Source organism: Rhinatrema bivittatum, chromosome 2 (genome assembly GCF_901001135.1).
Source record: "Rhinatrema bivittatum chromosome 2, aRhiBiv1.1, whole genome shotgun sequence".
In the NCBI taxonomy this organism is placed as follows: domain Eukaryota; kingdom Metazoa; phylum Chordata; class Amphibia; order Gymnophiona; family Rhinatrematidae; genus Rhinatrema; species Rhinatrema bivittatum.
The window spans coordinates 787748424-787820512 of NC_042616.1; positions in this window are offsets into that span (position 1 = coordinate 787748424).

Consider the following 72089-nt stretch of genomic DNA (forward strand, 5'->3'; position numbering starts at 1 on the left):
CTTTTTCTTATTATTATTTTTTTTAGTAAAAGTTCTAATTTTACATTTCTAATGTTTCTGATAGGAGTTAAGGTTCTACTATTTTCTGTAGGAAAAAAGCTGGATTTTGCTTATAATGGCCAATTTCTGATATTCTTTAGGGGCATTTCTCCCTTTTTCCAGACAGAAATGATGGAAATACATAATTACAACGGACATAACATAGATTTCCATGTTGGTCTGTCCATCGGGTAAAGCAACTAATTGACACGTGAAGTTTACAGAGCAGTTTAAGACGAATGCTGCCGTGACAGATGTTGTTACTCTTTGTGGTCAGCCTCCACTCCTGTGCCATGCTGCCTACACGAACCAAGAGATGATGCCAACAGCCTGTTTAGTTTTATGCGGTCCTGCTCGTTTTCTCTGGTTGTGCAGTTTCCCTGCCCTCTTCACCTCGATTACCTACTTGCAGCCCTGGAAAGTAATAGACAGCAGTGCAGAAGAGCTGCACAAAGTGATTGTCTTATCTTCCAGAAACTTCAGGAAAATCGGTAGTGCTAAGAGGACATTAAGACTCCCATTGTAGAAATATCCCATTAGAGAATGTCTCATTGGCACTGACATTTATCACCACATCAACCTGCTCAGTTGCCAGTCTCGGCAACAGGATCGCCTAAATATGGAGTTCTGTTTTATCAGAAAAGGCCCCTTCTGTAAATTCATTGCATTTATTTTTGGCTCAGCAATTTTAAACAGTTTCCAGCCATCCTAATCTAAGTTGACCTTTACATAGCTGTACAGTGCATATTGAAAATTCAGGACCTTAAATAATCACATTACCATTTAAGAATGGATTTTTAAACTAGAAAATCTAGTCCGTGTCTTTCTACCCAAACAGAATTTAATAATCTGTTGTAATAAATATTCTTCTGGCCATCTGGCTGATTTGCATTGACTAAGTGGGCTCCAAAGTCTTGACAGAAAAATAGAAAGTGGGGGAGGGGAGGGGGAGAAAAACTCATAGTTAACCTCATATCATTTTTCGATTATCATTAGGCCAGTGTGTGATTAAGGATGAGCTGCACGATAGCTTTCCTTAATAGATGCATTTTTGATCTCCAGTAAACATTGCTCTGTTATTATGCAGATCAGCACTGTTGGTTCTTTGTTTGTTTATATTTCAGTGAAATGAAAGCATATTTTGGCAGGGGTAGCAGTCTTCTAGCAGTCATATGCTGTTGATTAATCACACATAATGAGAAGACAGCATGTGGGGTAAAGTAATTTCATACCAATCACTACCTATTATTTAAGATCACTTTGACACATCGCCTTGTCTGTCACATCTTAGACCTTAGAGCTAGTGAGAGAGCTTTTCATACCATGAACCTGGGATGGCATAATATAAATATTAGCCCAGAAGTGGATTTTTCTGTTAAAAGTAGCCTATGGGAGATTTTTAGACACTGAAAAGAATGTAAATGGTGGCGTAGCACAGTCAACATGTATCTGTGCATTGCATACCAATGTTTGGTGTGTTACAAAGGCCTTTACCAGGCCTTTTAAAATATCCATTTAACTAATCCATCTATTTCCATGTGCATCCTGAGAGATGAGCAAGGGTGGAGGCACATAAACTGTATAGGATTTCAGCTCTTCGTTAGGGTTTATCATTTAGCTATGGTCCATTAGGCTCTGATGAGTGAGTCCTGGTTTTTCAAAACTTGCTTCAAAGCTTTTTATATTGAGAGAGTCACAGAATGCTTTGAAGCAGGAGTTTGAAAAACTGGGAATGTCTCGTCTGCTCTTGCTCTGTATGGCCTGAAGTCCAATGGTCAGGCTATTCTGAACACAAGAATTTCCCTTTCCATTCCTGTCTGCTTCCCTGGATTAGCTTAATTCCTTCCAGAAAATTGTAATATAGATGCTGTATCTTTTATGAGTATATCTGGATTTTGGGAGAGGAAGGACACTTGAGTGGAAGCCTTGCCTTGAAATAAATGAGTATGTGGGGAGAGTTGTTAGAATAATATACTGAGCACCAGGAGACCTGAGTTCCATTCTTCCTTCGATTACTCATTGAGGCCTTGGGTAAGTCACTTTGGGGCCGATGTAATAAAACCCATGCCAAAATTGGCACTATTTTTAGTGTCAATTTTTAATACTCTGCATGATAAAACGAGCAGCCCAACTCAATGTAGTAACATAATGGTATGTAAATGTGCCCCACTTTAAAAATCTGTGTTAATTAAAAAAAAACAAAAAAACCTCACAAAAACTTGCAATAAAGCCTTGATGCAGAAAACGTTAGGAAAAACTGGCATTAAAAACTGCATTAACTTAAAAAATACTGCAGAGTTCCTTATTGGTTGGTAAAAGTGACATGAACCAAACTGTGGTGTGATTGGTGGTGCATGGATATCCATCAAATATTCTTGGATACTCCTTGAAGGGGAATAAAAGGCTCTTTTTCCAGGTCAAGGTGCTGGTGTTCGAAGTTGGCTGAAATAGATGTTGGAGTTGATGGTTGGATTGGTGGTTGAAGTTGTTATTTTGAGATTGCTAAGTGGTATCTTTTGTGATGCTTGTTTTTCCCTTGCTGTATTCCTTTCTGTTTTGTCTTTTCTCTATGTTCTTGAGTGAGTGAATCTTTTTGAGTGCATCTGTTCATTGGTCTGTTTTGGCTGTTTTTTTAGGTTCCTGAAAGAGAGGAGTGAGTGTTTGTGGCTGTGGTAAGAATGGAGCATGACAGAGAGGGTATGAGTGGAGTAGAGAATGAGTGTGACAGGTGGGCAAAAGGTAACGGAATGAATAGGAGGAATGTGATGTGTGAAATGGTTGAGCATAGCCAGGGAAGGGAGATGGGATGGGAGAGGTGTGTGTGATGTTGTAGGTACAGTTAGAGGGGGAAGGAAAAAGAGGGTGGAGGTGCCAGAACAGTAGGTGGTGATGGGAGTTGGGATTAGGAACAGTGCCTAGGAGGGTAGGGACCCATACCACTTATCTGAGAGTGAGAAACAGGCAGGAACCAGCAGCAAACAGCTGGAGGAGAAGCAGCATCAGTGTGATGTGTTCTTCTTGGAAGAAGAGAATGACCTTCTGGCAAGGTGGTCTGTGGAAAGAAAAATGTACTCCTTGGACAGAAGACATCCACCAAGGTGAAGAGGATGATCTAAGAGAACAATACCCAGGATGTCAGCAGCCTGCCAGTAGCCATCAAGATATTGGACCAGCTCAAGCACTATTGGTAAGATACTAGAGAGGATGCCAAGGCCAAGCTGGCACAGAATGAATGGTCCTTACACTGGATAGGAGGTGTCCTGCCTTGTGAGGTGCAGGAGATGGCAGCAGAGGACCTGGTCCAGATGGCTCTACAGTGGAACTATGTGACTGGTGTCTATAGTGTGGGCATGAATTCAGACACTGTGAAAGGGGGCGGTCATCAGATGATGGAAACAGAGGGGTCTGCCATAGAGGGTCCTGTTGTGGCTAAAGAGAGCCAGGCCTTGGCTTGATCTTTGGGAACAGAAGTCTGCAGTGGATAAGCGAGACATTGGCAGCCACACAAGAGGACCATCAGTTGGTTGAGCTCCACCTCAAGTGACCAGATATAGCATTGTCCAACATCATGGATGTACCAGAGACAACTGGCACCTGTGTACATGATGAGTTTCCAGGTGATACTGTGGCTAGTGGTGGGCCTCCGGGTGACAAATTTCCCACCTATCGAACCACCTCCCTCCTCTATGGATGTGATGATGGACCAGCTTGAGGTGGAACTGATTGTGAAGTCGGAACTCATAGATTCCAGTATGATGACAAGATAGAAGGCAATACATGCAGAGATGGAATGCATGTGAAAGGAAGTGCACCAGAGAGACCAGAACATCAGCAAGGGAGAACACAACTACTGCCAATGTGATATCGGATTGCATCCGCGTGTTGTCTGATATTGCTGGTGTCCTACCTGACCTTGACTCCACTTTGTGAGATGGAAATCGGACACTGAACCATCTGACTGAGCTCATGTTCCCACAGGAGGCAAATGAATCCTCAGAAGCTATGGAGTGCAGCAGTCCCCCACAGAGAGGTAAAGGTGATAGCCACAGGCTGAAGCAGATTCCCACTGTGCTGACTCCCACCACAACTATTTCTGGACCTGACCCTAGGCTGGACCACAGATGTCTCCATCTGTACTGATCTTGGCCCATGCTGGATCACCAGTGACTATCCCACAGTCAACTACCATGCAGGAACACTGATGACTTTCACTCCTCTTCTGTGACCGGTGGCTGGCATATAGCTATCCATCAGGTTTTAGGGTCAGAGGGCCCCCTTTTGGAGAACAGCAAAACATCTGTAGTCTGCCAGGCTGGACCAACAAAGACAGTCCCTGAATCCTGCCATGCCACATCACCAATGACAGTTTCTGAACCCTGCCATGTCATCGCTTGTTACTGCAGTATGCGGAAATGGTGATAAAGCGGAAGCTTCTCCCACTCAGATGTCTCATCTCACTCTGTTATCACTTGATCCGCCGTCCACTGATGCTCATCTCTTCTCTTACAGTGAGTATTTACAGTCCAACATTCCACAGCACTATTGCTGCTGGTTCCATGGGGAGCTGAACATCTTCAGACTTGCATTTCATCTCACTTTTTCCTTTTTCCTTTTCTTTTTTTTACAAATGACTTCATTGTCATCATCAGCGTTCATCATTGCAGTGTTCATAAATGATGATATCTTCCCAACTCGCTCATTACCACTGTTTCGATGAGACAGTGGATCATCCACAACTCTTCCTTTGGAATGGGAATACCATCCGTCTTGCCAGGCTGTCACTGTGGGTCTTCCAAATCTTTCTCTAGTTTATGGACCTGTTGATGGAATTTGTGGACTTTTGTTGCATATACACCCTTACATTTTATGCAATCACTATGAAGTCAATCCTAAATGTTTTCTTGTGCAATTGCTTTTGGAGTCAAGGAAACAATCTAGAAATTTCACATTTGACTTTTTTTTCTATAGGGTCTTGAAGGGGTGGTCCAGGCCTGCGTTCTTGATCCAGTAACTTGCAAGACCAGACTGGGTACTTGCCAGGAACTTGTAACTTAGATTATCTATTGTTGGAAACAGGATGCTGGGCTTGCTGGACCCTTGGATTGACACAGTATGGCAACTTCTTATATTCTTATGACTTGTTGACTGGCCTTGTAAATCTCTGGACCAAAGATGCTGTTCTGTCAAGGGGTGCTCCAGGCTTGCGTTCTTGCAGCAGAGATCTGCACGACTGTTCTTGCAAATCTCAGGATCAAGGATGCAGGCCTGGACCAACAGTAACAGTCCCAACATCCTTGGTCCACATACTTCCACATAATTGTGGAAGGTTTTGGACAAAGGATGCTGAGCCTTGGTGTTTCACAAGTGTCACAGGCTCAGTGTCCATAGTCCAGAGTCTTCCATGCAGCTGTGAAACTCCCAGGTCAGGCCCAGCCTCTTTGGTCAAGAGACTTCCACACCACTGAAGAATGAGGCTGTCATTAAAAATGTCACTTTATTAAAATTGCATAAAAAATGGGAAAATATTTTTAAAACATTTCCAAAAAACAGGCACATTTGAAATGTGAACATATTAAAAATAGTGCATTTTTCTTCTGGGATTCATCTTCTTGGGATTTGGCACCGATCTGAGAAGAGAAATTTGTTGAAGTCAGAATCCCACTTCACACACACCACCTGGTCAAACCATCCGAGACCCACCATGTATACAAATGTACCTCCGAAGTAGTCTGAAATGGCCTTGCAACAGAGCTCATTCCCCCTTGCTGTGCAATCTCTGTCTGTGATGGGTGAAAATATTTCAAGGTCTAGATTCACGTCTTAATGAATGCCATGGTGGAGAGCGATATTGTGAAGCATGCAATGTACCACAATGATATCCGCTTCTTTCACCAGCAAATACTGCAGCACTCCTCTAGTCTAAGCAACTAAATCTGCTTTTCAGAACACCAAATGTACAATCTAAGATTTTACTGGTTCTCATAGGTGCCTCATTGGGGAGTAGCTTGCTTGTTACGGCAGTTACTACCCCAAACCAAAAAATGCCTGATACTTCACTTTCAAAGCATATCCAGCATAGCTCTCTGCTTCAACGGCAGGGGGAATGAAGAAAAGATGTTTTATATTCAGACATCTACCAACAAGGACTGAATTACATTGTCTGGGTAAAACAAAAAAGCATGGGTGTAGATTGCTTGTTACGGCGGTTACTACCCCAAATCAATTAGCTGGATACTTCACTTAGATGTAGCTCCAGCACTGCTATCTACGATGGCAGGGGTGGAAGGGAAATAGAACCAAAAAAAATATTTAAAGGGACAAGAGTAACAGAAAAGTATGAAAAAAGAAAGTGTGAAACTTGCTGGGCAGACTGGATGGACCGTTTGGTCTTCTTCTGCCATCATTTCTATGTTTCTATGTTTCATTGTAATAGATTTCTGCTACTGTATATGGCACAGACAAGGGCATGAACAGCCATAGGTTGCAGCTGTAACTAGAATTTCCTGTAAAAATAAAAACTGGAGTGAATACTATTGATTAGCAAAATAGGTCCTACTTTTCAGCTAATTTCCAGATTTTGGCACTCACTCCAGAAAGCTTACATGTGTAGTGGATTAGTATGCCCCATAATACCAAAAAGTGCATATTATTCAGCCTTTGGCACCCACCCAAGCAAGCTTAGATTGCAACTTTTAGCAATCCCCAACCCACTTGATTCTATAGATGAATAGTATTAACTTCTGGAACCTTGCACACTAATCTGCTTTTGGTACCCACTCCAGAGAGCTTACATTTCAATTTTTCATATGATTTATTTTAAGTAAAATTTTGAGCCAGCACTGACTGTGCAAGGGATGAAGGCGTCATGGCTGCTTCTGGAGATAACACTGATGACCTTCATGTGTGCATTGTATAAAACTTGTCCATTCAGGGAGTGGAAATTCTTCCTGCTGTGGTATGCCATTTCTTTCCCATCTGGGGGGGGGGGGGGGGGGGGAGACAGATAAGAACAACATGGGTGCAATCAATTGTGCCCATTACATTCAGCATGCCAGCTATATCAAAGAAGTGTACACCAACTCCTGCCACACCATAAGCTGCTGTGGACACTTGATGATCCATTTCATCATGACCCTTAGTACTTGGCTGAAATGCCTTGATAATGTTGCCACAGACACTGTATTCTGGAAGGAGTGCAAGGCACTTGGAAGGTTTACCAAGCCTGGAATGGCATGTCCACTTTATTTAGCATCTAGTATGTTTTATAATACACAGTCTCCAACAACTGATCGATGCGGAGAATAATATAACATCCATAATAAAATATAAAGCAAACTTTATATAAACCACAAACACATACGATCTGTTAGAGGATCAGTATCATCTCTGATCTCGCCATAGAGAGAAAGAATTGCCTTGGAGCCCAGTCTATACATCCACACCACATCTATCTCTGGCACCCTAGCAATGTTGTTCTCAGGTGGAACATCCACTGCCTGTGTGCCCTTCTGCAAACGGCTTGAGATAAGTCCTGCTCCTCTCGGACCCCCCTCTTCTTCAGCAATAAACTGTCTTCTTTTGGTGTGTTCCCTCCCTCTTTTTAACAGTAAAGCTCCTACCACCACGATTCTTCAGCTGACCCGCAAAATGTACCAATCTATAAAAAAAATAAAAATTGTATGAAATCCATGTTTGCAACGGAGAAGCACCCACAGACAGCCACACAATGGCCAGCAATGGACTAAAACGGGCACCAGAAATGTGATTAGACTTTTACACCTGCGTTGACTTAGGGTGTTAAAATTCCTGCATTGAAAATGAGCTTTACAATGTCTCCCTGCTACACAGCTCCCTGCATGGCCCTGTAATAGTTAATAGCGTCATTTACATGGTATTTGTTTGTGCCTGTGCTAATCATATGTGAATTTTTAGCATGGATTTTTCAGCGCTAAAATCTATATTACGTGCCTAAGTCAGTTTAGAGCCAAAAAACCCCACAAAATAACTGGAGTAAAACCCCGTAGTAGGCTCAGCACGGCTTACTACATCAACCCCTTTATCTCCCATTGTCTCAGTTTAACATTTAAGCGAATTTTCAAAGGAGTTATGGCATGTAAGTGTAACACATAATGGACCTGATTTTCAAAAGCATTTACACCCTAACACATGTGTAAATGCACTGTATCCATGTAAGAGAGCTTTTGGAAATTGCTACAATAGCATCTTAGTAGAATAGCTAAAGTAGCCTTCTAAAGCTTTGACTTATTGGCTTGCTTAAAACAGTGTTTACTAGGGATGTGCAGAGGGACGCCATACGTTGCATTCGGGATTCGGATTCATCAGGGGGCAGATACGTTGCATTCGGCCATATGGCGCACCGATATGTTTCCCCGCTAAAATTAAATTAACTACAACCCCCCACCCTCCTGACCCCCCCCCCCCCCAAGACTTACCAAAACTCCCTGGTGGTCCAGCGGGGGGTCCGGGAGCCATCCCCTGCACTCACACCCTCGGTGCCGGTTTCAAAATGGCGCCAATAGCCTTTGACCTACTATGTCACAGGGGCTACCGGTACCATTGGTCAGCCCCTGTCACATGGCCATTGGCACCATCTTGTGCTCCTACCATGTGACAGGGACTGACCAATGGCACCGGTAGCCCCTGTGACATAGTAAGGGCAAAGGCTATCGGTGCCTTTTTGATTACTGGCAGCTGACGGCCCGAGTGCAGGAGAATGCTCCCAGACCCCCGCTGGACCACCAGGGACTTTTGGCAAGTCTTGGGGGACCCTCCTGACCTGCATACGACTTGCCAAAAGTCCACCGGGGGTCTGGGAGCGACCTCCTGCACTCCGGCCGTCAGATGCCAGTACTCAAAATGGTGCCGATCACCTTTGCCCTCACTATGTCACAGGGGCCAACCATGACATAGTGAGGGCCCCTGTGACATAGAGAGAGCAAAGGCGATCAGTGCCATTTTGAATACTGGCAGCCGGTCACCTTTGCCCTCACTATGTCACAGGGGCCGACCGTCAGTGATGACAGGTGAGTGTGTGAGAGAGTGAAACTGGTCAGGGAGGTGACTGAGTATGTGTGTGTGTGTGTGTGAGAGAGAGAAAGAGAGACTAGTTGGGGAGTGATTCGTGTATGAGAGAGAGACTGGTTGGGGTAACTAGTGTGTAAAAGAGACTGGTTGGGGGAGGTGATTGGTGAGTGAAAGACAGAGACTGGTTTGGGGGTGACTGGTGTGAGAGAGACTGGTCAGGGGTGACTGGTGTGAGAGAGAGAGATTGGTCAGGGGTGACTGGTATGTGAGAGGAGACTGTTCAGGGGAGAGATAAGTGGAGAATAAGAGAGAGAGACTGGGCAGGGGAGAGGTGAATGGGTATGTATGAGAGAGAGACCGAGACTGGTCATGTATTTTATTGGCCTTGAGTTTCGAGAGGGGGATGCCATCTCTTCTATCACCTCAGGCAGCAGATTGCATTGAGCCATAGAGGACAGACAATCATGTTCCAATTGTTTCCAACTCCTGAGGAGGTGGAGAAAAGTAAGCATCATGGATAAATTCCAACCCTGAGGGTGGTAGAAGACAACCAGTGTTGTGGTGACTTTCAACTTTTCTTAACCCTCCAAGGTTGAGGAAGGAGGCCTGATTTAGGCCCTAAGGCTGTGAGGATCAAACTTCAACAGCTACTGCTACTTCTGGTGTGTTCTACTGGCCTACAAGGGAGAGGAGTAGGAGACTGGCTGGAGAGGGTAAGTAAAGGTGGCTTTTTTACAGTTATTTTTTTGATTGACTGCTGTTTTAACTATTGGGTATTATGTGATGTGTTTGCAGTTTTGAAATATTTTATTTTGTTTGCATGATCAGTTGCACAATCAATCCTATATCTGCTATTGTTGGGGGGTTCCTATGGATGTAGAGTGTATGTTTATATTTATCTCTGTGACGGTCACACCTGTATGCATCATCTGTCGAGTGTGTCGTGAGAGAGAAAAAAAGGTTGAGAACCACTGTTTTAAACATATAGGGGCTGATGCAATACAGTGCGCTCAGCCGAGTGCACTGTATAACCCGCAATCAGACGTGGGTTAAATAGGCGCTAATCCACCCCCTAAAGCAATAGGAGGATTAGTGCCTATTTAACATGCGTCCGACGCGGAGTGAATGCGATAGTGCTCATCACATGCAAATGCATATGAATGAGGCTATTACTAATTCACTCTGCATTCAAAAAAAAAAAAAAGGTTTGCGTCTCAGACGCACATTTAGCTCTCAGGTATTAATACCTGCCTGGAGCAGGCGTTAAAAGCTGAGCGCATGTAAAAGAAGTACAGAAAAGCAGAAAAAACTGCTTTTCTGTACTTGTTAAGTAAAAAAAAAAAAAAGAAAAAAAAAAAACCTCGGCAGACCACCAAGTTAGGAAGACTGATGCCGGTAAACTCGGCATCGGTTTTTATAACCAGCCGACTGCCAGTAATGAAAACGGATGCCGAGTTTACCAGCATCGGTTTTCGTAATCGGCAGCTGCCGCGGGCTTGTGTTAGCAAACAGGCGCTAGGGGCTCGCAAGCGAACCTAGAGCCTCCTTGCTAGCGTGACCCCCTAATTTGCATATAGCATGGCACCCCCCCCTTGAGGACACCATGCGCGCCTTAAGAAAGCAGGCGTTGACTTTTCAGCGCCCACTTTCCGCGTATTTTTTTTGCATCGGCCCCATACTAAGCAATGTGTACATGCATACATTCTGAAATAACTATCAAGGTAATAATGTAATGATATGCAGCAAGCATGTGCCCTCATTAAATCATTACCTTAGAATATCATCTCCTCTGCAATCCAGTCTAACAGAAAGAACTGATAAACATTAGGGAATTCCCCCTTCACACACCCAGTATGATCTCCAAATTCAGCCCCCTCAAGAAACCAATAACAAGTACTGACAGCAGCCACCCCCAACCATCTCCAGGCCCAGTTCTGAGGCCCTGATTCAAGTCCAACCATCCTTCTGAAATATGATCCCCAAATCACCACTCCCAAATCCGATCTCCCTCCCCCTCCACTCCCAAATCTAATCCCCCAAACCGTAGACTAATCCCTCTCCATCCCGGGACTCCCCTAGTCATGGGGTTGTGGTAGGAAGATCAGATTTAGGATGGGAGGGGGTCGTCAGGAGTTTAGACATGGGACATCAGGACAGGTCAAGGTCAAGAGTGAGGAACCATGGGGTGAAGGGGATGAACAGAGCACTGCCTCCTTTCCTCTTGTCTCTTCACCCATAGGTGTCTGCCAACATGCAGGGTTGGCATGCTAGCAAATAACTTCAACCACATACCTGCAGTTACATTTCACATAGTAAGAGGGTGCATGAAATTAAACTCTTGAAAGCCTGGGCTATGGGAAGAGGATGATTTTGCATCCATGTCCTGATTATTGAAATGCAGTTTACATAGGTTTATGAAAGAAGAGTATTTCAGCATTTTAACTGGCACACAATGCAGCAGCCTGCTCACTGACGGCTTCTAGATTTAGAGATAGCAGTACTCTGATTTATTATATTGTTGATATAACAGGTTAATATTTTTATCTTTTAAGATTCTTACTGTAGTTGTTCTTAATGTTCTTATCCAGTCCTTTATCTGTCAGATAGATTACTAACATTCATTTTTATGATTTCTTATTATATTTATATTTTTTTAAATTGGATTTATTGAACCTACATTGGAAAGGTGAGTGTTAAATTAAAATAACATGTCCTTGTTGCCATTTACTTGTTTACCATTATCAACTACATATTCTTCACTCATAATTGTCCTGCCATGAAAGGACAGCGCTCAGGATTCTTGCCAAGCATAAACACATCTTGCAGTTCTCCACCACTACATTGCTGTCATGGCATTACAACCTCACAATCACTCAATACATCAAAACAGGGCAACGGGTCCAGGGATACAAAGCATTGAAGTCTCATCTGCCATACACAAGGGCTCCATCACTGCATGATCTAGTGTGCATCCCTGGCAGTCATGCCATAATAGAGGGTGTTCTACCTTCATATATATTCCACTCTGCAAGCACCCTGTCATGTTTTACAACACATCCATCAAACACAGGGAAAAAGCCCTCTAGAACAGAATGCTCTTCACATTTTCTGCAGAAATTGTATGCCAGTACATGGGAATAGCCATGCCATGAACACACAGACCCATCTAAAAGGCAAAGAGTCACTGTTGCCATGTATTCTTCTTCCTTCCCCCCTAAAGTCTGCTGATTGCCAAAGAGCACAGGACGCCTGTCAGCTATACCTAGGCAGAAATTCTCCCTTTACATGCTGGAAACGTGCCTCCTTTGCAGTGGTGCTGGATGCAGTATAAATGTTCAGGTATCATCTGCTCATGCTCATTTTCTGACTGCGAGACAACAGTGGCTACAGCATAGGCCAGACGCTCAGCCACCGCCAGCTACCACCACCCGGCCATCCTCCAAAAGGTATTCTGGGACAGACACTGGGATGAGGAAAACCAAGGAAATGTGATCAAGCATGCCTTGCATGTTGTCTTTCTTTGTGATGTAGGTAGACTAGGCACATATTGATGGCAGGTGAAGAGAAAAGGGAATGCTCTACAGCAGGTAGGATTTAGGCTCAAGCTACTTAAGCTACAGTTTAAGGACTCGGATTATGAGGAACCTCTAAAAAAAAAAAAAAAAAGCAACTACTAAAATTTCAAGTTTTGCATTTTTAGGATAATGCTATGGAACCTTTTAAACATGACAAAGCTTAAAGCACTGTTAACCTGCCATTGGATGCGCATTTCTCTTACCCCTTATTCAGTAAGGGGCCAAAAATGCGTGTCCAATCCCCCGAACCTAATAGCGCCCGCAACATGCAAATGCATGTTGATGGCCCTATTAGTTATTCCCGCGCGATTCAGAAAACAAAATGTGCAGCCAAGCCACACATTTTACTTTCAGAAATTAGCACCCACCCAAAGGTAGGCGCTAATTTCTTCGGGCACCGGAAAAGTGCACAGAAAAGCAGTAAAAACTGCTTTTCTGTGCACCCTCTGACTTAATATCATGGCGATATTAAGTCGGAGGTCCCAAAACTTTCCAAAAGTAAAAAAAAAAAAAAAATTTGAAGTTGGCCCGCGGCTGTTGGGTCGAAAACTGGACGCTCAATTTTGCCGGCGTCCGGTTTCCGAGCCCGTGGCTGTCAGCGGGCTTGAGAACCGACGCCGGCAAAATTGAGCGTCGGCTGTCAAACCCGCTGACAGCTGCCGCTCTGGTCCAAAAGGATGCGCTAAGGACGCGCTAGTGTCCCTAGCGCCTCCTTTTACCTGGTTTTACCGGTTGGGCCTAATTAGCATACTGAATCGCGCGCACAGCAGAGTGGCCTGAGCGCGCGCCAGGAGAGCAGGCGTTCGCCCGCTCTCCCGCAGACTTTACTGAATCGGGCCGGAAATTTCTTATTGGAAAGGGCAATTCCTGAAAAGATTTTACTCAGGTACATTGTTATTTACCCAGGAAAAATAGCCTGACTGAAAATGCGCCCTGCTCAAATGCAGGTAAAAGTGTGTGTGGATGCCGGAACCTGTACAGGTTTAGCCAAGAGACATTTCCATGGATGGGTTTAGTTTGGGGAGAAAAATAGCATGGCTGGGATAGTACAAGGGATTTCCAGAAGTATGCACTCGATTTCGCCTCTACTTGGCCAACCTCACAAATAGCAGGTGCAAATGACACGGAAGCTATTAACCGGAGCAGACCCCCCCACTTCACCACTCCAAGTGAGAGGTAGAGAAAGGAATAGTTTTGTTGACCATTATCACACACTTAAGAAAGCAACATTCTCAGAATTAATTGGATTAATATGGCCGCAGCTTTATTAATAATTCTAACACCACCAAAGGTCCTGAGCCACCCTAAGGTGCATGGCTGGAGTAATGAAGAGGCAAGGCAAATCACTGGGGAAGAACCCTTCACTGGCCTGGACTGTTTGACCAGCCACAATAAGCAAGATCAAACTCCTTGAGTAAAAGTAAATGGCTGAGCATCCCCAAGCTGCTCCACCCCCACCCCACCCAAGCAAGGCTGCCAGCCCTCCCGGCCATCCCACCCCGGCATGAGAATTTCTGGTCTGCTGCCAAACCAGGGCTTGGCACATTCTCCTTTTGCCATGCCCTGCAATGCAATTCTTTTGGCCACCCCCCCCCCCCCCCCCCCCGCCTCCTCCTCCCACTCAAATTCTCACCCCCTCTCGGCTCAGGAACCCACTCCCTGCTGCAACAAATCTACGGAATATGGAGCAATCGGTTTGATAGAGAAAATGTCCTTAACTATAAAGGCAAGACTCTCACCTAGCTGAACTGGAGCAGTGCCTTTAATCTGAATCCTGACTATACAAGAAGAGAGGGAAAAGGCAGAGTAGGCAAACAGGGCACTGCAGCATGGGAAGGGCAGGAGAAGAGGTCATTTAGCCTCCTGTGAGCCCTGCTGTGGCTCTTTCCTCCCATTTCTCAGCCCAGCCAATTCAAATGGGTGAATCAGGAGCTGCACGACTAAGGGGAAATAACTACATCACCCCCTCCCCCTCTCCTTGACATGATGCCACAATCATCCAGGACCTCCTCACATCCCCTGCAAGTCCTGGATGGCCCTCCTAGCTACTGCATGGATGACAGTCCCATTGGGCCATGCAGTCACAGCGACCCAGAAGTCGGGTGTCTCTGCCACACAGCTGTGGGAAGCCACCCTGGTCGGCCGTGAGGCCCATCTCTGCCTCCCCCTCCCCCGCCCTGAGAGTAGCCTAGGTAGGTAGACAGAAGGCCACTTCCTCCCTCCCTCCCATTCCCAGCAGGTATGAGGCAGTAGGTTACTGCTGGGGTCTGCGCATCTACTGCAGGGCCAGGCCTAATGTGCTTACTTAGCGGCGTTTGTTCATTTTTCAAAGGGTAAAAGTGCAGGTCGCTTTCCATTGAGAACTGGAGGAACTTAAGTGGGATAAAAAAAAAGTATACATGCTCTGCACACATCCTGAGCTACTGAAAACTGCTAGCTGGTCTGGTGGCTCAGTGGCAGAGCTCTACACTTCCTTGTGGCTGGGCACCTCCTTCATTCTGTTGCCCAGATTGCCTTTGGTTGAAAATGTTGTAAAAGCAGTGGTCATTGCCTCCTAGGGAAGGGGAGAAAGCTGTGGGCATCGCTCATGGGTGACACCCCAGTGACCGGATTCAGAGCCAGTGATCTTCTGATAGAAATCAGGCTGCCGGATCTTTTTTTTGAAATTCAGAAAAAGTTTGAGGAAACTTTGCTATTTGAAGTTTCTTTTTGGCAGAGGCAGGTTTATTTTTCTAAATTCTTTTCTGGGACTTTTTATTTTAATTTTAATCTTTGCCAGCTTGTCACAGTTTTTCGAGTTTGGGCTGTGTGTTTTGTTACTTATTATGCCGTTAGCCATATTAGTGTGTGGAATCGGTGTTTTTGTGACTATTATAATGTACCCAGTTATATGCGAATAACGGTGTCATGTTTTGAGTGGTTTTGTGACTGTAATGGGTGTTTATGCAGTTACTGTGTATTTGAAAGGATATTTGTCTGCTGAGATGTAAATGTGTAATTCTGTAACTTGTCTTAAGCACTTTTGTTTCAGTTGAGACAAGTAAGGAATTTAAAACAAATGAAAATATTTGCAAGGTTCCAGAAAGAGCTCTGATACATGGCTCTTGGGTCAGAACCATTCTTGCAATGAGCAGAGTAAGGTGGAAAAGTGACCCGGATAATTAGGGGGATGGGAATTGCAGGTAAAAGATTTTTGCAAATCGGTGGGTCTATTGTAGGTTGAAGCTGGAGGGTACTTTAAATATTAGGGAGATATTCATTGTGTTTTTAAGCATAATTGCCTTATTGTATTTTATTTTATTATTACTATTGTATTTATGCTACTTTATGGAGGGTATATTTGTTTAATTGTTTTAATTACCTCTTCCCCAGAGAGAATGGGATGCGGTTAGACTATGGTACTAGAAACGTCTTATGATTAATGTGTTTGTATGCAATTCTACGGGTTCATATTTTATGAAGGAAGTTGATGTAGAAATGTTAAAGTAAACATTAAAAAAAAAAAAGTACATTTCAAGAGGAGAAAAATATCCAGCTAGGCTCATGGTGTCAGAATCCCAGCCCTGGTTACAATTCAGTTGGAAACCACAAAGAGCAGGAAAAAAAACCTGCTAGATCCAATGCTGCCATAGTGCTGTGCCATTACTTGCTTCTAAAGCTTGTCCCATTAGAAATTAGTATTAGGCAAAAAAAAAAAAATAGTGTGCCTTCCTTTCTGTCAGTGAATTTCTTTGTCTGACTGTGACTAGTGCATGGCATGGAGCATAGCCACGCTATAGACAAGAGCAGCGGCTGCAAACATCTGCTCTTCATATGTGTTGTTATAGTGGTAGGGAGAGCAAATACTTGCTCTCTGCTTGTACCGGCTAGCAAGCAGAGGCATATATTGCACAGAGGTTTGAGAGGACAAGAGAAATGGGAAGGAGAGGGAATCTGATGCTGAACAATTTGCATTCTTTCGCCCTATTATGTCACTATCAATAGAACTGTCAGCTTTATGGAAATCTGAAAAGTCTCCCAGACTCATCTCTCGAAAGGGAAATAGTCCTCGCTAACTCTACTAAGCTTTGTCCTCCTGTCTTCTGGCTGTCACGTTTGACTTTACACATTGGCTCAGGCGATTGGCAACGCATCCATTATTCATGCCTTCTAAATGTTCAAATGATTTTGGAATCGGAAGATGGCTTTCCAAATGGATTTTCTGTGTAAGTGGCAATAGCCGCTGTCTACCACGGTGTCAGATTCAATTTCAGAACTTATCAGAACCTTCAAAGTTAATATTAGATTGCAAAGAAAATATGAACTCTCAGGGTTAGCAGCAGATGAAAGAAAGAGAGCTATTATTTGTGTGAACACCGCTTGTAATCTGTATGTACACCATTTGTAATCATTGAAATCATAATGAGATCGATATTCCAAAGGATTTCTCCAGCTGACTTTTAAGTTAGCAGATCAAACCCCAAGAGTTTAATTTCTAGTCCCTATCACCAGTGAAATTTTACCCAGGTAAGTCATTACTCAAGTAAAATTTATCTGGATAAAGAGAGGCACAGCGGGGGAGCAATCTAGGGGCAGAGCAAAAATTTATATGGCATGTGCCAATATTCAGCACTCACCAGATAAACTTAGCTGGGGTAGGAAAAATCAATATCTTAATAACATGCAATGTGAGCTTCTGGCTTTGGCGAGATTGACACAGCCCCACGGGCAAACCGCTGGTAGACTCGCTTTGGGAACGCTAGAGCTGGGCTTCACCTTACCAACCCCTTTCCCAGTAGGTTGAGTCTTTGGGTTCCATTGGCCAGTATGACTTAGGCGAAAAAAGTCTCAGGATGAGAGCAAATCAGAAAGCAGGTTGAGGGTCAGAGCAGGTAGCAATCAGGGCAAGGTCAGGTCCGGGCAGTGGTCAGGGTAGGTTGCAATCTAGAGAGCAGTCAGTGTACGAAGCAGGGGTCTAAACCAGGAGTGAGGCAGAGAAAGACGAGGCACAAGGAACTGAGACACAGGCAGGGCAAGAAGACAATGGGGCAAGGCAAGAAGGAATCAGGAGGCAAGGCAGAACATCAGAGAGACCAAACAAGGCAAAGGCACAGAGGAGAATAGCAGCACATACTGCAGTGCAGAAGGGCCTTTGGTGAGGCGGGGAATCACTGTGCATTCAGTGCTTATGAAGGGTCAGGCATGTGATGTCATCCCAAGGTGCCGCAGGAACCTTCCCGCTGTGGACCTTTAAGAATTGGTGCATGCCACGCATGCGCACCTAAGCAGGGCCCAGGAGGAGCAGGGAGTATGGTGACATTTCCGAGGGGTGGTGTTGGGGTGTGTGTGGCTAGTTATGGGATCAGCCCATGGCTGGCCCATCATTAAAGTACTCCCTCCCCAGGCCTCTGGGTTTAGGCTTATGGTGCAGGATGCAGGTTCCTATGTATTTTCTTCTGGACCAAAGCCTTTCCAGGAAATGAGATTCTGATGTTTACTGCACTGGTGCTGGAAGTTCAGTATAGCTTTCACCTCATATTCGGTATATTCTTAGTTTCCGTGTTGGTGGGTCCTGGAATGAAGCAGGATGGCCAGGATAGCAACTGAGGTTTTAGTAATGAGACATGGAATGTACGGTGGATCCCCATAGTAGAGGCAAGATTTAGTTGGTAGGAGACAGGTCCTATCTGTTGTATGACTGAAAATGTTCCGATGTACCATGGTGAGAACTTGGTCAAGGGGATTTTCAGCTGAAGGTTCTGGCTACTCAGCCAGATTATGTTTCCTACCTTAAAGTGTGGAGCTGGTCAATGCTTTTTGTTTGCTTGACACTTGTATCATTGTGATGCTGTTAGGAGTAATTGATGGGTGCATTCCCAAAGTTCTTTGAGTTCCTGGCCCATGGTTTCTGCTGTGGGGCTAGGTACCATTGATGGAATTACTAGCACTATTCATGGATTTTGATCATAGACTTGTTGAGGACTTTTTTATTCCTTTGTTTTGTTTACTTGTCATAAGTATTATATTAGTTTTATCTATATGTATCATTTTATGGTTTAATATGTATATATCTTCTGTAAACCATTTTGACTGAACCTAGTTGTAAAAGTGGTATATAAACAATTCTAAATAAATAAATAAATATAAATGGGGAGGAACTCATGGACTCTCCAATATAAATTGTTGTAACAGAACTCAGCCCAAGGGAGTAACATGGCCCAGTCATCCTGTATTTCATTTACATATGCCCTTTAAGAATTTGATTAGTCATTTCTGCCTATCTGTTGGGCTGAGGGTGGTAGATGGAGGAGAAATGCAGTGAAACTAAGAACCTTTGGCAAAGGTTCTGCCAGAATCTGGCTGTGAATTGGATGCCTCAGTTAGAGAGTATACTCTTCAGTAATCTGTGGAGGTAGAAGATGTGAGAGAAGAACAGATGGGCTAGTTCAGGAGACCGAGTAGTGGTACAAAATGGGCCATCTTCAAGAATCTGTATATGACTATCCAGATGGTGGGGCATTTGTTAGAAGCCAGCAGGTCTGTGATGAAATCCATTGCCACATGGGTCAATGATGTCTCTGGAACTAGTAGGTTTTGCAGAAGTCCCTAGGGACAAGTCTGTGTGGATTTATTGGCTATGCAGTTGGGGCATGATTCCTCATAATGCTTGACTCAGGGCCACCAATAGTGGCATGTGATGGATTCTAAGATCCTAGATGTGCCAGGATGGCCTGCCAAGTTTGAGTTGTGTGCTTAGCAGAGTATCTTTTCCTGGAACATCTTGGGGACTATGGTCTTCACAGGTGGAATTACTGCAGTAGCTAGGATTCTGGCTGGATCAAGGATTTGGCAGAGTGGCTCCTGGATGTTTATTGGCTGAAAGGAATGAGACCTTTCAGCTATTCTACCTTGTCAGCGTGCTGACAAGGTAGAATAGCTGTGAATACATTGCTAATAACTGGCAAATCTGAGGAATCGTTATAGGACCTTGAGTCCTCTGAGTTGTGGCCATTCCTGGATGGCCCTTACTTTTTCAGGGTCAATGTGCAGACCTTGGTATGAGATGATATAACAGAGAAAGGGTAGCTCTTTCAAAGGTGCATATCTCAAGCTTAGCATAAAGTTGGTTTTCCTGAAGTCTTTGGATGCATGTCAAACAGGTGCTCCAATGTTGTGCCAGGGAACAAGAGAAGATGAGTATTTTTTTAGATAGATAATGACATGAGAGTTTAATAGATCATGGAAGATTTCATGGACTGTGGACTGCAATATTGCTGGTGCATTACATACTCTGAACAGCATTACCAGTTTTAAATGCTGCTTTCCATTCATCACTCTTATGGATACAGACCAGATTGTAGGTACCTCATAGATCCCAGTTGGTGAAGATTAATGCTCCCTGGAGTCTGTCAAATAGTTCATAGATTAAAGGCAATGGATACCTGTTCTTCTGGGTAATCGCATTGACTCCTCAATAAACAATGCAGAGCCTGAGAGATCCATTTTTCTTCCCTACAAATAAGCAGCCAGAATAAACCGGTGAGGAAGAAGGTATTAAGAAACCCTTTTCTAAGTTTTCTTTAATATAGTCTATCATCACCTGAGTTTCTGGAATGAACAAGGAGTAAACTCGACACCTGGGGGGCATCTTTTCCGGGAAGAGGTCAATTAGGCACTCATATGCCCAGTGGGGAGGTAATTTCTCTGCATTCTTTTTGCTAAATAAGTCTGAAAAAGAAGCATACTGTAGAAGGAGTCCTGGAAGTTTGGGAGCCAGAGTACGAGCCAATGGAATGGGTAGAAAAATTAGCATGATACACTGATGCCATTGCATGGTGTCTCTTGCCTGACAGTTGATAACCAGATTCTGCATGGTCAGCCAGGGTAGCCCCAAGATGATAGGGTTCACTGCCTTGGGAAGTATAAGGAAGGACATCTGCTCCTTAAGAAGTTCCCCAATGTGAAGTGTCATGGGAGCCATGGTCAAGGTCAGATGGCCTGGAGCAGAACTATATAGGATTTTGTAAAGTCTGCACCAGAATACTAAATTGCTGCACAAGATTTTCTTCACTGAAATTGCCTCCAGTACAGGAGTTGAGGAGGGCTTCAGCATGAAACTCCTTAGTGTGAAGTGTGTTTTAGACTAGAATAAGCATTTGGGGAGCAGATGGGATATGGCCCAAGGTTGCCCCTCCAATATACCCTAGGTCCTGGAATTTCTAGCTTTCTCCAGGAAAGGTGTAGCATAGTATCCCTTTCCTGCGCAATATAAACAGAACCTAGCTGCATGGGTTCAGCAGGACTAGCACCTGAAGAAGGCTCTCAGATGCTGGCCTGCAACAGTTGCTGAAATTTGCTGCCAAATTCAGGGGGTGGCTGTAGGCCTCCTTCTCTCTGGTCCATTCTTGAAAATGGATTTCAATGTGGTTAGCCAGGAAGATGAGGTCTTCCAAAGTGGTTAGAAGGTCTCTACTGGCTAGCTCATCTTTGACTCTTTTGGTGAGTCCCTGCCGGAAGATGGCATGTAAGCTTTCCTTGTTCCAGCAGAGCTCAGAGGCTAAGGTACGAAAGTGCATGACATAATCCCCATGATCTTGGTGCTCTGTTTGAGACAAAGTAGGTTCATGGTTGTTGAGGTGGCCCAATCTGGCTCATCAAAAATCACCGGAAGTACTTCAGGAAGACCTCTAGATTGTCTAGGATTAGATCTGGTCTCTCCCTTGGGACAAAGCCCTGGCCAGGACAGACCCAAACAGTAGTGAAAGAATGTAGCTTGCAGCTCAGAGAGCATACAGCATTGGTAGAGGAATCCCCTGCATGTCTTGGGATCCCCATCATCTCATGGAGGAGGACATAACTGTAGCATGGAGCCAGAGACATAAGGTGGCGGCATCATGAGTGGTGTGACCAGTAATGGGGCTGGAAGTTTGGCTTGGATAGCTTCCATCTGGACCACTATGCCCTGGAACAGACCAGTCACCTGGTTAAGCTGGTCTTGTTGTTGCTGGACTTGGAGGGGCCAGGCAGGGTGAAGTCTGAGCTGCAGGTCAGTCCACCAAGCTCTTGACATCAGCAATCTAACATGGAGGTGTGAGCCCTTGGCTGTGGTGAGATAGACACAACTCCAGGTTGACCCTGAGAGGTCCCTGCTGACAGCTGGAAGACTTGTTCTAAGAGAAGCTAGAGCTGAGTTTCACCTTACCCAGCCTGTTCCCCGCAGGTTGAGCACTGGAGTCCAAGGGCTGGTAGGACTTTCCTGCTGCAGACCCTTTAAGAACTGGTACGCTCCACATGAACATGCTTAAGCAGGGCCCGGGAGGAGCAGAGAGTATGATGACACTTCAGAGGGGTGACGTTAGAGTGAGTGTGGCTGGTCATGGGATTGTCACATGGCAGGCCCATCATTACACCTAAATTTGCCTGGATAACTTTAACCAGGTATTTTTAGCAGCAGACTATCTGGCAAAATGCTACTGAATATCTGGGTAATGTCAAAGGTGTACAAAGATCTGCTAAATATCGACCTTTTTGAGACCCCTAAGTATTATGGGATGAATTCCACTGTATGTTATTCATAAATCCAATAATGCATAGAGTTTTAATTATGTTAAAGAATGGCCTAATCCTTAAAATGCTAAATTATCAGTCATTGTAACCATTTTGGGGGCAGTCTTCAAAACAGCATTGGTGTTAAGTTCAAGGCACTTTTTGCATACACCAATTTTTCAAAGGGAAAGAATGAGCATACATAATACATTTCCCTTTCAAAATTGCCTTAGTTTTTAACATAACCCATAGATTTGGAAAATTAAAAAATGCACATATTGTTGCCCCCCCCTAAATTAGTCTTGCCAATGAGACTACCTCGTGACAATACAGATAACATTATATAATTTGTATTACAATGCACATAAATTTACCCACATTAAGAGTAGCCCAATACGACATCCGGGAGAATCCAAGATGGCATCGTGAAGGAGAGGTGGGGAGGAAGCTCTCTCTTGTTTGTACTCACAATTTCTTTTCCTTTTGATGAATTTTTCTTTAAAACCATGCCATATACTAAAAGAAAAGGAAAATTGAGAGAAACCGTTTCTTTGTTGACTGAAACGCAACAGAAAATTGAGACTTTCTTCGTGGCTGAACCCGGAAGGAACCCAGCAGGACGCACTGAGACGCCGATAAGGGAGCTAATGTCGGCATCTATAGCTTCAGTGTCATCATTGAGTCCTGGGGCGTCAATTACTCCCTCCCCGCCCTACAGTGAAACAACATATGGAGAGATCCAGCACAGGGAAAGTGCGATATCGGGAAAAATGGCTGCGGTTGCAGAAGAGATGGGATACCCGACTGAAACAACAAAGCAAGAAGTAAGTGGGAACTTTAACATCATTCTCCTTGGTAAAGGCTTCCTGGGCTATGAGGAAGGACGCCAAGAGTTTATTTTGGTGTCGACTCCATGGGTGAAAGGAGATATTCCCAGTACTAGGGATGTGAATCGTTTTTCAACGATTAAAATTATCGTCCGATAATGTTTATATCGTCTTAAATCGTTATAGAACACGATACAATAGAAATTCTAACGATTTATCGTTAAAAATCGTTAAATCGTGTTAGTGCGCACTAAATCGAGTTAGTGCGCACTAACTCCCCGTTAGTGCGCACTAACTCGATTTAGTGCGCACTAACTGAAAATGATACAAATAAACACTTTCCAGGTCACTGAAGGTCAGTTAGGAATGAATATGTGTTCCTATTGGCTGGCTGCCCTCTTATCTATTGATGTTACCAAGGTTACCACTGAGGTGATGGTTGGGGGGATGGGAAATGGAACTGGAAACTAACGAACACCAACAGAAAATGAAACAAAGTGTTCACACTTCCCAGGTCAGTAAAGGTCACTTAGGAATGAATATGTATGTATGTATTCCTATTGGCTGGCTGTGCTCTTATCTATTGATGTTACCAATATGGTTGGGGGGATGTGAAATGGAAACAGTTGGAAGCTTGACAAAAAAAGTAATGTAATGATCAGCACTCACGTGACTAGAACTTGTTTGTTTATTATTTTTGTTAGCAGGCACCTGAAATGCTAGTGCATGTTGAATTTGCCAATCACTGTGCATTTTAGAAAGGTGGTCCTGGCTGGAACTGTACACAGTTCAAATATATGTAATTGATTGTTGGTAAGTGTATTTTTTAAGTAGCCACACTGGCACCAGTATGTTTACTTTTCCTCCTACTTAACTCACTAGCTCAGCTTTGTAAGAAGGGCTTCTCTGCTTGTGTGTTGTTTTTGTTTGGTGTGAGGAGAGCAGAAACATCAGATCTTTATTCAATCTACTACAGTCATCTCTTACAGTGCCCTATCCCTATTAATACCAGGAGTGTTGTGATCTTCCTGCACACAGTGCCCTAACCCTGATACCAGTCTGAGACAGCTCCCTCCCTGCATTACTAGTGAGAGGCTGGCTTCACAGACAGGGGGGAGCTGCCTGACCCTCACTCCTGACTTCCCCCATGTCCCAGCTAGTGAATGGTGTGTGGGTGAGGGGGGGGGGGGGAGGATGGTGAAGTCTGAGACAGCTCCCTCCCTGCATTACTAGTGAGAGGCTGGCTTCACAGACAGGGGGGAGCTGCCTGACCCTCACTCCTGACTTCCCCCATGTCCCAGCTAGTGAATGGTGTGTGGGTGAGGGGTGGGGGGGGTGGATGGTGAAGTCTGAGACAGCTCCCTCCCTGCATTACTAGTGAGAGGCTGGCTTCACAGACAGGGGGGAGCTGCCTGACCCTCACTCCTGACTTCCCCCATGTCCCAGCTAGTGAATGGTGTGTGGGTGAGGGGGGGGGGAGGATGGTGAAGTCTGAGACAGCTCCCTCCCTGCATTACTAGTGAGAGGCTGGCTTCACAGACAGGGGGGAGCTGCCTGACCCTCACTCCTGACTTCCCCCATGTCCCAGCTAGTGAATGGTGTGTGGGTGAGGGGGGGGGGAGGATGGTGAAGTCTGAGACAGCTCCCTCCCTGCCTTACTAGTGAGAGGCTGGCTTCACAGACAGGGGGGAGCTGCCTGACCCTCACTCCTGACTTCCCCCATGTCCCAGCTAGTGAATGGTGTGTGGGTGAGGGGGGGGGGGGAGGATGGTGAAGTCTGAGACAGCTCCCTCCCTGCATTACTAGTGAGAGGCTGGCTTCGCAGACAGGGGGGAGCTGCCTGACCCTCACTCCTGACTTCCCCCATGTCCCAGCTAGTGAATGGTGTGTGGGTGAGGGGGGGGGGTGGATGGTGAAGTCTGAGACAGCTCCCTCCCTGCATTACTAGTGAGAGGCTGGCTTCACAGACAGGGGGGAGCTGCCTGTCCCTCACTCCTGACTTCCCCCATGTCCCAGCTAGTGAATGGTGTGTGGGTGAGGGGGGGGGGTGGATGGTGAAGTCTGAGACAGCTCCCTCCCTGCATTACTAGTGAGAGGCTGGCTTCACAGACAGGGGGGAGCTGCCTGACCCTCACTCCTGACTTCCCCCATGTCCCAGCTAGTGAATGGTGTGTGGGTAATGGGGGGGGGGGGAGGATGGTGAAGTCTGAGACAGCTCCCTCCCTGCATTACTAGTGAGAGGCTGGCTTCACAGACAGGGGGGGAGCTGCCTGACCCTCACTCCTCCGGGGTATTGTGATCTTCCTGCACACAGTGCCCTATCCCTGATACCAGGGGTGTTGTGATCTTCCTGCATGCAGTGCCCTATCCCTATTAATACCAGGAGTGTTGTGATCTTCCTGCATGCAGTGCCCTATCCCTATTAATACCAGGAGTGTTGTGATCTTCCTGCATGCAGTGCCCTATCCCTGATATCGGGATGTGTGCAAGAAGATCACAACACCCCCGGTATCAGGAATAGGGCACTGTGTGCAGGAAGATCACAACACCCCCAGTATCAGGAATAGGGCACTGTGTGCAGGAAGATCACAACACCCCTGGTATTAGGGATAGGGCACTGTGTGCAGGAAGATCACAACACTCCTGGTATTAATAGGGATAGGGCACTGTGTGCAGGAAGATCACAATACACCTGGTATCAGGGTTAGGGCACAAGTTCTAGTCACATTGACTGATCACATTACTTGTTTTGTCAAGCTACCAACTGTTTCCATTTCCCATCCCCCATATACTGTCAGTAGGAAACTTGGTAACATGAATAAATAAGAGGGCAGCCAATAGGAATACATATTCATTCCTAAACTGACCTTAACTGACCTGAAAAGTGTCAAATTGTATCATTTTCAGTTAGTGCGCACTAACTCCCAGTTAGTGCGCACTAACTCCCGTTAGTGCGCACTAACTCGAGTTAGTGCGCACTAATCGGAAAAAACGATTTTTAATGATTTTTTAACTAAAAAATCGTGCCTAAGACGATTTTCTTGCCCTGCCACACGATTTCTATCGTTAAGACGATATGGAAAACGATTCACATCCCTACCCAGTACCCACAGGACTGTGATAAATACTGGGAATACAAAAATGGCTAGTGGTGCTACAGGAAATATAATTTCAAAGCCTGCAATGATAACTTTGAACTCGGTGTGGATGGCATTAACTTCCTTGGAGCAATCGATCGTGTCATTGATAGCAGCGGTGGCTGATATTAATAAATGAACTTAGACCTCAGAACAACAGACTGAGTTACATACAGTTACGTTGCAGGAAGTGGAGCAGAAAATGACTGAGATACAAAAGGTATAAACTGGCTTGATTCATGGGGAAAATCTACAGAAAAAGAAAATGGAAAAACTAGAAAATGAGATCAAGTACCTGAACTTGAGGGTCTCACCACATGATCAATTCAGCAAATATTTACAAGGAACGTTAAAAATAGAACCAAATGCTTTACCACCTTTAGCAAAGATCTATCCTTTAATAAAGACAAAAAGCTATTACCACGGGAACATGCTGAGGAAGTGGAACCACAGGAATCTCAGGCCCTGAATTTAACAGCTATATTGGAACAATCATCAGGGGAAGAACAAGTAATTAAGCGGGGAACGCTACCAGTGAGATTTATATTTCCCTCTGACCGGGACTTAGTATTAACATTGTTCTTACGCAATAGACAGGAAACATACTATGGTCAAAAATCTGGTTATTCCACGATGTTGTAAAAAGTACACAACAGAGAAGAAAATACTTTTTGAGTCTTGTCCCAAGGGTGAGACAAGTTGGTGCACATATCACTGTAAGATACCCCTGCAAGTGCATTATGAGGGTTAATAATGCAAAGTACATATATTATGAACCTTCTGATCTCAAGTCATTTCTTGATGCAAAAGTAATATTAGAGAGCATCAATAGTTAAGGGGTTTTCACTTTAGAAGTAGTAATAGGTAACTCTCCTTATTTCCTTGATCTTTGCTTTGTGGGCTCTCTTAAGTTGAATTGGATTTCTCCCCCAATTTCAATGTACAAGGGTCTTGAGATTTATATACTTGGTGTTTTCTTTTTCTTTTTAATTTACCAACTAGGATTTTGATATTCAATGTAATATTGATATTCAATGTAATATTGATGTGTAATCCAGGTCAGTACCTGGTTAAAATGTATACCTCATTAATGATTGTAATCTTGGCTGGTTTATGCACTAATCAATACTCTTATTTTGACAAGGTAGAATATTGTCTAACTTTGAAAATTAATAAAGTATAAATTACAAGAGTAGTCAATTTTCAAATAGCCAATTTACCTGGATAAATTGATATTAAGTTGGGTAACGAGCTATTATGATTGCCCTCATCACATTAGTAGTTTATGTTGATTATTATTGTGGTGCTTATTAGTCCTCAATTGATGGTAACTTCCAGATAACTCCACACCCCCACATATATACTTACATATGGTCGTGTGGAGATCAACTACAGTATTTTATAATCTGTGCATATGAGGCATGCATACATTATAAATTAAGCATATGTGTACTCCATAACATGTGTGTGTATGCGTCCTTTCGCGCAAATATACACAATCCATCGAAAGCACGCTCTTTTCCACCTATTTTAAAAATATTCATGTGCACATTTTGTGGGAAAAAAATTGACTTGTTTGTATAAAACCCTGTTTATGCGCAGAGGTCAGAATATTTTAAAAGATCATGTGGAATTAAAATCATCAACTTGCCAAAACCCTCACCAGTTTACCCAGTCCTTCTCCAGGTCGAGATCCTCCGAGTTCTTCACTCTTAACTCCCCCAAGTTCACCCTTCATTAGTAGACAATAAACAAGTCTGATATCAATTGTGCAAGATGACTGGCAGGTGTAAAATTACACAAATAAGTTGCCCAAGGTACTTATGTAAGCCTTTTGTAATATACTAAGTTGTGCATGTACCTCTTGGATCTCTCCCAGAAGGGCCCATAGAACATCCTTTGGGATAGATTTTATAAATCTATGCGCGCGCGTACTTTTGTTCGCGCACCAGGCGCAAACAAAAGTACACTGGACTATATAAGATACGCGCGTAGCCACGTGTATTTTATAAAATCCGGGGTTGGCGCGCGCAAGGGGATGCACATTTGTGCACCTTGCGTGCGCTGAGCCCTGCGCCCGCTGCCCGTTCCCTCCAAGGCCGCTCCAAAATCGGAGCGGCTTTGGAGGGAACTTTCATTCCATCCCCCCACACCTTCCCCTCTCTTCCTCTACCTAACCCACCCCCCCGGCCCTATCTAGACCCCCCCCCCCCCACCTTTATTCGAAAAGTTACTACTGCCTCTGGGCAGTAGTAACTTACGCGCGCTGGCTGTCTGCTGGCGCGGCAGGCCCCGACACAGGCCGCTGTGTCGGGGCACTCTGCGATGCCCCTGGACCGCCCACACGCCCCCGAACATGCCCCCGAGCCAACGCCATGCCCCTGACTGCCCCTTTTGCAAGCCCCGGGACGTATGCGCATCCCGGGGCTTGTGCGCGCCGCCGAGCCTATGCAAAATAGGCTCGGCGCGCGCAGAGGCATTTTAAAAGGGTTACGCACGTACCTTATGCACGTAACCCTTTTAAAATCCGGCCCCTTATGTGCACGTAAATGTGTCTGCAAGACCAAAAATATGAATATGCTAATCTTATGCATGTAAAGGTTTTGAAAATTCACTCCATATTATTTTGGCTGGGATTAATAACAATTTGAGCCAGGATTTTAAAAGCCCTGCGTGCGTATAAACTGTGGGTTACACACAGAAGTCAGGATGAACAAAGAGGATAGATGCCAGATGTCTTGTAAATTCCTTTATTGAAGTGGAGACACAAGATTAGCCCGACTCAGGCCGAGTTTCGCCGTTTGGAAACGGCTGCCTCAGGGGCTTATATTCTCTCTGATTCACAATTAAAGTTATCTGTATGTCGAAGGTCATATAGATGACTATGTGACCAACAGCATTATTGGATCTCATGAGCGTATTCACGATGAAATCTCCACTTCAAGTGGAGATTTCATCGTGAATACGCTCATGAGATCCAATAATGCTGTTGGTCACATAGTCATCTATATGACCTTCGACATACAGATAACTTTAATTGTGAATCAGAGAGAATATAAGCCCCTGAGGCAGCCGTTTCCAAACGGCGAAACTCGGCCTGAGTCGGGCTAATCTTGTGTCTCCACTTGAACAGTTTCAAGTGGAGATTTCATCGTGAATACGCTCATGAGATCCAATAATGCTGTTGGTCACATAGTCATCTATATGACCTTCGACATACAGATAACTTTAATTGTGAATCAGAGAGAATATAAGCCCCTGAGGCAGCCGTTTCCAAACGGCGAAACTCGGCCTGAGTCGGGCTAATCTTGTGTCTCCACTTCAGTAAAGGAATTTACAAGACATCTGGCATCTATCCTCTTTGTTCATCCTGACGGCTTTTATAGATCGCCTTCCTTTGTGTTTTTTGGGTCCTTACACACAGAAGTGCCAGGCCAGAAGAAAGGGGTGGGCCGGCCAGCGCGCAGAGTTTACATCTGCTCCAGAGGAGCAGTAAGTATTAATAAATAAAAATTGTCTATGGTTCCATGTCTGTGCTTTATCATATTGATGTTTACACTTGTTCTGTAAAACTTCAGAAATAAAGATATAAAAAAAAAAAATCAGGGATATCTAGGGTAGGTTTAGGGGTTGTGGAGGAGAGGGGAAAAAGTAGGAAGGGTAGGGTTAGAGACGTTCCTTTTCAGTCTGCTCCTTAATTGGAGCGGACTGGGAGGGAACTGGTTGAGGCCCGATCGTGTCGCCGTGTGTATTATTCTAAAACAAGCCGTTAAGCCCGTTAAAACGGGCTACATTACATTTTTTTTTCAGTCCATTTTCTAACACAGCACCCTTCTACACTTTTTCTCCCTCTCTCCCCCTTCCCCTCGTTCACTCCTCCCCTTCCCTCCACTCAGTCTTACTCACTCTCTGTCTCCCACTGCCTCCTTCCCCTCACTCTCACCTCCCTCTCCTTCCCTCAGTCACTCCCACCTCTCTCCCCTTCCCTCAGTCACTCCCCACCCTCTCTCAATCCCATCCTCTCCCCCTCAGCCCTCCTCCACTCCCTTTTTCTCTGCTCCACAACTTCTTACCCTTCCACTTACTCACATCCCTGTCTCTCACCTCTCCCTCATTCTCCCTCTCCCCCTTCCACTTACTCACATCCCTGTCTCTCACCTCTCCCTCATTCTCCCTCTCCCCTCACTCTTCCCCACCCCCTACCTCCCTCCCACACACTCACCCACTCCTCCCTCCCTCCCTCTCACTCAGTCCCTGTCCCTCCCTCACTCTCACTCAGTCCCTCCCTCCCCCTCCCTCAGTCCCTCCCCCTCCCTCAGTCCCTCCCCCTCACTCAATCCCGCCCTCCCTCTCACTCAGTCCCTCCCTCCCTCTCAGTCCCTCCCTCTCACTCAGTCACTCCCTCCCTCCCTCCGTCCCTCCGTCCCTCCCACTCAGTCCGTCCCTCCCTCTCTCCTCCCTCCCTCGCTACTGGCCGCCGCTGCCGCCGCTCGCTGCCACTGTCACCGCCCGCTGCCGCCATGTTGTTGTTTTTTTTCTGACGCTGGCTGAGACCGACGTGCTCACCCGCACATGCGCAGTAGAGCTGCTCTCTACTGCGCATTTGCGGCACGTCGGTCAAGCTTCATTTATTAGGTTTGATTCCCATCCCCACGCTCGAGGAGCAAGCCACCTGCCCGCACATGCTCGTGCAGACATTAAACCCCCTACCCTCCTGACCCCCCCAAGACTTACCAAAACTCCCTGGTGGTCCAGCGGGGAGTCAGGAAGCTTTTGCCCTCACTATGACGGTGATCGGCGCCATTTTGAGACTCAAAATCGCCGTCCGATACCAATACTCAAAATGGCGCCGATCGCCGCCATAGTGAGGGCAAAGGCGATCGGCGCCATTTTGAGTATTGGGATCGGATGCCGGCATGCAAGGAGGTCGCTCCTGGACCCCCGCTGGACTTTTGGCAAGTCTTGTGGGGGTCAGGAGGCCCCCCCAAGCTGGCCAAAGGTCCCTGTGGGTCCAACGGGGGTCCCGGAGCGACCTGCCGTCCGACGCCAGGACTCAAAATGGCGCCAATAGCCTTTGCCCATACTATGTCACAGGGGCTACCGGTGCCATTGGTCAGCCCCTGTCACATGATAGGAGCACAAGATGGCGCCGGTGACCATGTGATACGGACTGACCAATGGCACCGGTAGCCCCTGTGACACAGGCTATCAGCGCCGTGATGAAACCAGCAAACGAGTGCAGCGATGGCTTCCTGACTCCCCGCTGGACCACCAGGGAGTTTTGGTAAGTCTTGGGGTGGTCAGGAGGGTGGGGGGGGGTTTAAATTTTTATTTAGGAGGCCAAATAAAACAGAAATCTGTTAACTACGTGGGGAGTCGCGATGCGTTTCGCCTCCCCACGTATTTAACAGATAGCAAAAAATAAGTTGCGGATTACAAATACGTGGAAAACGGATGCACACCTCTATTGCTTCCTTAAAACAGGACAGGGATTCAGAAATGCCAGAGTGGAGGTGCAGAGTTCTGTTATTTTCCTGAAGATCTCATATAAATACCTTTCTGTCTATCTCAGTTCTTCTTGCTCTGCTACTCTAGCATTCGGAGACTGTATAAAGTCTCTGAGAGCTAGGATCACTTTGCACTGGCTGAACACATATGACCTCTCCCCTAAAGGAATATAATCATTTTTGTGGCACTCAGTGACTGGATAGCCCCAATCCTCCTGCTGGACTGGAATCTGCATCTATTTTATTTTTAAGGGAGAAGTAATGCTTAAATCAAGTTTAAGATCCAAAAAATTATACATACTAAAATTGTGCGGCCTCACATGTTACGGTTAGGGTGTTAATAGAAATATAATTACTAACTTCTCAAGGGTGTGGTATTGCTGGATTTTACAGACCAGAGTCTATTTCTCTCTAGCTTCTCATGGTAGCCCATCTCTCAGCTTCTCACTCTGTAGCTTCTCATAATAGCCCATCTCTCAGCTACTCACTCTGTCAACATCTAATTTTTTTTTTAAACCTTAGCTTTTACACAAGGCTAGTAAGCTCAGACAAACTTAGGAAAGTCCTAACTTTTAATTCAAGCATGAAGCACATGTTGGCGCATGCATGTTATAAAATGCAATATCCATGTGCAAATGTGCACCGGATTTTTAACATCCACGTGCGCATGTGGATGCATGTGTGCGGGGGTGGGGGGAACGGGATCGAGCTTTTGCCCAGTTCCCTCCCAGTCCACTCCAATTAAGAAGTGGACTGGAAGGGAACTTTCCTATCTCTAACCTTATCCTTCCTCCCTCTTCCCCTCTCCTCCCCAACCCCCAAACTAACCCTAAGCTTCCCCATTTTTTTTTTTTTTTACTTACTGCTCCTCAGGAGCAGAAGTAAAGTCTGCGCATTGGCCAGCTGCAGGCATGGGCTTCCCCGGGACTGAGGCCAATGGCGCTGTCTTGGCCCATTTCCCGTCTAGACCACACCTCTGGCGAGCTCCTTTTGCAGGGCCAGGCACTTCTGCGTGTAACAGGCCCATTCTAAAATGCATGCAGTGCATGCAAGGCCCAGCCACACGCATAACCCCTAGTGTTTACACACGCAGTCCTTTTAAAATTGGGCCTATAATCTTTAATTCAAGTTTTAAAAACCCTTTAACCTTATCTCTTAAAGTCATTGCTTAAGAGTGCTAACATTTCCTTTAACACTAGCTTTTACAATCAAAACTAGAGAACATTAAATTGATTTCCAATCCTAGCTTTTAATTTCTGTTAGCAACATTAACTATGAACTAGGGATGTGCATTTGTTTGCGACGAAATAGAAAATATAGACGATATTTCCTATTTCGTCACGTTACGGGGGGGGGGGGGTCACCAAAATGATAGCTAAACCCACAAAATTTTGTGTGGTTTTCTTATCATTTTTTGGGAGGGGGGAGAAAGGGCACAATAAAAAAAACAACCCAAACCCAGCCCAACCCTTCAAATCTAATTAATTGCAACCCCCCAAGACTATCCTGATCTGCCCAGACTTACTGAAAGTCCCTGGTGGTCCAGCGGGGGTCCCGGGAGTGATCTCCCCCTCTCGGGCGTTGGCTGCCACTAATCAAAATGGCACCAATGGCCCTTTGTCCTTACCATGTGACAGGGGCTATTGGTGCCATTGGTCGGCCCCTGTCACATGGTAGGAGCAATGGATGCCCCGCGCCATTTTTTAAGATGTGCCAATGGCCCTTAGCCCTTACCATGTAACGGGGCTATCGGTGCCATTGGCAGGCCTCTGTCACATGGTAGGGGCAATGGACAGCTGGCACCATCTTAAAAAATGGGCAGGGCATCCATTGCTCCTACCATGTGACAGGGGCCGACCAATGGCACCAATAGCCCCTGTCACATGGTAAGGACAAAGGGCCATTGGTGCCATTTTGATTAGTGGCAGCCAACGGCCTGAGAGGGAGAGATCACTTCCGGGACCCCCGCTGGACCACCAGGGACTTTCAGTAAGTCTGGGCAGATCAGGATAGTCTTGGGGGGTTGCAATTAATTAGATTTGAAGGGTTGGGATGGGTTTGGGGTTTTTTTTTTAATGTGCCCTTTCTCCCCCCTCCCAAAAAATGATAAGAAAACCACACAAAATTTTGTGGGTTTTGCTATCATTTCGGTTACTCCCCATAACGTGACGAAATAGGAAATATCGTCTATATTTCCTATTTCGTCTCAAACGAATGCACATCCCTAGTTCATAGTTAATGTTGCTAACAGAAATTGAAAGCTAGGATTGGAATTCAATTTAATGTTCTCTAGTTTTGATTGTAAAAGCTAGTGTTAAAGGAAATGTTAGCACTCTTAAGCAATGACATTTTGTTTACTGGCAGCTGATGGCCCGAGAGCGGGAGATTGCTCCCAGGACCCCAGCTGGACCACCAGGGACTTTCGGCAAGTTTTGGTGGGGTCAGGAGGGTGGGGGGTTGTAATTAATTAAATCTGAAGGGTTGGGGTGGGTTTTTTTTTTGGTTCGGGGACAGCCAAAATAAAAATCGGCCTGAACCACGGGAAACAAAATTTCCCACGGCGCACCGATAATGAAGGCTGAACCAAAAGGTTGGCCGAATCACATCTCTTATATGAACAGTCTAGATAATGAGAACATCTAATATTCTAAAATGATAAAATATAGAAAAAGGGAAAATGTAAGCATGCTTACCTCTCTTCAGTTCTAAGCAGCTCAGTCTGCCAGAGACTCTCTGTGCTCAAACCCTTGAAGTTATTTTGGTCACCACTAGGAATCACAAATTTGTGGTTCACAACCTGGTTCTCATGTAGCCCTGAGCCAGTCTGGTTTTCAGTATCTCCACAATGAATATGCATAAGACAGAGTTGGATTCACTACCTCTGTTATGTATTCATTGTAGAGATCATGAAAACCAGATTAGCTAGAAAGCGCTTGAGGACGGGTTGAGAACCATTGAGGATATCGTTTAAAGAACTCCATGCGGCTGCATAAACACATGTATGTGGTCACGCAGAGATTTATAATATAATTTTTTAACCTGCACTTTTCATATACATGGGTATTCTAAAATACACATATGTCTGCTTAAGTGTGAACAAATGCAATGCATTTAAACAAAGTAATTCAATGTTTTGAATCTGTGTACATTTTCTACCAATTTTAATAATATATGTGCGTTTATTTTACATGTGGAATTAAAGTAGGGCTTGCTCACATAAAGCCTGATTTACTAGCGTAGTTTGGTATATTTTAAATGTGCTCGTAATTGAAATTGCCCATTTTTCAATTCCTCTGTCTGCCCATTCCTTCTCCAGGTCATCCAGTCCTTCATGGTTCTTCAACCTGATCTTCCCCCAGTTCACCCCAGCTTCCCACCCGGCCAATAGTTCTCAATAAACAACCTTGACATCAATTACACTGGATAATTATCAGGTATAATATTATGCATGTAATATACCAAATGTATGCATGTAAGTCTCTTACAAAATAGCAACTTACACATGTAACTACTGGCCCCACCCAAGAACACCTCCAGACCAATCCCTTTATTTGCTCATAAGCGTGAGTGCAAAACCTAAAGTAAATTTGTACCGTTGGTATTTATAAAATAGCAATTGCATGTGTGCAGGCCATTTAACACATGTATATATGCTAATTTGTATGCACATAACTCTTTGAAAATTTACCCTGCTGTATAGAGGATGTAAAAAAGAGCAAACACTATCGCGTTTATTATCTCTCCAACTTCTATTTAATAAAATAGAGTCACAACAGTGAGATTAAGCCTGAGCTGTATCTTTAGGGATAAAAATCTATTGTAGCTTGTATTATAATCATTCACAATCCTGTTTGCAGGTTGGTATATTCAGTTTATCTTAACATTATTATTGACAAAGAATGGAAGTCTCTTAATATTCATTTTTGACGTAATAACCTTTTGCTGCAGCTATGTAATTGAGGTCAAGAACCCAACCTTATGAACTATCAGTGTACATTGAAGAGATGACTTTTGTGTGGTAAGACTGTGCATAAAGATATATTTTAATAACTAGATAAGGGCAGGAAAATGGACTAAAATTTAAAGAGAAAGATAATTGGGTTTATATTTAAATTCTTACCTTTCCATGGCATTTCTTTCTTTTACTAACAGCAAACATCAATTATTTTAATATTAAATAACATCTTTTTATTTAAAGTTTTGCTCTTGGGGTAACATTATTTTGATGATATTTTTATATTGTAAATTAGTCCCAACAGCATATTGGTTCACATGAATTTCCAACTATGACATTCTTGCACTGCTTCTGGAGAAAAAAAAACATCTTAGTATTTAGATGATATTTGTTCAAACCCAGACTGCTATTTAACTGTTTTATTAGGCGTATATAAAGAAAATGTTTGGTTAAGTTCAGATTTTTAATTCATTTTCCTTTTTCATTCAGTTTGCTTGGTTTCAATCAGGAGCCTGTTCATTTCACTCGGTTCATTCGTTTCCATTAAAGTCAATGGGGAAGCAAAAAATTCTATTTTTGGCTCTAACTTTGGGGTTTTACATTCAAGTTTTATGAAACTTGCTGGCAGGTGTAAGCAGCATAGGCAACAGCACATCAAGACATTGACAGTGGAATGAACATCCAAAAGCACCCGAAGAAAGGCAAAGGGCACCAACATTGGTGTGAAGACCTCAAGGCAAAGAGTGAGGTGAATGGCAACAAGTGAAGTGGCATGCTTGAGTCACACACAGAAAAATTAATAAGTGTCACTGACTCATTTCCATAGAGAAAGCAGGCTGCCCCATGTCATAGTCACTGGCCACTCTGCACATGCTGCAAATGAAAATCTTTCTCTCTTTATGTGTTTCTTACAGATGCTTATACATGCTGTCTGGCTGCTGATAGTTTCACTGTATCCCATTGACAACCAAAGCAGAAACAGAAGAGCTGTGGAGAAATGTATATGAAGATCTTACAGAATACAATAGAGAAGCAGAATGGTTACCCAGTATCCAAAGGAATGTGAAAAAAGCAAACATGAGGTCTATGGATTGGCCTGAAGTAATAACAAAAGAGGAAAAAATCAGGCTAAAAAGAGCCCCCACATTGACGGAGCCCTAACCTAATGGAATATCCAACTTTTGAGGTAAATATTGAACATCTCACAGCGAAGACCTGGTAAACTGCAAAAATCAATTAGTCAGACAGCCAAAACCAATACCACAATGGCTAATAACTGAAAGAAGATTTCTCCTTCCAAAGGGATAGCCAAATAATATCCCATAAATTACAAACGGATAACATGCTTACCTACAACCTACAAGCTACTAGCTGTAATTAATGCAGATAGAATATCCGATCACATAAACACTAATAATAGCAGGGCAACAGATCCGAAGGACAATAAAACAGGCATATATGGAACCAAATGCATTTAAGCCCACATTTTACAAGCCTGGTGTGCGCGAAAACCAGAGGATATGCACATTAGGGATGTGCAATTGTTTTTTTCCGAATTAGGCAATGTCAATGAAATTGCCTAATTCGGAATGGTTCAGGAGAACTGAAAACAATTGAATGTTTTCTGAAATTTCGGAAAAAATTCATTTTTGAGTTAGTGCGTGCTAACTCCCGATAGTGTGCACTAACCCAAAAATCAGGACCCCCGAAAAAAAAAAAAAAAACTCGAACCACGGGAAAAATGAAATTCTCATGGGGGGGGGGCCCCAAAACGAATCCCGACACAAAATGTTTACCTGAAGCGCATCTCTAAGGCACATGGTCAGGCCGTGCGCGCACTGAGCGCATTTTAAAAAACAGCCCGGCCTTGCGTGCATCCCCCAGTACGCGTGAAAGTGCAGGGCTCCTTGAAAGGGGCAGGGGCCGACCAGACAGTGGCCATTAGGCTCTGTCCTGGTGAACCACGTGCCGGCATCCAGCCAGTGCACGGAACTTACTTTATCTATTCAGATGAAGTAAGCTGCAAAATAAAAAAAAAGGTAGAAAAAGATGTTTTAGGTGTAAGAGAGGAGAAGGGAAAAGGGAGGCAGAGTAGGAAGCGGGGTAGAGAAGGCCCAATTGCATTGCCGCCCATGCTTTGCAAAATTCCCTGCCCTGCATCCGCGAGTGGGCACCCACGCGCACATGTGCGTGCCGGTACAAAATCAGGCGTGCACTTACGCACGGGCATTGTATGTAATAACATGCGCACGGTGACGCAAGCATGTTATAAAATTGGCGCACATGTTTTAAAATCTACCCCTACAACTTCAATACGGAATTGATTGACTATAAAAAAAAAACAAAAAACAACAAAGCTTTTGTTAGCATCCCACACTCTTGGATAATAAATTGCTTGGAAATATATAAAGTGAACCCTGGATTGACTTGAGTGCATCGCATTTACCATGAAAATGTGACAGACAGTATGCCACCTATTTAAGAATGTAGACAATGAGGCTGATATTCAAAAATTCCTCAGACGGCTGCCTTATCTGGCTAAGGATAGCTGGATAAGTTATCCCAGATATTTAGCAGGATAAACATCCCATTGAATATCCTTGTATAAAGTTATAATATCTGGCTAAAAAACAAATACATAAAAGTGCGAGGCCTGATTCCAAATATTTAAAGAAAAACCCTGCTGGGCCAATTACCCCCAAACCCCTCCAAGAGGACTTAAAAAATAATTGTATATTGCAGTGGTTCCCAAATCTCTACTGAATGACCCCCCAGCCAGTCAGATTTTCAGGATATCACAATGAATACACATGAGATAAACTTTGAATTCACTGCCTGCATAGCATGCAAATTTTATCTCATGCATATTCATTGTGGATATCCTGAAAACCTGACTGGCTGGGAGTCCTCTGATGTAGAGGTCAGCTGGACAGCCTCCTCCTCCCCACCTCAGAAAATGTTTAATATCCTTTAGCCACCCCGCAACAACCCAACCCAACCCAAACCCTTTCGCCCACCTAGTACATCTCTTCTGCTGAGATTGCAGAATTCATAGCACAATCCTGGCAGTATTCATCATTGTTTTCAGAATAGCAATGTTGGTAGCTTTTTCTTTCATCGTTGTCATTCTGACAGCAATACTGCAGGAAAGCCACAGAAAAGAGTAAGTGAATTTTCCAGTCCAACCGTCTCCAAATAAGGTGGCAGACAAGAAGCTCCCATGCCCACTTCAGTGGCAGGCCATGATAGAGCAGCTTGTATGATGTTCCACATCAATGTCCGATGGTACGGTACATTGGAGAAATGATTGCCCTCAATGTACTACATTTGTATACCCAGGCATGCAAATATTTGTGTGCTCATTCTAATGTCTTCTAGGACCCCTTTACCATGCATGGTAAATCTTCCCTGTATAACTTGCATTTTTTAGCATGCACAAAAGGTTATTGCAATTGTTCCTATATCCTTTAACCAACCTCTCATCTCTGCTCTGTTCTTACATGTGTTCTTGTCTCAAGCATGCTTATATTCTGACTCAGTTTTGGTTTCCACATCTATGTTGGTAGACTATGTATGAATGTATTTATTTAGCAATTTTTATATTATGCTATCTCCACATTGTTATCGATGCAGATTTACAAACTACCTGTCGCTCAGTAAAGAAATAGTTTCTCATATTTTGTCTATCCTATCCTTTCAATTTCATATTTATTTATTTTTCTTTCTTACTTGCATTTCTTTTTTTTTTTTTTTTGTTGCATATATTTTTTATTGATTTTGATAAATACAGACCTTCGGTTGCACATGAAAGAATAGCTTTAAATACCGGATCTGAGGTAATCATTACTTAATACTGAGTCTACTGGATTCATACCGGTGTAGGGTAGGCGCTCTACTCCTTACTTTCTAACAGTAAAATAACAATAAAATAACAATACAAGTGCAGAACAAGAGCAAGAACAGAACAATGAACATTATGGTAAACATTCCATGAACAGTCAAGATACAGTCCATATACATAACCATTCAAGCCCCAACAAGTTATACCGTGGTCTGCCCCTCCCTCCCCCCCCCCCCCCCCCCCCCCCCCCCCCCAACCCTTCCCGAGGTACTTGGTGCAAGAAATAAGCATAGTTGCTGTCTAATGCTTAGAAATCTGCGTGTTGGGTCTATTTAAACTGTATACTCCATACAAGAGTGTCATTCTGACATATGTGGCGTAGCGTGGTGATTTCTTAATCACCCTACTCCAAAGCAATATAAAACATAAGCAATATAAATATCATAAAACAAAAAACATAATATAAATAATTTAAAACTTGATTACTCCAAAACTCCAAACTTGATTACTGCAACGCCCTACTATTAGACCTCTCCAAAGCTACCATTAAACCCCTTCAAAAGCTCCAAAACTCTGCAGCTAGAATCCTAACCAACACTCGCAAGAAAGACCATATCACCCCTATCCTCAGAGACTTTCATTGGCTCCCAATCTCCTTCCGAATCCTCTACAAAACCCTCACAATCATACATAAAACTTTACACAACCAGGACATGCACTGGCTCAATGACTCCATATAGTTCCACACCTCTAACAGACCCACCAGATCCACCTATAAAGGAACCCTATACACTCTCTCTCCTAACCTCACTCATCTCATCTCCATGAAAAATCGTGCATTGTCCATTGCAGGGCCCTCAATCTGGAACTCCATGCCCCCCCGACCTGCGCCAGGAACACTGCATACAGAAATTAAAGAAAAAACTAAAAACCTGGCTCTTCGTACAGGCTTTTGCATAACACCACCTCGCACATTGTCCACCTCTCACATTATATCAAATACCTCCCCTGCTTCAATTCCATCCACCTCCTCAATGCCTGCCTCACTTTTTCATCTGGCCTACTGTGAAATTGTAAATAATTTGTAAAAATTTCATCACTGTTGACTTACTTTTAATGTTGTTACCTGTTGTGATTCCACCTGCTCTTGTTATAGTTCTACCGGTTCCATGTAATTCTCACTTTGTTACAACTGTTCCACGTAAACAAATATCGGTATATAAAAAAACTCTAATAATAAATAAATATAAAAAAGAACCCAATTCCTTATACTTAAATCTCTGTTTCCATTAAAACAAATCACACTTCCCTGTATTGTATTAAAACATGCTACACATTTGAATGTGTATCATAACCCTTGTTTCTTCCAATGACTATATGTTAAGCGTCTTAAGACTCTTTGTTAAGGTTTTATGTTGTAGGCCCTATGCCATTTTAGCAGCCCTGGAATGAAAGATTCTAATACAGATGCGACCGGAGAGTCAATTTTCATGCATATTGTCATTTGATGTAAAAAGTTTACAGTCCTTGACACTTATTTGCTGGAGTGGTTCCTGGAGCTGCAGAAAAATTGCATGAAATTTTGGTATACAAAAGAAGAGTTAGCAGATGTTTTTCTCCCCACCAACCATTTAGATATCATATAATAATTATTGATCTTTCTCTACACATGTGAGACTGACTTAGGGATTCATCACTAGTGGAACATCTCTAAATCAGCTGCTACCCCTTACCAGGCTCTCTTTCTGCTTGAACTAATGTGCAAACTGAACATTAAAGTCAATGACTTGCTGCTACCATAATACACACTAAAACTATTGCTCTAAGGCAAAGCTTCCCATACTTGCACAGGTCATCCCAGAGTCAGTCGATTTCTTCAGGAAATGTGCAATGAATATGCATGAGATATCTTTCCATACATTGAAGATCTATTTTATTTTATTCATTATGGATATCCTTAAAAATCTGGCTGACTCTGAGGACACCTTGAAAGATTTGGGATGCTCACCTCTAAGGTGTCTACAGATTTTCAATTAACCATTTAATAGAGGACAGGAAAAAGATTTATATTGACAATATTTTCTCTTGATCCATTTTCCCAGGGCAATATTAAAGATAGACTAACAATTTTGGGACACAGACTCTTGGATGAAAATTTTCAAGAATATTTACTGACCATGCATCATTTCTCCACTTCCTTGTCCACTTACAGGCCAATGCAATATCAGCGCAAAATAAACATGCGTCCAAACTGGGCACGTGTTTTGCTCGATGCAATAAGCAAATGAGCTGCCTTGCTAAAAGGGACGTGCAATGGATAATTTGTTCATCCCTAGCACCCAGGAGAAGTGAGTGTGCATCTAGAACATCCTGGCCAGAGCTCCCTCCCCACCACCAGCAGGGCTGTTCCTGATTGGTCCTTTTCACTGACACTTGACAATGAAAGGACCACTCCCCTTTCAAGACAGCCTTCTAAAAGGGGATTGGTCCTTTTACTGATGTGACAGTGAATGGACCAATCAGCAGGAAGTGAAGGCGTGAATAAATTCATATCAACTGCCCGACACTTAATATTAATGTATTCACTCTTTCACTCACTTCCAGCAGGGGTTCTGATTGGGCCAAACCTTGGGGATGCTGCTTTCTGTGGTTCTCCCTATGAGGAACCACAGAAAGCAGTTGTTATTTTTTTTTTTTTTTGTTAAGCTCTTGAGCCAGACATATTTCTGCTTTCTGTAGTTACTCCTGTTTAGTATCTCTAATATATTAATAGGATGAATCACAGAAAGCAGGATTTTTTGTATTTTTTCATCAGCCCTGAACGCTGCATGCTTTAATGCCTGCTCCCGGGCAGGCCTTAAATTTGAAGTGTTAAAATGGGCGCCATGGGCGCCCATTGTATGCAATGTATGCATTGCAGGGTAATATCTAATAACCTCATCAACATGTAATTTTCATGTGATGAGCACTATTTGCTATGCGCTCAATTGGACATGCTTTTTGGAAACCATAATCCCGGTATTGCATCGGGGGTTATTTTAGCACATCCAAAATGTGCAACCAATGGCTGGTTAGGCAGTGCGCTGATCTGAGCGCCCGATATTGCATCAGCCTGTTTGTCAGGCAGACAGGCCTCTGAACTTGAATTTTTTTACAACAGAACATTCACCATATCTATCTAAAATATCCACGTATAAGGATGGACATTTCAAACACTGAACATTACTACTCATCACAAATGGCAAAATTGACACACATTCCTGTAGTATTGTGCAGAGAGTTTGTGAATGAATGTGTTGTTCTCATATGCAGTTTGCCAACACAAATTTACACCTAGTCGGTAGTCTGTACTGCATCTCTTAGCTTGTCTGTCTAGATAGCCATTTGTGATAGATGGTAGTCTGAATATCAGTTTTCTATGACTCGGTGGCTAATTTCCTGAGGTAGCAAAATCTATTCAAAACTTCCCTGGACTTAGCTTGATTGAATTTGGATCAAGCCTGAGTTTACTAAGGCAAGGGTCTGATATTCCAAAGGCCTGCAGATTAAAGATACTGGAAGAGAGAGTAGAGGAGAGGGTACAGTTAGACCTAAGAAGAGTCCTCCCACAGGACTTAGGTCTGCCAGTTTCCCGGACATATAGGGCATGTTGGCACAGCATGACCAGCTTGTCCACAATACATGCATAGTCCCAACCTCTTTCGGAATTGTCTCTCTTAAGAAGTCAAATGACTGCGGCCCAATTGCATTGGTTCTTCTTCGCCAGCAGCAGGCCCTGGGAGTGTAGGCCTGAGTACAGACTTGACATGAATCTCTCCTTGAAGTGGTCTTCTGGGACTCTTCACCTATTGAACTTTGTCGCAAATTTGGCGATCAATCTTTGCTGCCAACATCATAAGTTCTGCTAAGGTCTTGGGCATCTCACAAGTCACCAGTTCATCATTCAACCAGGAGTTTAGGCCTTCAAAAAATAGGGTTTTCAGGCACCTAGGGTCCCAATGTAATTCAGAAGCCAACGTCTTGAATTCAATGGCGAAGGGTCATCAAATACTGATTTAAACAGTTCAAGAAACCCGGCAAGATCATTCAGCGGTGAGGCCCAAACCAGCGCTCTTCCATCCAGATATGAAAGGATATAAGTGGTCTTGGCATACGCTGTAGGGAAATGGTTAGGTTGCAGAGAAAAGTGCATGCAACATTGATTAATAAATCTTCTACACTTTCAATCTTCACCCGCGAAGCGTGTCGGAGCAGAGAGAGGCACTGTAGACTTGACCGTCACTTCTGGCGGTGTAACTTCTTTACCTGCGGCAGCCAGTGCATTCATCTGTGCTTGTAGCTGATTAAAGGCAACAGTCAAGTTGTCTAACGAATTTAAATTTAATTTTCAAGTTCTTAACAGAACCATGGGGTATATACCATCTGATCTGGATGATTTGTTTCTTTTCAGTTTATCAGATTTGTTTTAATTTTTATGTAACACAATTTCATGTTGTCTGTCAGACTATGTACATGAAATTTTAATCTGCTGAGATTTTCAGATCAGCGGAATAGAAATTGATTAAACAAACAAACAAGACAAACAATCTGGCCTACTATATCCTCCAGGTTTACTGTGATTTATCTTAGTTCATCTGACTCATCACCCTTGAAAACCATTTCCAGAAAGGGTAACTCCCCAACATCCTCATTAATAAACACGGAAGCAAATCATTAATTTAATCTTTCCACGATTGCCTTGTCTTCCCTAAATCTCTATCTTTCTCTGTCTCCCTCTTTCACTCATATTCACTCTTTTTTAAAGCATCTCTCTTCCTGCAGTCTCTCCAATCTTGGTGATAACCTAGAGGATAACTTTCAAACAACTGCGCACTGCGGCATATACATATGTATGTTGCTGTGTGTAGATTTCCTATAGTATTTCATGACATGTGATATACATGAGTTTTATAAAATACACATACACATATGGATATACATACCCTGCAACCTACAAGCATATGTAGGCTTACATGCAAATATATGCAACACATTGAAACCGCATTTATCAATGTATTGAACCCACTAACTTTTCCCACCTATTTTAAAAATATATGTGTGTATATTTTACACATGAAAATAAAGTATGACTTATAGGGATGTGCAGAGCAAAATTTTATGTTCATATTTTTTATGTCCGAAAGGGGGTCCCACTTGCGGCCAATATGGACATAAAAAAAATCCAATGAGTTGGGTATATGTACATATGTGCAAAAAAAAAATTTAAACCCCCTCACCCTCCTTAATCCCCCCCCCAGACTTACCACAACTCCCTGGTGATCGAGCGAGGAGTGAGGACGTCATTTCTGCAATCCTTGGCGAGAAGCATGTGACGTCGGTGGCACGTCGAGTGACGCAGCGTCACGTGATTCCCGGCTCGTTCGCGCCGGACGGCTCGTTCGGCCCAAAAAGAACTTTTGGCCAGCTTGGGGGGGCCTCCTGACCCCCCCAAGCTGGCCAAAAGTTCTTTTTGGGCCGAACGAGCCGTCCGGCGCGAACGAGCCGGGAATCACGTGGCGCCGCATAACTCAGACGCGGCGTCACGTGATTCCCGGCGCGAACTTGCCGGGAATCACGTGACGTCGCGTCTGAGTGACGCGGCGCCACGTGATTCCCGGCTCGTTCGCGCCGGACGGCTCGTTCGGCCCAAAAAGAACTTTTGGCCAGCTTGGGGGGGTCAGGAGGCCCCCCCAAGCTGGCCAAAAGTTCTTTTTGGGCCGAACGAGCCGTCCGGCGCGAACGAGCCGGGAATCACGTGACGCCGGCGTCACTCGACGTGCCGCCGACGTCACATGCTTCTCGCCAAGGATTGCAGAAATGGCGTCCTCACTCCTCGCTCCATCACCAGGGAGTTGTGGTAAGTCGGGGGGGGGGGGATTAAGGAGGATGAGGGGGTTTATATTTTTATTTTGGCTCAACAATCGCGATTTCCCACATATCGAACATATCTATGTTCGATATGTGGGAAATCCGATCGTTTATGTCGAATCAATTTTTTAAGTAAAAAAAAAATATGAGTTGCGTTTTACTAATGCGGTCAATCCGAATGCACACCCCTAATGACTTACCCATATTAAGTTCCTATTTGCGCGCATAAGTTGGTATATTACATGCTTTGATGAAATTACCAGTTTTACCAATTAGTCCACCAGTTCGCCCAGTTTTTCTGCAGCTCATCAGGACCATCCTCGTTCTTCAGTTTGAATTCCCACCAGTTTACCAGGACCTATACAGTACTATACAATAAACAAATTTAATATTACTTATGCCAGATAATTAGCAGGTGTAAAAATACACAAGCAAATTGAAAAATATACACATATAAGCGGCATTAAATTTGCACGTTACATGCATAACTGTTGGCCCTGCCTGGGAATGCCTCAGACCATACCTTTTTTACATGCATATATATATGCAAATGAAAGTGAAAATTCATGTGTATTTTGGACATTTTAAAATACGGAATACTTGAGTAGATGCTAATTTTTATGCATGTTTGAATATTCATCTTTTAGGTTCTTGCTTCTTCTGTTTTCTTCCTTCATTTTTCTTGAAGAATTTAACCCTTTGGCTGCCAAATTAATATCTGATCAATTTCAGATTACGTTTGAATTAAGTGAACAGCTAAAGAGTTAAGGTCAATGGGAGATTTATTGTATGCATTCATGCATGGTCCGCCCTATTTGTATCCTTTAGCCAGGTCTGACCATATATCTGCCAATAGAGGCACATTCATGGGTGAGTACTGTCTGTTTTTGTTTGATTATTCACAAGTGTTTCTCCTCCATTCTGTGGTTTAAAGCTTGCTCTTGAAGTTCCCTAATATATTCACTTGAAAGTTGCTGTAAGCTGCATTGTTTCCATAGGCAAGCAATTTTTCCTGTCATTTCTAATAACAGTGAATGCCTTACTGAATCCAAATAATATATTTAAAAGAGTTCTCAGCACAGGCTATACCACACGCAAATTCTTTCCTTAAGACCATTGCTAATGCCTCCTCCACTCAATAGTGTATTTTTATTAATGGGGGCTGAATTGTCCTATGATTTTCTTAGGCCAACAGGGCTCATGTATCAGAGGTCAGGACTGTCAATATGAAATGTTAGTGACTGAACTGCCTGATGTCTCATTTACGCAGCGTCAGACGATGAACATCTCCAGCATTACATACTCATTCTGGTGTAGTGGATGGGCAAATTAGTTCTACTGCTGAAATGAAGATAAAATGAAGATAAAATGAGTCTCTCTGTGGGGAAACTAAATTCCTGTAAGATGGACAGTAGAAAAAGGCTGAAGTTACAACCCAGTGCTGCTGGTTGCATGTTTCAAACTTGTGACTATTTTTGTTGCCTTGTAGACCCTGGCACTATACCAACACTATTGCACTGATTTACAATTATTTTAGCCTTTTGCCTTACTTGCAAAGCTATCTGAATATCTGTGAACTGGAAGAGACTAGAGGAAATTAGATTGCTTTGCAGATTTTGTTTCAACGCACAGCAAGATGAAGATAACCTAAAAGCCTTTTTTTACCAGGTTTTCTTCACCACCTCCTTTTAGTTTTAAGTGATGGAAAACAACAGCTGTGTACCGTGATCACATTCTTGCCTGCTGCTTTCATATAATCATCCCCTCCAAAAAAAAAAAATCCATAGATTTTTAAGATCTCACAAAAGTTGGCCTTCACAGGTGTTGAATTGCATCACTTTGCAGAACTCTACAAAAGCATTCATACAATGGTATAAACACAGCCAAAATGTTGTTTTGATTTAAAAAAAATAAAATAAAATTCTGGATTTCATTAAATATTTTGGGGTAGATTTTAAAAAATAGCGCGATCTCGTACTTTTGTTCGTGCACCAGGCGCGAACAAAAGTACGCTGGATTTTATAAGATACGCGCGTAGCCGCGCATATCTTATAAAATCCGGGGTTGGCGCGCGCAAGGGGGTGCACATTTGTGCAACCTGCGCGCGCCGAGCCCAGCGTGCGCTGCCTGTTCCCTCCGAGGACGCTCCGATTTCGGAGTGGCCTCGGAGGGAACTTTCCTTCACCCTCCCCCCACCTTCCCCTCCCTTCCCCTACATAACCCTACATAACCCTACATAATCAACATCAAACTTCTAAACCCAGCTGACCTACTCAACTCATCCACTCCCATATTAAATCACTCACCACATGTTCGAGATCTAGGTATCATGCTAGACAATCAGCTCAATTTTAAAAAATTCATAAGCACAACCACCAAAGACTGTTTTTATAAGTTACAAGTCTTAAAAAAATTGAAGCCTCTTCTTTATTTCAACGATTTTCGGATGGTCCTACAAGCCATTATTCTATCAAAAGTCGACTATTGCAATTCGCTTCTCTTTGGCCTTCCATATTCATCCATCAAACCCCTCCAAATGCTACAGAACTCTGCAGCCAGAATCCTTACCAATACGAATAAAAGAGATCACATCACCCCCATTCTCAAGCTCCTCCACTGGCTGCCTATAAAGCAAAGGATCCTATATAAAGTACTCACCGTAATTCATAAATCCATTCACAATATCTCTCCTCTTCAATTATGTAACCAACTACGCCCTCACTCCTCCTCTAGACCCATCAGAGGAGCATATAAAGGCACACTCTATGTACCTTCAACAAAATCCTCGCATCATAAACGTGCCATATCTACAGCAGGCCCCATTCAATGGAATGCGCTCCCACCAGACATTCGGCTTGAGTTCTGCCACTCTTCATTCAAAAAAAACTTAAAACCTGGCTCTTTAGCCAAGCTTTTCCAGGACCATGATCATCATTTTTTCCCCTCCAACCAGCAAGAACATATCTTCTTCACAAACCCCCATTTTCCATACCACTACCTACTTCGGTATCTAATCTCTTGCTGCAGGACACTTGAGACGTTCTCACTTATACGTTATAATTTTTATGCTCAATAAGACCTGTCAACTTAATTGTTTAAGTCTTTTTTTTTTTTTTTCTCCTTTATCTTTTGGTCATCAATGTTACAACGTTATCATTAAATTTTGAACTTATGTACACTGTTCCAAGTTTCATAACCTTGTTCTATGTAATGCCTTTTGGCAATTTTCATGTTCTGTTTCAATGTAAACCGATGTGATCTTTATTTCATATAGGAACACCGGTATATAAAAATCTAAAAATAAATAAAATAAATAAAATAAATAACCCACCCCCCTGGCCCTATCTAACCCCCCCCCCCCCTTACCTTTGTTGGCAGATTTACGCCTGCTAAAAGCAGATGTAAATCTGCGCGCGCCAGCGGGCTGCTGGCGCGCCGTCACCCGACCCGGGGGCTGGTCCGGAGGCCTTGACCACGCCCCCGGGCCTTGACCACGCCCTGGCACGCCCCCGGCACACCACGGCATGCCCCCAAAACGACGAGGCGTTTCGGGAACGCCCCCGACACGCCCCCTCCCCGCCCCTTTGACAAAGCCCCAGGACTTACGCGCATCCCAGGGCTCTGCGTGCACCGGCGGCCTATGCAAAATAGGCGCACCGGCGCGCGCAGGGCTTTTAAAATCCGCCCCTTTGTCTTGATATACATATACAAATGCTTTTTCTTTCTACTCTGTATGCCACTCAAGGCATTAGTTGCAAGTTCTGCGCATGGATAAGAAACCAATCCGTAGCAGTATCTAATCCTGTTACTAAGCAGGCTTATTGTGAGGCTAGGTCTTCTAACACTGGAAAAGTGTATTACAGTAGTCAACTAAAGGCATCTTTTAATAGTCCTCCTGTGTTATCTGGGATGGTTTCTAAATTTAACTGGGCCGTTAAAATCAATAGGCAGCCTGGATTTGAATTGTGATGTAGTTGCTCGCTATTGCTCTGATAAGATGACAAAAATGTGTGGGGCGGTTATGGATGCTCCCAGATGCTCTGATAATAGAATTCCAGCTTCTGTTCTGGAATCTGGTTGAGATTGTTTCCAAATAGTTTACTGCTGCTGAGGTAGAGGAGGTACTGGTGAATTTAAAATTGTCCTATAGCTCGCTTCATCACTGTCCTTTATGGGTTTCAGGAAGTTTAAAGGTCATGTTCTTAGTAGTTCTTACAATGTTAGTTAACTTTTCTTTATCAGATGGTATGATTCCAGATCCATTTAAGTGGCCAATAGTGCAGCCTATTTTAAAGGACCCAAAACTGTTGCACTGGAGGTGGACCCTTGGTCCGAGGTGGGGTTGATGCTACCCGTAGGGCAAGCCTCACGGGTCCCTACCTTCCGGAGGCAGAGCAGACTAGGAGACGGAGGCTGACTGGAGTTTCGCTAATACCAGCCCACATTCCCTGCAGGTTCAGCCCTTGGGTGCTTGGGCCGGCTGGTCTTAGGTGGGCCTTCGTCAGATGACTGTCAGTGGATGTTATTACAGGCAGCCAGGAACCAGTAGAAGTACTGGAGGGACTAAGGCAGGTCCGAGTGAGGCAGGGATCCAAACCCAGGCACCAAGAACAGGCCAGGAACAAGAACAGATGATGCCTGGGTAGTAGAAGGCTGGAGCCTGAGGAGGCCAAGTCCAGGGTGATACTGAATACGTAGTCAAGAACAGGCTGGAGTTGGGGCAGCTGGCAGAGCTAGTCAAGGTGTGGAGTTCCAAAAAAGCAGGGGTCAAAGCCGGTAGTCAGACCTGAGCATAGTTCCAGCGAAGCAAAGGTCAAAGCCAGAAATCAGTCCTGAGCATGGTCCAAACATAGCAAGGGTCAATGCCAGAGGTCAGTCCTGAGCGTGGTCCAAATGTAGCAAGGGTCAAAGCCAGAGGTCAGTCCTGAGCGTGGTCCAAATGTAACAAGGTTCAAAGCCAGAGGTCAGTCCTGAGCGTGGTCCAAATGTAACAAGGTTCAAAGCCAGAGGTCAGTCCAAACAAAGCTAGGTAGGAACCAGGAACGGAGTCAGGAACAGGAACCAGGAACGAAGTCAAGAACTGAAACAAGCAACGAGCACACGACAAGCATGAAGACCTTTTGCCAAGGCAAGGAACAAGTGGTGGCCTTCCTTAAGTAGCAGGGCTTGATGATGTCATCATCTGGGGCTGCGGGTTAGTTTTCCGCCACGGCCCCTTTAAATGCCTGCTGGTTGCCAGGAAGGTCCGCAGAAGAGCCAGGAACGGCCGAGGAGGCAACAGGGGATCGGGAGCACAAGTGGCTGCACACTGCCACTAGCGAGAATGGGCTGGGACCAGGAATCGGGCACTGGAGGTAAGTGGGCCCAGTCGTGGGCCTGCCACGGGCGGGACAAGCAACAAAAACTTCCGGCTGCTGATGCCTTGAGTTATGTCTATCTCTATTATTCAGTCTCTGTTAAAAATTTTGGAGAAAGTTGTATTATTCCAATTAGGGGATTTCCTAGCAGAAAGGAAGTTCCTATGTGATCATCGGTGTGGATTTAGAGCAAGCCCTAGCAGATTTTATTTTGACTGAAATCGGTCAGGGCAGTGATCGAGGTGCTATTAGATATATCGGTGGACTTTGTTTCCCATCCCATCCTGTTGCAGAGATTAGAGGAGTTAGGCATTATGGGAACAGTATTTCACTGTTTTGCATCATTTTTAGTGGGCGGAGTTCAGCAGGTACAGTTGGGACATGCCACGCCGGGCTGCAGCGGAGATGGGCGGAGGAGCAGGTAGGGGGGACCGGCCGGGGCCTGCCGCAGCCGGGAGCCACAACAGCAAGTTAGGGCTTTACTTTATAGTCTCTGTGGAAGACACGCAATCATTGCTTCCTGTGCTTACAAAGGCGGAGACTACTTTTACCCACATTTCTTATGTAATGCAGGAAGTGAAATTCTGTATACGAGAAAATAATTTGCTATTGAAAATCTCCAAAACTGAGATCCTTTGGATGTCTCATTCTTTGCCATTGGCTCCGACTCACTAATTTGTACAATAATCCCTTTCTAGGATTGTGTCAGGAATCTGGGATTTCAGTTTGTTACTGCTTTCTCTTTTTGTCCTCAGATAAATAAAATTGCTGAAGTAGGATTTTTTAAGTTGAGGAAGTTACACAAATTAAAACATAGTTTGGATAAATGTTATTTTAGAACTGCCATTCAATCATTAGATTAGCACAACACCTTGTATATCGGCTTGCCTGGATGTCAAGTAAGAGCTTTGTAATTATTATTAAACATAAACATAGCTGCTAGATTAGTTTCAGGAATCCACTTGAGGGAACATAATATATTGCCAGTGTTACAGGTGCTTCACTGGCTGCCTGTAGAACAAAGGATAAGTTTAAAATCATGACACTTGTGTATTGTATGATGAAGATCCAAATTATCTAAAAATAATCACAACATTTGAATTCCATGAACTCTCAGTTGTTGGATGCTCCCAGTGTAAAGGGTGTGAGGCTGGAAAACCTTTGTGAATGAGCTTTTCCACGAATAGCTTTTGCTTTATAGAACCAGCATCCAAAACCCTTGTGACAGATTCAGGATTATAAGATGTCCTGGAAAAAGTTAAAGTCCTATCTGTTTCATGAAGCTTTTTCTACATCATAAGTCTATGATATTGAAGAATCTGCTTGTATGATTTTATGTTGCTTTAAATAATAGTGTTTTTAATATATGTTTTATTTATTATATTTGTGATCTCTGTAAGCTGCTTAGAACAGAAGCCTGGTAATTGGCAGAGTATAAATTATTGTCAATAAGTAGATAAATAAATAAAATTAGCCATACATTTTTAAGGCCTGTTACTGTAACAGCAGACATTCCAGCAAGAACCAGGGGCATCCTATTCCCAACTTTGACTGGCTGTTGTGATTCCAGTGGTCATTTTTCCGAGGAATTGATAAAGCATGACTCTCAAAGCACGACAATATATGACCAGGTGAAATACGACAAGACATACTAAGGGAAAGTTTCAAAGAGACGTCTGAAGGTAGCGTGGTGCCTTATCTGCAGAAACTGCCTTTTAGAAAGCACGCGTGTAAAATTATGCTCATGCACCCTGTGTGCATGTAGTTTTATGTGTAAAGGGGAGAGGCTTTCCATGGGTGGAGTCTGGATGGGGTTGGAACTTACACGCAAGCTCTTTGATTTTAAAAAGTATGCGAGTTCTCTTGAAAAAAAACTATGTACATCAAATACTTCTACTACTATTACTACTTATCACTTCTGTAACACCTTTAGACATACACAGCGGAGTACAAAAACACATAAGATAAATCCCTGCTCAGCAGAGCTTGCAATTTAATCATGATACATATACAGGACAAAAGATATTTTGGGAATTTAATTTAGCAGATGTAATTGTGTGAATAATTTTAAAGTAGATTTATTGGCATAATTTATGTGTATATTTAATGGCAAACTTACTGTATGTTCTATGTTTCAGAATGACCCCCACTATAACTGAGGCATGAACTCTATAAAAGTTTAAATTTATAAATTCGATTTTTTAAAAATAAATGAAATGTTATTAATCTGTACGTATATCCTGCTTCTGAATGTATTCATCTGGAAGATACACATTACTGAACCTTTACTGTCAGCTTTAACATGGTTAGTCTGACGAACCTTTACATTTTTGACTGCTGATTAGAATTTAGAATTGTAAAACTGAAATGGAGGCATTTTACATGGATCGATGCAATCAATCTCACATTCATTTGGATACCCAACAAAGATTTAGAAAACCACAACTTTTTCAGGCCTAAGAAGACACAATAACATGGCCGCTGTCCTTGATGCACCGAAGGCATGATATTTAGGCGAAGCAATTGTTAAAGAATTTAAGCCCACTGGCTAGGGCAATTCAGGGGCAGCTCAAAGGGAAGCGGGATGGGGGGGGGGGGCTAGGGGGGGGGGGCCTAGCGGAATGGCAGCTAAAGCAGAGCTGCAAGGGAGCGATGAAGCACTCAGAGTCATTAGTAGCGGCAGCAGCAGCAGTATCAGAGGAAGATTCCTGACTTCGGCACAGCAACGTTTCTGCCTTTGCAGTAGGTTTTCAGCAGCAGCAGCCAGCAGAAAGCATACTCCTCAGCTATATTGCTGAGCTATTTCACAGCGAGTGCCAAAGAGTGAAGACCAGTAGTAGCAGCAGCAGCAGCAATAGAGAGAAGCCAGCATCGGAGGACTTCACTGCAGCCCTGCTACCATATTCGAGCCTTCAGAGCAGACTGCAGCTGAGGCACTACTGCTGCCCAGCCATGGGAGATCTTAAAGGCAGTTGGGCCAGGAAAAAAAAAAAAAGGTTCAGGTAAGGGGAAAAGGGAGAGAAGTCACGATCTTGGCAAGGAGAGACACAGAGGTCCACATTATGCGGACTCTTGCTTCTGCAAAGAGAGGAGCACAGCTCAGGAAACAGCTTCGCATCCGAGCGGGTGCCCAAAAAGAAGTTCCGGAGTTCTGGTGAACTGAGTGTGGGCGCCGGCAGCAGCAGCGGCTTTCCATAGAGTGAAGTGGCTACACGAACCATTGGCAGAATTGTGGCAGCTTCACTCGGGAGGACCCCAGTCCACTCGGGGAAAGAGGAAGCCTCCAGGACATAGAATTTAATTTAACAATCAAGAGGAGCAGATGTGCCACTGGTGTGACCCATCTTCAGTAAAAGACTGGGGCCGATGCAATTACGTGAGCTGAAAGCGGGCGCTGACTTTTCAGCGCCCGCTTTTTTTAACGCACGCATGGCACCCGTAAGGGGGCCGCCTTGCAATATGGAAATTAGGGGGTCCTGCTAGGAAGGAGGCGCTAGGGTCGCTTGCGCGACCTTAGTGCCTGCTTCCTAATGCTACCCACCGCAGCTGCCGGTTATGAAGACCGATGCCGGTAAACTTGGCCTCAGTTTTTCATAACCGGCCTGTCTGTCAGTCATAAAAACAGCCGCCGAGTTTATCGGTAGCCATTTTCATTACTGGCGTCAATCTTCATAACTCGGCGGTCTGTCCAGTTATTTTATTTTATTTTTTTTACTTTAAAAAAGAAGTACAGAAAAGCAGTTTTTTCTGCTTTTCAATGCACTCAGCTATTAACGCCTGATCCAGGCAGGCTTTAATACCTGAGCGATAAATGTGCATCTGAGACGCACATTTATCTTTTTGCATTCGGAGTGAATGAGTAATAGGTTCATTCACATGCATTTGCATGTGATGAGCGCTATCTCATTCACTCCGCGTCAGACGCACGTTAATAGGCGCTAATTCCCCTATTGCATTAGGGGGTGGATTAGCACCTATTTATCTCACGTCCAACTGCGGGTTATACAGTGCGCTCGGCTGAGCGCACTGTATTGCCCCAATGAATGCTGTTAGATGTGTTAGTCATGACACTGCAGGGCTGCAAATAGAGTGCTGTCTCTTTAAGAGCTATAGAATTGCAGTCTAGCACCGAGCACTTGGAGCAGTCTGCTGATCTTGCTAGCCCAACAAAGAAGAAAATGTGTTCTTGTATAATGCCTCAAAGTTATTTGTTTGCAGTTAAAAATGAATTCACTCTACAGACTTCAGGTTGCCTGGTGTCTAAAACAGGAGGATTTCTTCTGCTGTCAGTTACTGGATTGTGAATTTTTTTCTGAAGGATTCACCTACAAAAGCAGCAACAAAACTTGCCCCACCAGTTCATAAGAACAGTAGGACAACCGAGTAGAGACTTTGCCATGCAAGGATTGTTATAGTTCAATGGTTCTCAACACAGTACTTTGGACACATCTGGTCAATCTGGTTTTCAGGATATGCACAATAAATATCATGAATATGCATGGGATAGATCTTCATACACTGCCTCCATTGTATGTAAATCTCTCTCATACAAACACATTGTGGATATCCTGAAAACCTACCTGGCTAGGTGTGTACTGAAGACTAGGTTGAGAACCCCTTCTATAGCTCATATTATCAATTTATTTCAGCACACCTTACAAATTGCAAGTCAACTCGATCCATTCATGTATTTTGTGAACAAAATAAATCCATTAGATTCTAGTAAAACTAAATGATTTTATATGTTAATTTGATGTGTAACTTCATTATTGAGGCTGGGTTAGTGAATGAAACTGAAAGCCTTGAACATTACACAATCACAGAATCAGTTATGCAGAAATATGTATAGAAATATAGAAACATGGAAATGACGGCAAAAAGGTCTGCCCAGCAAGCTTCTTATCGTAGTATCTGCCGCACCATGCAGGTTACCCCCATGTTTCTCTTGAGAGTAGCAACTACTGCTCTGTGCAGTTATCCCCAAGCTTTGCTTATGGACTTAGCCACAGAAGCAGTTCTGTGTTTTTCCCTTAAGTCTGTGTATCCGTACTCCAGACTGTTTTTACACCTCTCCCCCATTGAAGCAGAGAGCATTATGTTAGGGTAGTAACTGTTGCTCCGTGCAGGTTACCCCCATCTTTATCAATTCCCCAGATTATAAAAGTCCTCGACTGCTGTCTGAACTTAATTCCCCATTTCACCCTGCCATTGAAGCAGAGATCAATGTTGGTGATGCACCAAACACAGCAAGGCTTATTGGTTAAGGGTATTAGTTCACCAGCCAGTTACCCCCAAGATTATCAGTTCTCCAGATCATAAAAGCTGGGGTCCTCCTTGGTTACTGTCTGAATCCAATTTCCCTATTTCCCCTGCTGTTGAAGCAGAGATCAAAATTGGAGTTGCATCAAGCTTATTGGTTATAGATAGGAACCACCACACTAGCAAGTTACCCCCATGCAATCTTTTCTTCATTTCCATCCTCTAGCTATCAGGGATCCACAGTGTTTATCCCATGCCCCTTTGAATTCTTTCACTATTTTCGTCTTCACTACCTTCTCCAGAAGGGCATCCACCACCCTTTCCATGAAGAAATATTTCCTGATGTTGGTTCTAAGTGGTCCCTGGAGTTTCATTTTGTGACCCCCTAGTTCTACTTATTTATTTTCAAGGGAAAAGGTTTGAAGTTTACACATCATTGAAACCATGCAGATATCTGAAGTTCTGTATCATATCTCCCCTGAATCTTCTCCCTTCCAGGGTATACATTTTCAGATCCTTCCAATACTGACACCACACTATTTTGGTCGCAGTTCTCCAGATCTCCTCCATCCTGTCTCTATCCTTTTTGAGATATGGGCTCCAGAATTGAACAGAGTACTCAGGGCAAGGTCAGGATATTATCACCACATTTTTCTTACTGGCTATTCCTCTCTCTATGCACCCCAGGATTCTTCTGGCTTTAGCTATTGCCCTGTCACATTACTTCGGCAGCTTCAGATTGCCAGACACATTGCACCTAGATCCCTCTCTTGGTTTTGCACATCTGTCTTTCACCCATCACATACATATCTTTTGGATTACCGCATCCCAGATGCATGCTTCTGCACTTCTTGGCATTGAGGTCCAGCTGTCAAATCTTTGGCTACTCTTCAAGCTTTCTTACATCACATTGAATTCTTTCTACCCCTTCAGGCGTATCCACTCTGTTACAGAACTAAGTATCATCCACAAATAGACAAATTTTACCTTGCTCCTTTAAATTTTTGAAAGACTAGGTACACAAACATTTCCTTTTGTGCAACATTTTATAAATAAAGTTCAAATTTATGCACAAGCCACTATCCACTGTAATAAAAATAATATAGGGATTTCTTGTGCGCGGGGTTCATGACCTGTGTGTGTGTGTGCACACAAGCGCATGGCTTAGAGGGAACAGTGCAAAGTTACACCAATATGGGCTACTTGTACCATAAGCAGTGGAGCAATGTCCCAACAAGAGTAAAGAGTAGGTGTGAGTGTAAGTGATGTGACATAGCAATGGAACAACTATTGCAGCAATCTGTTGGCAGTACTAAACAAAATATATGAAGCCATAATTGGGGATAGGAGTAAATCTAAGCAGAACATAGGAAATCAGCAGGAGATAATGGTGCAGGGGTTTGAGCCATAAGCTAAAGCACCTCTGAAGCAGCTCAGCAAGAAGGAGACAATAATAATGACAATGGGATAGATATGGTTTAATGGGACACAGCCAGCATGGATTTACCCAAGGGAAGTCTTGCCTCAAAAATCTCCTACATTTTTCTGAAGGGGTGAATAAACATGTGGACAAAAGTGAACTGGTAGATTTGGTATATTTTAATTTTCAGAAGGTGTTCAACAAAGTCCCTCAAGAAAGGCTTCTAAGAAAACTAAAAAGTAATGGGATAGGAGTCAATATCCTTTTGCAGATTGCAAACTGGTTAAAAGCAAGGAAACAAAGAGTAGGATTAAATGGTTGATTTTCTCAGTGGAAAAGGGTAAACAGTGGAGGTCCTCAGGGATCTGTACAAAAAATTATGCAGAATAGTTAAATCTCAATGGATTATGATAACTTACAGGAGGACTTTGTGAGACTGGAAGATTGGGCTTCCAATTGGCAGGTGAAATTTAACATGGACAAGGGAAGGTGATGCAAATAGGGAAAAATAACCCTTGCTGTAGTTACACAATGTTAGGTTCTATCTTAGGAGTTGCCCCCAAGAAAGAGATCTAGGCATCATAGTTGATAATAGATTGAAATAATCAGCTCAGTGTGCTGTGGTGGTCAATAAACCAAACAGAGTTCTAGTTGCCACATCTCAAAAAAGATATGGTTGCACTGGAGAAAGTGCAGAGAAGGGTGACCAAATGACAAGGAGCTTAGATTGGCTCCTCCATGAGGAAAGGCTAAAAAGGTTAGGATTGATCAGTTTGGAGAAGAGATGACTGAGGGGGGATATAATAGAGGTCTACAAAATCATAAAAGGACTTGAACGGGTAAATGTAATGTGATAACAATGGTGACAGAACTGTAAAAAAAAAAAAAAAAAAGTGGCTTGGTTAAGATGGGAGAATGTATAGTACATTGGTACCGTAGGGGGAGGAGGGAGGAAATTTCAAAACTGTGATTAAGAAGAAAATAAGTATATTTATTCATTTGCTTTATCAAATTAAAGGGCTCAAAATATGATGGGGAGTTTAATAACCAGTAAGTGATCTGAAAGAACAAACAATTAATATTCAGAGATTTAAAAAAAATTTGATAAGGAAGGAAAAAGATTTCAGATACCCAATTCCCAGCCAAATATTCATTCAAGATGGACCCGTCAAGCCAAGAAGTCTTTTAAAGTGTACACAAAATGCACCCTAAATGCACCATTGACGGTCTAAAAACCTTCTTTAAGCTTAAAGTTATTGCTCTTTTTTGTTTAAAGAATTTTTCTTTGAACCAGTTTTTCTTTAATTCCCTTCAAATTTTTTTCAGTGCAAATGAGTGACTACAAAACACAGTCTAAATGTCCCAACAGAAAAAAATGTTAAGCGTTTTGTCCATTCAGTTAGAAGAATATGTCAACGTAACTTGGCGATGAATCAATTCTTGCACCCCCAGTAATGTATTCCTTACTGTTTGTCATCTGAAGCCTTTTTACTTCTTTATCAACATTTTTTTTTTTAAATACATGAACATTAATTGTTTGTGCTTTCACATCACTTATGGGCACATTTACGCTTTATTTACTTTTGTACCAAGAGGTCTGGTTTTTTTTTTAATTTTTTCATTATGGGAAGTTCAATGACAAATGTTTAAAAAAAAAAAAAAAAAAAGAAGAAGATATATTCTTGAAGACTTGTGTCTACTGATCAGATGCACTTGGAACGCTGACAAGAATAATTGGTGAAAGATATCCCCCAATCTGCGCAATCTTCAAACACCAGCAGGTCATAAGTGAGGCAATCAGGATATAAGGGGGAACTGCTTGGTTGTACTAAAATGAACAAGTTAGAAAGAACATGGCTGAGAACGAGTCACTGGCTTGGGGTAATAAAGATGGAGACTTGTGATTGGAAACAATAAAACAAGGCCTAATAGAAAGTAGCAAAAGCATGGCCAGCAGTGCAAGCAAACTGTTCATCAGCTCAGGGCAAAATCATTTAGTCTTACAGAGGAATATTTTTAGATAGCCCACACTAGATATAAACTATTAAGTACATTTTCAAAGGGGTTCCATGCTGAAAAATACCATAATTTATGTAGGTAGGTGGCATCGATTCACATGCAGACTATGTTATAGACAGCTTTGCACAAATATTTTTTCAGCACAATTAGGGGTAGATTTTAAAAGGAACACACACGCGGTTCCCGGCGCGCGCACAAGGACGCGCAGATTTTATAGCGCTCCCACGCCGGCACGCGCATATTATAAAGTCCGTGGGTCGTGCGCACAAGCGTGTTGGATTTTATAATCTGCACGCGCATGTGCATGCAGGAGGGGGAATTTTACTAAATTAGGTGCGGCAACACAATCGGGCCTTCTCCAGTTCACTCCCAGCCCGCTCCAATTAAGGAGCGGACTGGGAAGGAAGTTCCATTCCCTCCTACCGAAAGCCCCCTCCCTCCCTCCTCCCCTCTCCTCCCCACCCTCTAAACCCTTCATGTCAACTTACTCTTCTTTTGTTTTACTACTTGCTGCTCCTCTGGAGCAGAAGTAGTTTGCGTGCGCCGGCCGGCTGCCAGCGCGCGCTTCCTCATGGCAGCGGCTAATAGGGATGTGCAGAGCAAAATTTTATGTTCATATTTTTTATGTCCGAAAGGGGGTCCCACTTGCGGCCAATATGGACATAAAAAAAATCCAATGAGTTGGGTATATGTACATATGTGCAAAAAAAAAATTTAAACCCCCTCACCCTCCTTAATCCCCCCCCCAGACTTACCACAACTCCCTGGTGATCGAGCGAGGAGTGAGGACGTCATTTCTGCAATCCTTGGCGAGAAGCATGTGACGTCGGTGGCACGTCGAGTGACGCGGCGTCACGTGATTCCCGGCGAGTTCGCGCCGGACGGCTCGTTCGGCCCAAAAAGAACTTTTGGCCAGCTTGGGGGGGCCTCCTGACCCCCTCAAGCTGGCCAAAAGTTCTTTTTGGGCCGAACGAGCCATCCGGCGCGAACTTGCCGGGAATCACGTGGCGCCGCGTCACTCAGACGCGGCGTCACGTGATTGCCGGCAAGTTCGCGCCGGACGGCTCGTTCGGCCCAAAAAGAACTTTTGGCCAGCTTGGGGGGGCCTCCTGACCCCCCCCAAGCTGGCCAAAAGTTCTTTTTGGGCCGAACGAGCCGTCCGGCGCGAACGAGCCGGGAATCACGTGACGCCGGCGTCACTCGACGTGCCGCCGACGTCACATGCTTCTCGCCAAGGATTGCAGAAATGGCGTCCTCACTCCTCGCTCGATCACCAGGGAGTTGTGGTAAGTCTGGGGGGGGGATTAAGGAGGGTGAGGGGGTTTAAATTTTTATTTTGGCTCAACAATCGCGATTTCCCACATATCGAACATATCTATGTTCGATATGTGGGAAATCCGATCGTTTATGTCGAATCAATTTTTTAAGTAAAAAAAAAATATGAGTTGCGTTTTACTAATGCGGTCAATCCGAATGCACACCCCTAGCGGCTAATGGCTGCTGTCCCGGCTGGCCTGCGTCCCACCCCACCCCTCCTGGCCCACCCCTTTTTAAGGCTCCGGCACTTGTGCGCGTATCGGCAGTTACGCGCGTGGCCGGGCCCTTTTGAAAATGCGCGTGGCACACGCAGGGCCCGGCCACGCGCGTAACTGCCAGAATTTACACGCGTGACCGATTTAAAATTCGGCCGCAAATGTACAGTCTAGGGCCGTTCTGGGGCAGGGTCGAGACGTAGATGCTGAACTTGCTATTTTATAAGGGATGTGTAAGTATAAATAATAAATCGTTCGTACAATTTTACACCTGCTAACTGATGAGAGCAAGTGAAATTATACTTGTCTGTCATCAGCAAGTTTTGGGTGAGAGGCCTGGGTAAACTGGTGAGTCTACATGACATGCAAATGGACTAGGTGAACTGGCAGAGGCATTGGTGAGCTGGGGCTTTCAAATATGAGCGTAAATATTTTAGAAATGGTAAATGCACGTACTTTATAAAATACCTGCCTCTGCACATAAATCAGTTATTGTGAGCACACAATATTATTTTTATGGCTCCTAAAAAGTATACAAATATATTTATAAAATAAGTAGAGAAAGTAAGTGTTTTTATTGCATTGGAAATATTTTCACAGACTGAAACAGGCGCATGTATTTTGAAAGCAGAGCCACGTGGTATTTTATAAATTGCACAGTTTATAAGATACCAGGATAAATCTCTGTGCATCCACTTAACGAGCGCAGATGCAGTGACGTGAATAGATTTGAAAGTGGGTGTCTATGTGGGCACTTTTAACTTGTATTTTATACATATGTGCAAAGGAAAAGAATCTGTGCTGAATCACTTTGAAAGTTCACAACCATAACGTACATGTGCTAAAACAGCCTGCATACTTTTGCGGCTGCAGGTGACTAAGCAAGGGTCAAAAATAGCTCATGAAGAGATAAAGAGCATCTGTGCACCTGCCGTTTTATTCCAATGACCTAAACATGCTCACAGGAATGCTTCTTTTCAAAAGCAGTTAAAAATGTACATGCCATGAAACCATTAGCTGCATTTGAAGAGGCTGGTTAGGGCCATTTCATCTGCTTTCAATGTCCTTTAGCAATAAGGCTTCACATCATGGAGTGTCACATCGTTCCATTGCCTGAGATGTTACCTGCTCTTCTTACACAACAGGATCATAATGAGCCAATACCGCAGTGTATCTGTGAAACATAAAACAGTATTCAGGGAAAGTAAGACTTGGCTTTGAGGCAATATTCAGCTGCAGAGAAGCTCAGCAAGTTAGCCAGAGAAACTTAACCACTAACAGGGTCACGCCACTGAATATACCCGGCTATCTTAAAGTTAGCTGGATATGTTTATTCTCCTAAATTTAGGGCAGATCAGTAGCATGACCAGAGTTAGCTGGGTAAGTTAACAGGCTAACTCTTAATATCAAAGGCCTAGATTCAGCACATTCCGCTATATTCATAGCGTAATGATGAGCTGTGAGGAAAAAAAGGGGCCGGGGGGGGGGGGGGGGGGCGATAGTGTGAACAAGGCCGCATTGCGGCGGTGTGTTCTCGCCTGCCGTGGTTGTGGCGTGGCACACATTATTGCCCCTCCCTAGCAGCACCGTAAAAGGTGGGTGTTATTTCCAGCACTACTGCCGACGATGATGTCTAAAATATGATCGCCCGCAGCGGTACCAGAAAAAAAAATGTTCCTAACCCTGCCCAAACCCCTCCCTAACCCCTCCCCTTTCCCTCATTTAAATGTTAATGTTGCAATGAGGTCGCTATCACATGCGTTAGGGCGTTATCACATGCGATAAGGCCCTAATGCACACAATAAGGCCACATGGTGGTTTAAGGAATGACCCTTTAAGTCAGCCAATTAACTTATCCGGATAACTCCTCTCCTCCTTGAAACATCTCCTGACCACCCGAAGAATACTCCTCCCTTATGAGGCAAAATTCTAGTTATCCGGTTAGAATTTAGCCTGAGAATCTCTTAATATGCCGGTTTTGCCAATTAGATGGATATCTTTTCAGTTATCTGTCTAAATGGCTTTTGAATATCGACCTCAGTATGTTTAACCATTTTGCGCTTTGGGGTAGATTTTAAAAAAATGCGCGTTCGCATACTTTTGTTGGCGCACCAGTCACAAACAAAAGTGAGCTGGATTTTAGTAGATACGCGCGTAGCCGCGCGTATCTTCTAAAATCCAGGATCAGCGCACGCAAGGCTGCCGATTTTGGGCAGCCGGCGCGCGCCGAGCCGCGCAGCCTGCCTCTGTTCCCTCCGAGGCCTCTCCGAAATCGGAGCGGCCTCGGAGGGAACTCTCTTTCACCCTCCCCTCCCCTTCCCCTCCCTTCCTCTACCTAACCCACCCCCCCGGCCCTATCTAAATCCCCCCCCCACCTTTGTCCACGGATTTACGCCTCCCGGAGGGAGAAGTAAATCCACGGGCGCCAGCGGGCCGCTGGCGCGCCGAGATGCAACCCGGGGGCGGTTCCGGAGGGCACGGCCACGCCCCCGGACCGCCCTGGGCCAAAACCACGCCCCCAGGCCCGCCCCCGAAACGTCACGTCCCGCCCCCAAAACGCTGCGTCGATCGGCCCCGCCCCCGACACGCCCCCGACAAAAAACCCCGGGACTTACGCGAGTCCCGGGGCTCTGCGTGCGCCGGCAGGCCTATGGAAAATAGACGCGCCAGCGCGGAAGGCCCTGCTCGCATAAATCCGCCCGGATTTACGCGAGCAGGGCTTTTAAAATCCGCCCCTTTATTTTCAAATAAGAAAGAAAAAAAAAAAGACAACTTTTTATCAAGCAAACAGGTGAAAGTCACAACCAGGCAGAAGAGAGTATCATTTCAATCATGAACGGATTAATAAAATATAATGAAATGGCATTGCTGGGACCAGTTGAGCAATTTGTTTTTTCAAGAAGTACCATGCTTTATATGTGTCAAAGAAACTAAAAAGACAACATTTTCTTTTGAGCATTTCTGACAGGAGTTTTACTTCCATCAAAGTTTGGTTCCTTTTTTATATTTTTATCAGTGGGGAAAAAGATATAAATTGCCAGAATGAAAAGAACTGGTAGGATACCACGAATCTCTCTCACAGTTGTTTTCATCAAGGAGTTTCTTTTGCAATGCATTTGAGGTGCACAAAATAACATTTGGAAAAAAAAAACATTTGAAAAGATGAAGAAACTGAGGCCGCATTTCAAGAATATGAAAGAAAGCATTATAAAGTTTTGGATACTTTAAATTCCCCCTCCCTCCCCCAGTTATCTATATAAATAAAAATGTAAAATAGTTTGGATGTAATCGATAATCTCAGAAACTACTGCACCAATTGCTTTCAAATTTGGACACAACCTTGCTTTCACTTTCGGCAAGGTTCTTCTCTATCTAGATTACATAGATGTCACACGGTTACAGAGAAAAACATGTTTTTACCTGTGTGTGGGGGAAAACAGCGACATCTGTTGGACAGACATGCAATACACGCTATCTACCTTGGGAATTGAAGCTGCTGTACTGCGCATGCGCGGGCAGGAGCACACGTCGGGCACAGCGGGACCAACATGGTGCTGGGAGGAGCTGAAGCGGCGGACCGGCAGCGATATCGGGCGTGGTGGTGTTGGCCGGCCGAACTTTGACACCTGGGAGGAGCTGCAGTGGCGATCTGGTACGGCTCACATGCACGACAGGGAGGGATCCTCGCTGATCTTGTGTCTTCGGGAGCGGGCCGCGCAGAACCGCACAAGAGGGAGAGGGACGGGGGGGGGATCAGCTGGGAGGGCATTGCGAGCGGGAGGGGATCCGAGTCAGGGAAGGAGATTCAGAGAGGGTGTGCTGTCACTGACGAAAAGGTAGGGAGTAGGCAGGGAGAGGTGACAGTGAGGGGGAGGGTGAATGAAGGGGGCGGTGAGAATAAAGGGGGTGGTGAGTGTCAGGGGAGAGACACAGAGGGGAGAGGTGAGTGTGAGGGGTGAGAGTTGGAGTGGGGACAGGGGAGGTGAAGGGGGGGGGGGTTAGTGACCAAAGGGGGAGGGGTGAATGTGAGGGGAGAGAGTTGGAGTGGGGACAGGGGAGGAAAGGGGGGGTGAGTGACCAAGGGGGAGGAGGATGAGTGACTGAGTTAAATGAGCAAGGGGAAGGGGGAGGTGGGGAAAAGAACCTGACTCTGCCACTGCAACACCTAGCAGGTCACTGCTAGTATCCAATATTTTCTATTTGTTGTAATGCTGAAGGAAAGAGGAAAATCCAGCCGAGAAGCAGCAAATGGGTCCCCTCTCACCCCCCCTTCACTTTCTTCTGCTGAGGTGCACAAAAGATAACAGGCGAAAGCAGCAGTAACTGATGTGTTCAGCGGCTTTTTGCATTTGAGTTAATAAACATGGGTGGTGCCATCATTTTTGAATGTTATTTTCCTTACCTGCATGACTGGCTGCTGCCACAGACACAGGAAAACAGATGCCCCGCCATTTGTTTTCTGAAGGTGTTCAGTTGGAAGAGTGGGGAGAATACCTGGGACAGCCCAAGATGGCGGCTGCCTGAGGAGTATGCCAACACAGAGTTCCAACAACTTTGAAACTTCCTGCTTAACTCGTATGCTTTTTTTTATTCATGGAAAAATGTAAGGGCAAGGTCCAAAACTTGACCTTTGGCGCTCCCCTGACCAGCCAGTTTACAGGATCTGACGAAAGAGGGCTTCATGTCATGGCAACCCTTTCCATTGGGTGGAGTCTGTTAGGAGCAGCCACCCGACTTGACTCGGAGTTGTCATTCCGGCCCAACATTAAGCAGTGTCTTCAGTGCCTGAAACCATGAGAGGCACTGAGAGATTGGAGATAACTCTTAACCACTGATGTATGGAAGTGGCAGCATCTACCTGTGTTGGCTGAAGAGACCAAGGCTGGACATGTCAGATTTGTTAGAAACATGGAAGGATAGGGGGCTTAGAATGACTGCTGAGAGTAGCCGAGGTAAAATGCTACCTGTGCTCGAGAAGCAACTGAAAATCTCCTTTGTGGGGTTGAGTGGTCCTAATCCTTGTCTGAGTTCTGCTGCAGTTTGACTTTAAGGCTTCCCTTCGGTAAAAAAAAAAATAAACAAAACCCTGTTCTAACTCTGGATTATATATATGGATCAAGCTCTGTATCCTAGAAAAATCTATTTCTTCCATTGCTATTTTTAGCATCTGAGATATATTGTAGTCATACACAGTATCAGGGTGGGAATACTGAAAAATCTGACCAATGCTCGGAACAACTATCTGGTACCGAAATGGCAATAATTCAAGATAAGACTGTGGTTCATCAGAAACCTGGAAAGATAGAAAACTATATCAGGCATTTGAATTTGCATCTTCTGAGCTTTCCTAAGATTGAGATTCTCTCTCTCAGATCTGTTCAAGAGACACTTACTGAAAATGATGAAAATTCCAGCAGCATCAACTAGGAGGTGAACTGGGGAACAGGGAGAAGGAGATCAGGTGACAAACAATTTAAGAACATAAGGGGCCGGATTTTAAGAGTTACCCACACAAATCTACACCAGATTTTATAACATACGTGTGCAGCCGCGCGCATGTTATAAAATCCGGGGTCGGTGCGCGCAAGGGGATGCACACTTGTGCACTTTGCACGCGCTGAGCCCTAGGGGAGCCCCGATGCCTTTCCATGTTCCCTCCGCCCCCCCCCCCCCACATTCCCCTACCTTCCCCTACCTAACCCGCCCCCAGCCCTACCTAACCCCCCCCCCCCGACCTTTGTTTTAAGATGCGCCTTCCCCTGGCCTAGAGGCCTTATGGAGGCCTCTGGACCACGTCCCTGCCTCGCCCTGGACCGCCCACGCCCCGCCCCTTTTTTCAAGCCCCGGGACATACGTGCGTCCCAGGGCTTGCGCTCGTCGCCGGGCCTATGCAAAATAGGCTCAGCGCGCGTAACTCCCCTGCGCAGGTAAATCCAGCTGGATCTTAAAATCTGCCCCAAAGTGTTGCGATTCCTCTTACCTCTGCCTGCCTGTTTCCCCACGGTGTCCTTTTGTGGCCGGTTTTGATAGGAAGGAGCTGTTACAACCCAAAGAGAAAAAATATAATGATCGTATTGTCTGTCCCATTACATATCCTCAGATGTCGTTTCCAATTACTGGTATACTGAAGAAATATTGGCCAATTTTACAAATTTTACCTTGCTTTAAAGATAAAAACCTTATGATTGCCAATAAAAGAGAAAAGAACATTAAAGAATGTATTTCCCCTTCGGCTTTACCAGAAACCAGGCATAAAGACAAAAGACCTCTGGGTCATCGTCCTTGTGGCAATTGTTCTGTTTGTGGTGTTAATATGAAAACAAATACTTTAAATATCCCCGGCAGAGACAAAGTATTCAAACTCAACACTTTCACTAATTGTAAAAGTAAAGGTGTTATTTATATTGTTTTCTGTCCTTGTGAAAAAATGTATATTGGGAAAACTATTAGACAATTTAATAAAAGAATTATTGAGCATAAGAGCAAGAGCAGTATTAATAGGAAAATTTAATCTAAACCCTTGGTTTCCCATACATTGGAGAAAAATCATAAATTTAACGATTACAAATTTTGTGTTTTACAACAACCTGTTCGGAATAGTCGCTTCGGTTTTTGAGTGTAAGAGAGACGGAGTTACTGTGCCTATATTCACTACATGTAGTGCTTTCCTTAGCGATTAAAATGGTAAGCTATTTGTTGTTGACATTCACCGAGAGGTTTTTTTAGTCACTGTGTGATTACGTGTGATCTAGTTATGTGAAATGTAAGCAGTTATAGAGTGCGATGTTTAGCGATAAAAACGGCAAGGTATTGTGTTCTGCACTGCGAGTATTCACTAAGAGGGCTTTTTAAACTTTTAATTATTCTGTGTGATTTAGTGATAGAAATAGTATTCATGTTACATAGAAGCAGTCATTAAGAGTTATACTAAATCACCTTTTTACATTAGATAATTAGTATATATGTTTATGGAGTTTTTTATAGTTGTACTTGCGGTAGACATTCAATTATTCTGTTTTTTCAAATATAAATTGCTGTTAACACTGCCGGTGACCTTGTGTTCATTGACCGCGGCATAATATATATTTTTTACAACCTGATTCCAGCACTAAATTGTCTGGCATACAAACTGATTACAGCACAACATTGCCTGGTATAATGTTTTAGAGGTACTTCTTTATTTATCTACCCCCTGTCATTCATATATATATATATTTTTAACCTTTTTAAAAAAAAAACATAGGGCCTCATAGGGCAGAGAGCCGAAATGGGGGGCGCGGGCCTGCTCTAGCTGGCAGCGATCGCACCCACTAGCACCACCATAGAAGGTGCAGCTATTGGGCGCAAACTCGGACGCGAAAAGGGCCTTACCTTTTTGTCGTCCACGGCGTCTTCGTGGAGTCGGCCCCGGTGAAGCCCCAACTCCTCCGCTTCCGGGGCCGACTCCACCCCCATTTTGGTATCACACGCAATAAGGGACTTTTTGCGTGAGAAACGTCCCTTATCGCGTGCGATCCGGATGGAAAATGAGGCCCATAGAGTATACATTTTTATTAATAGTACACTATTTTTGAAATTAATAAGTATGCAAATTTTGATTAATATTTTTTACATCTTCCAGACCATCAGATGCATCTCCCTTATACTTAATCTGTACATACAGCATTCTTATTTGATGAACTCAAGGTAAAATGAATATCTATATTCATTATATAGGCATTTCTTTCCCAGATATACAATATATACAATTTCATACTACATTTATATGTTACCATTTTATATGTCAGATATGTGTGTCAATTATGTTATATTTATTATTTAATTTATTTATAGTTTTTATATTTTGTATGTTGTAGCCCCTGACGCAGCCCCACTATAAGAGGGTGAAACTCGGCCAGAGTCGGACTTTTTAAAGACACTCGTTTCTATAATAAAGAATCAAATAATTAGACATTTTGGCTTCTAATTTTCAACTTGTTGCCTCTACGGCTTGGTTAGACAGCCTTCCTTGTTGCTTTATCAATCCATCACTAAGGAATCAGGATCCTGTAGTGAAGAACTACCAGCTGAGTGTAAGCTGTGCTCTGAGGCACAAGATATCACAATTATGATTGATAGAATGTTGCACAAAGTATAGGCACTATGCATCAACTGGGTGTCCAGAAGAGGCCACCTTCATCTTGATACTTCGTCCCCACTGGAGCTCCTGCCAGCCACTGCCTCAGCCAGGTGCCATCAGGGAAAGGTAAGTGTGCATTCTGTTTGCGCTGGTCCAAATGTCACTGGTGAAATGCTAGGGATGTGCAGAGGGACGCCATACGTTGCATTCGTGATTCAGATTTGTCGGGGAGCAAATGCGTTGCATTCGGCCTTATGGTGCCCCGATGCGTTAATAGGGCGATTTATATTCATGTCCCAGCAAAAATTAAAATTAACTACAACCCCCCACCCTCCTGATCCCCCCAAGACTTACCAAAACTCCCTGGTGGTCCAGCGGAGAGTCCAGAAGCCATCCCCTGCACTCTCACACCCTCGGTGCTGGTTTCATCATGGCGCCGATAGCCTGTGTCACAGGGGCTACCGGTGCCATTGGTTAGCCCCTGTCACATGGTCACCGGCGCCATCTTGTGCTCCTACCATGTGACAGGTGCTGACCAATGGCACCGGTTGCCCCTGTGACATAGTATGGGCAAAGGCTATCGGCACCATTTTGAGTCCTGGCATCGGACGGCCGGAGTGCAGGAGGTCGCTCCGGGACCCCCATTGGACCCCCAGGGACTTTTGGCCAGCTTAGGAGGGCCTCCTGACCCCCGCAAGACTTGCCAAAAGTCCAGCGGGGGTCCGGGAGCGACCTCCTGCATGCCGGCCGATGCCAGGACTCAAAATGGCACCGATCGCCTTTGCCCTCACTATGTCACAGGTACCGACGGTCGGCCCCTGTGACATAGTGAGGGCAAAGGCGATCTGCTGCCATACTGGCATGTTTACACCCTCATTCGTAAGTACTAAAAGGTGTGCAGGTGAAGTATAGCTTTATACTGAGTGTGCATACAGTCATAGGGGCATTCCCAGACCAACATCACATTAGTGTACACTCGGATTTATAACCGCATACCTATTTGCAGCATATTTACATGCCATCCTCATCTTACTGCCATGGCTGCAGGTATACAGAGTGTTGTATTTCATTAAATAAAATGTTTGGAATTGTGCTGAAATAGGAGCTTGCATTTACTTAAAAAGCTGCACAGGATTTTGGTATGCACAAAATTGAAGCTACGTGGCAACAGTAATGCACACCTCACACAGGTGTTGGATCACAACCTTATAGTGTTGCCGAAAGCAACTTTGGTACCTGGTGCAGTTTTCTGTATATGCACAGCTCTTTCAAAGGTAGCATTCCTCTTTGCTGTTGCATGCACACCTATACCTTCTCATCGTACTACACCAAACTAGGCAATGTAGTAATATTTTAGTGGAAAAGGTGAGGGCTTTGCCTGATGTGATGTCATGTAGGTGACGTTGTCTTCTCGGAGACCCAATGGGAGGATGCATGTCCTGCTCTGTGAAAGCAGCATTGGGAATCTGATACTGTCTGGCGTTCACTTGCAATTTCCACAGACATGTCACCGTGACAGTATACTTTATAAGTACTATTACTGCTGGTACATTGATCCTCGTCAAACATTCACATCAAAAGGCCAAGGGTTTATGTGTGGGTGAAACTCCTGCCTTAAACTGTTGTGTCACACACTCTGAGGTGAACATGTCAGGTTGCTGCAAGGTCATAGTGTGTTATGCATCAAAGATAGTCAAGTGGTACAGCACTATTGTCAAATGTATGTACCCTGAACATATGCACATTCTTCACATTTTACCTATACCTACTATCTCTTACACTGCAGCAGTGATCTGTGAGCCCCATTAGAGTCCATTGGCTGAGGACTCCTGTCCAAAATATTTTAATAGCATTGAGTAACCAATATCGCTACACACATTTCTATGCTTTCATGATTGCATGGCGTTGATGGTGCGCATGCCTGTGCCCATGTTTGTGGACAGCTGAACAGCTCAGAAGTAAGTGCTGTAAAGACTTCTAAAGTTAGTTGTGAGCAGGCGAGGTTCGGTCCAACACAATTCATGTAGTCCTCTGTGTATTGCATTCAGTGTTGACCAAGTATGGTCAGCTGAACTGGTTCAGAGCCAAAAGATGCCTCCATACTAAATGCCACATAGTCATGAATGTATAGGCTTACTCCTACCACAGATGCCTGGTGCACGAACAAAAGTACGCGTTTGCGCAAGTTTATGAAATCTACCCCTGTATGAACTTCACTCCTACAGTGCTCAAACGTTCACGTCCATTATACTGTGTACTTGATGACTCTTCAAAAACATTTCATCTTCCTTGTGATAAGAAGGAAGGAGGATTGAGTGACTATTGTGTGGTCAACAATGTGCCCAGGTGCAGAGTACAGGACATACAGTTCTTTGGGTAATTGCCAGGTTCTTGTGGACTGGTTTGGCCTCTGTTGGAAACAGGATGCTGGGCTGGATGGACCCTTGGTCTGACCCAGTATGGCATGTTCTTATGTTCTTATGTATAATGGTGATGCTGGTGCAGTGGACCAGGCACAGTTCCACAGACTGACATTCCTGTAGTGACCTGCCCTTGGGATCTGGAAGCTAACTGTAAGCTCATCCTTACTTTACACGTATTATACAGACCCCCAAGCTATGCCAGTACAGGTGTGGGAGCCAGAATGTTGAAGTCAGCCTGGTCCCCACACCAGCAGCACCCCTCTAGGCCCTCTGGTGGTTGGCCATGAACATTGTGCAGCAGATGGTATTTCCTCATTCCTCATCCCTGCTTGTGACTCAGTAGCTGACAGTGCAGAAGAACAGTCAGCAAGTACACATCATGTTAGGTTAACTGTGTAATCGACAATTGTATCTGATCCCATACCCTTGCACTCCTTTCCAAAATAAATGGCCTGAAAAAAAACCTGTTGTGTCGTGATTTATCCAATTTCGGCTCACAGCACCCAAGATGTACATGCACACTATATAATGAGTTGGCCATGAAGGTAGTGAGTATGTAACATACAGGTGCATCTAAGCAGGCGGAACCAAAGGGAATGCTG